The sequence below is a fragment of the Oryza brachyantha genome, chromosome 1, assembly GCF_000231095.2.
Source record: "Oryza brachyantha chromosome 1, ObraRS2, whole genome shotgun sequence".
Taxonomy (NCBI): Eukaryota; Viridiplantae; Streptophyta; class Magnoliopsida; order Poales; family Poaceae; genus Oryza; species Oryza brachyantha.
Window position 1 is genome coordinate 12,820,766 of NC_023163.2, and position 59,189 is coordinate 12,879,954.

Sequence of the window (59,189 nt, forward strand, 5' to 3'; positions counted from 1 at the left end):
CCGTTCGTCGGGTTTTCTCTCCCAAATCTCAGGTTCGCATCTATTTTATTCTTGCGAATCAATCTAAATTAATCTACCGTTTAATTGTTTAGGTTTCCTAGCCGAATAGCGAGGAACAGCAGCAATCCGTCGTTGATCTTTCCCCCAAATCTCAGGTTCGCATATGTTTTACTCATGCGAATCAATCTATCATTAATCTACCGTGTAATTGCTTAGGTTTTCCAATCTAATAGCTAGCATGAGATTGATCTACGGTTGGAATTCAATTTCGTACGTGTAGATTGATTTTACGTTAAAGTCGTTTAGTTTTCAGTGTAGCGAGTCGTTAAATCTCGATTTAACGGGTCGTCTAATTCCCGTCGTTGCTTCGCTAACAGTGCATGGTTTCGTGTTTCGGATCTAATTCGTCGTGCGAATCTATATTCACGCATGTTTTAGTTCTGTCATGCGAATACACGTCATGTTCGCAATTTTCCGAGCCGTGCCCTAACTCGCGCTTGAAGTCTCCGCCTCTCTCCCTTCGGCCCCTCCTCTCCTCCCGCACGTGGGCCGAGCCACGGCCCACAGCCACCACATGCGCGCCAAGTCCAGGCCACCTCCCTTCTCATCGGGACACCGACAGGTGGGCCCCACCTGTCGGGGTTGTCCCCGTCCTCCGCTCGCCGCTGCGCCGAGCTGCATCACGCCCTCGCTGGGGCTGCTGCCTCGTCGCGCACTGCACTGCACCGCACGCGCGCAGCTTCCTCGCCACGCCGCGCCACCGGCCTCTCCACGTCGCACCGTCGGCCGCACCCCTTGCCGCCTCACCTTGCCTCTGCTTGCGCCACTCTCCGCCCACGCTCATGTCGCGACGCCGCGCCTATGTCGCCGTTGCTCTGGTTGCACCGTCGTCATGCGCCACTGTTCCGGTTGTGCCGTCGTCGTGCGCCGCCGCTCCGGTCGCGTCCGCCGCTCGGCCGCCAAGCTCTGTCGCCGCTTGGCCGCTGCCGCGTCTCCCCGGCCACCGCCAGTCCCTCTTTGCCTTTGCTCGCCTCTGCACGCGCAAGTCGCCGCCGCCGATCCACCTCGTCGCCGGCCGTCACCACTTGTCCCCGGCCCTCACTGACTTGTCGTTGCCGTCCCCGTCGCCAGTAAGCCGTCGTCGTCCTCCCTCTCCCTCTCTTTTCCTCTCCGCCCGTGGACGTCGAGCCGGTGCCGCCACCGTGCCCTCGCGCGCTCCGGCCGTCGTCGTTGCCCTTCCGCCGGTCGGCACACCTCGCCGCCATTGCCCCCATCTCACCGAGCCGTCGTCTCGCTTCTGCCCGCGACGACACCGCTCTCTGCTGCTGCCACGTTGCGCCAGCGCCCGCGCCATCGGCCTTGCCGCCACATCGTCGAGCTGCGATGCTGTGCCGCCTTGTCGTCCAGTCGTCGCGTCAGTCGCGTACGCCACCCGCTTCTGCGACGCCGCCGCTCGTGCCTCGCCGTCGCCAGCCACGCACTCATCCGCCCGCGCCACGCTCGCCCGCCGCGCCCTCACGCTCTGTGCCGCAGCCGCGCTGCGCGTCAGCCTCGCCGTTGCCGTGGCCGGGCATGCACCGCCGCCACGCCACTGGCCGCGCTGCGCCGTGCCACCGCGCCGCCGCCGCCAGCTGCTCACCGGGCCGGTCGCACCCGTCGAGCCGCACCGCCTCGCCGAGCCGCCGTGCCTCGCCTCTGCCTCGTCGCTCGGTCGCGCCAGCATTCGCGTGCCGCACCGCCTCGCTTCGCTCGTGTCCGCAACGGCCGCGCCCGCGCTTTCCGCGCCACGTCGCCGCCGCCGCGGCATTTGCCGCCGCCTTCTTTGCACGCGTGCGCGACACGGTCTCTAACCGCCACCTCCGCCCTAGCCGCGCCACCGCTATAAAATTCGCCTCCCTGCCCGCCGTCGCCACTTTTCCCCTCTCCGCCCGAGCCACCGCCGTGCCTAGCCACCTCGCCGCCACGCCCGATCTCGCCACCTGTGCGCCGTCGTCCGCGCCGCCGGCCGTCACCACCTGTCCCGCCATGACGCCGACTCACCGCCGTCGTTCCCGCCGCCGGTAAGCCGTCGTCGTCCCCCTTCCCCTCTCTTTTTCCCTCCGTACGCTGTCGCTAAGGCCGCCACCGCCGCCACGCGTGTGCATGCTCCAGACGTCGCCGTCGCCTCTCCGCCCGTTGTTACCCTCACCTCGCTGTCGCCGACGCGACCTCGCCGACGCTGGAGCGTCGTCGCCCTCCCATCGCGCCGTCGTCGTCGTCTTCCCCGAGCCGCCACCGTTCTCCCTTCGGCACCACCGCTCTTAGTGTCGTCGCCAGCTCTCGCGCCGTCGCCCACTGGGTCATCGCCGTCCGCCGCAACTGACCGGTTCGCGTCGCTCGCCACCGAGACGGCGCCCGCCACCGTCCTCTGCGCCGGATGCCGCCGCCCTCCTCTGCCCGGCCGAAGCCGTCCTCCCCCTCCTCTCTGTTCTGTCTGGCCAGCTAGAGGGGCCCACATGCCAGCTGAACACCCTGCCCTCTCTCTCCCTTCCCAACGGGGTCCACCCGTCAACCACCCCCTCCTTTCTCTCTCTCCTCTCCTTCTCGGGCCCACTTGTCATACTCCCTTCCCCTCTATCGTGCCACTGACCAGTGGGTCCCGTCCATCAGCATTCCCTCTCTCTTCTTGCTGACGTCAGCTCCTCCAATTAATTGCACAATAAATCATTAAGGTTTCCTGTTTAGTTTAAAATCACAGTTAATGTTCTAAAATTCACAGTTAATTCATCTAGTCTCCGTTTAGGTCCATTCAAGTTTCATTAAATCCAGAAAAATACCAAGAATCCACTAAAAATAGTTTCTTTCTCTGTTTCAGTAGTTTTATAGCCTGTTTTGTTTATTTTGCCTTGTTTGTCGTAGGTTTTTCCCCGTCGCAGCGCCGTTCGTTCCCGAAGTTGTCGCAGAAGTTCCTCGTGGGTCTCAGCAAGGCAAGTGGCACCCTTCTTTGATCATATTGACCCGATGTTTATAAAATTCCTCGCTTTACATTCAAACATGCATTGTTTTATGCAAATCTATTTACTTTACTTATCTATTGGGCATTTACCTTTATATATCCGTTGATTCCCACTCATTATTATTGTCATCCCAGGGTTAATTTGACTAGAATTAGGGTTAGTCAATGCTTAGCCATGCTTAGTTCAACTAGCTCACCAATTATTATTTGATTATTGATTAAACTTTGATAGACCTTTAATGGTTATAATCATTATTAATATCCCGTTGAGGATTAATACAACTAAAATATTGCTTATGGTGGGCTATGGGTGCATGGTTTTGAGAGTCGTGCCCATGGCAATTAAGGACCGGTTCTCAGGAAACTCTGAAAGTCTTACACGTACTAACCACAAGCCAGAATGGGCAACGGTGAGACTCGTAATCTAGCTTGTCCCTATTCGACGTACCAAGGCAAGGGTGAGTGTGATGGAGTATGGGCGGGCAATCGTGATGTAACGAAAGCCTCTGCTGCTTTCGGATTCACCAAGGCACAAGAGGGGACTGCCCAACTTGATGTAAAGGAGGGGGTGAAATCTGAAGTGCGGTGCGATTGTCTAGGGAGGGTTAGGTGAAAGGTCTTATCATGGTTTCCATACTGAGGTATCGTGGTGATACGTTGGGGCATGGTAACATGGTTGGGAGCCATGTCTTGTGGGTAAAGTTATACACCTCTGCAGAGTAAAACTATTCGAATAGCCGTGCCCGCGGTTATTGGGCGAACTGACAGATTCACTGGGATTAGTTGAACCTTTTATAATTGGATTAATCTTGAAACCGGTTTGACCCTGTGCAACGTGGTGTAACGTTGGCAGTGGTTTGAGTCTGTCGCAACGTGGTTTAACGTTGGACAGAGGGTTGACCCTGTCGCTACATGGTGTAACGTTCGACAGCGGTCTGGGCCTGTTGCAACGTGGTGTAACGTTGAACAGTGAATGATTATTTTAAATGTTTACTTTACTTTTATTTCAGTCTATTTTATCTACTGTTTTGCTAAATTACTGCAGCTCTGTGCAATTTAACCTTAGCCTATCCCTTGATACCCTATTGCATTCATTATTCTCCCTCTCTTGGGTGTTACTTGTTGAGTACGGTGGTTTGTACTCAGCCTTGCTTAATTTTTCCCCCACCAGAGCAAGTGCCTGAGTTTCACTCAGAAGTCAGAAGGTTGTTCCCAAGGTTGAAGTGAGGTTCAGACCGCCGTCGAGAATGCCTGTGGTGTGGAGCCGTCTTCGCTAGCTGAAGCTGAAGATTAGATGGTTTAGTTTGTTTTGTTTTTCGCTGCATTTTGATAGATAATTGTTTTTATTTGTTTTTAAGTCGTGGAATGATGTATTGATTTGTCATAGTGTGTACTCGGGCTGATGCCTGGACCGAGATTTAATACATACTATTGTTCAGAAATTTGGTGTAAATTTCTGGGCGTGACATCTTATCACATGGTGTTGGTATATATTTACGTACTTTGCAGAATTAGAACTAGTTGATTAGTCGTGCCCACAGTTATAAGTAGCATGGTTGTGTTGATTGAGTATAATTTTGGTTATAGTGACTTGAGAAATGGGATTGGCTGATGAGTATTAACAGCAATTTGTACCAGTGATGAATGACGTGAAAATGGAATGGTGATGAAATATTCAAGTTGTATTCTGGATTTACAAAGTTAATTGATAATGCCATGCTATTATTACATGTTTCTATCCTTCTAAGTTAGTTTTAAATCATCTCTTTTGAAATTTGAAAACTTGTGAACTAAAGCTAGTTTTATACAAATTTAAACCCCATGACATGGCCTTCTTTAATATTTAGCCTTCAATTACATTAACCTAGGATTGGTCAGTTGCATTGCCAGTATATTAGTTGAATGTTGCTTTTCTTTTGTGTATGTTTCTTTGTATATGAATGCAAGTGATGATATGATTGATTGGGGATGAATAGGACTTGTACAAAAGGTCTGAACTCAAGTTTTACCCTAGTTGGGTGCTTGTGGAGTTGGCTAGATATATCTATTATTAAGGCAGCATTCGTTAGTCTGGCTCACTAAGGCAAATTCTATCATTTTCTGCAAACACATTATCTAAATTGCTAAATGATGTGTTTATTCTGAAAATTTTCTAGAGAAAAGTTGCTTTAAAAATTATATCAATCCATATTTTAAGTTTTTATAGCTAATAATTAATTAATGATATGTTAATTCATTGGTATGTTTTTTCTCACGGATACTAAAACTACTCAACAAGATGTCCTAAGTAAGAAACTATATGTGTACTTTATAGTATTTAGTGTAGTTCTCCGTCGATTTTGTGTATAACTCACTAAGATGAATGTTGTAGCTAGTTCTTTCTAGGTTAACCGTTCACTAGTATGAGTGGAGTATAATTGAGGAGATTTGAGTGAGCTATTGGTTCGAGTCACTAGGTACGTGGTAGTCATCACCTTCATGTGATTGACATGCGTATAACAGAGCTAACTGATAATTTTGCTCGTGATTGTCTACTTTATACTTCTCTCGACAACCTAGTCACTATACTAAACGAGTCAACTGCAAGCAATGTGATATAGGGTGATAGATGACAATTTTTGCATGTATGGATCTCATTTACCTGAACCTATACGATGTTCACAAGGAGCATTTGACCTTATAATTCCAAGTAACCCACAACATTCACTTTTTTTATTTGACACGTTAACTTTTAGATATATATTTGATCATTAGTCTTATTAAAAATTTACCTAATTATTAGTTATTTTACTGTGATTTGACTTATTACTAAAGGTTCATTAAGCATAATTTATTATTTGCATATTTGCGCAAAAATTTCGAATAAGACGAATTGATAAACATATATCCAAAATTTAATGACATTAAATAAAAGAGGGTGTATTCATATATATAGTTTATATATGTGTATAGATTCATGATCATCCATAAGAATCTTGACCAACCTAGAAAGTCTTATATTGTTAAATGGATAGAGTGGTTTGGCAGAGTGGCAAATAGTTAAATATTCCGCTCTAAGGTTTTTGTTCTTTTGGCATATTATTCCTAGTTTTTTTATTTGGTTTTTACCCGCACCTTTCTAAACTGGCAGACGATGTATTTTTTAAAACAATTATATCTTTTATTATCTCACCTTTGGAAAGTAGACTTTTAACTTTATAATAAATTTTATCGATCGTACTAATAATAACTATTAGAAAACTAGATAATATTTTATCTTTCATATTGATCGAGAAAAGAATATAGCCTAACATGACTCTTCGTCCTCTCTTATGTCATTTCCCTCTTTTGTTAGAGCACACGACAGCCTCGAACAATCCCAATGCCATAAAATACCAGTGCTGTCACCGGTCGTGGTCTCCAGCCACTCGCGGCTAGTGAACGCCGATTGAGAAATGATGTCTGTAGTGCCCATCTACTCACTTGATACCGAATTCACGTCCTTTACATAACAATAGTGTCATTATTGTAACTTGATGATAATAATGCTATTATCAGCACTAATATACTTCATCCGTCCTAAAATAAATCAATCTTTCACTTTTTACTTACAAATGTTTGACTCTTCATCTTATTTAAAAAAATACGATTAATATTTTTATTTTTATTTTTATTATATAATAAATCAATCATGAATAGTACTTGACCAATTTTTTAAAAAAATTGTCGAATAAGAGAATTGTTTTTTTTTCTAACCGAGGGAGTAAGTCCGGTATGAGAATAAGATCGATACGTTGGTGCATATAATGGCAGGAAATCCAAGCCATCCGCGCCGCAACGTCAAAGATTGAAGAGGAATCCCGGAGCCGCGACGAAAGCGACCCGACCCCCACAGACCACAACGTTGCCAACCCCCGTTTAGCCGCCCGTTAACCCGCTAACCGGCAGTAGCCAATCAACGCGCGGCATTTGATCGAGCCATCTCCGCCACTACCCGAGATGCGCCCCTTCCACACGTGGCTCTCCCTCGTCCCCACCCCCGCCGCCCGTCCAATCACCTTCCGCCACGCGTCCGTCCTCGGCTCATCTCGGTGGGTGGAGAGAGCGGGGGCAGACGGGGAGGCAGCAGACGACGACACACACAGCTTGCGAGTGGAGGAGGAGGAGAAGCGAGAAGGCACAGCACCACAGGCTCCGCCGCGTCGCCGAATTGGAGGATTTTTCTGCCCTTCCGTGGCTGGAGATGCGACCGTCCGGACCCGGGGGACAGCGCGAATCGGGTTCTCGTTCGTGTACGGCGCCGGCGGCGGCCGCCACCTGAGGAGGATGTTCGAGTGGAACGACGACCAGCAGCAGGTGAGCCGCCGGCGCCGAGGAAACCCCTTCCTTTTTCCCTTGCTTTTCTTAGCTAATTTCTTGCCGCGGGTGCTGTCGCGGCTGGATCTACTCCGGTTCCGGTGATTTGCCGTGCGACCGCGATTTTTTTGCTAATTTAGATTGGGTGGTCTTGGAAGAGGATTTTTTTTCTTTTCCGCCTTCTAATTCCTTGGGGATTTGTGCTGGGAAGTTTGTTATTGAACGCAGGAGGAGGTGGATAGGATTATTTCCTCGTAGGCTGACCTCCTCGGCGCAGCAGAGCATTTGGATGGCTAGCCCTGCTCGGTTGGGGAGTAGGTCTCATGTGATTAGTTTCTAAAGTTATCTAGTGCGTCAACGAGTGCCAGGATGTTGCAAAAATCTTTTGGGACTGTATGATAATTGCCGAATGCTGCAATCTGGCTTTCAAACATTGCTATGATGCTATGCTGAGTCCCAGTATTACGTACTCCCTCGTCTTAAAATAACTACTTACTTATTATGCCATGTGTTGAGAGATTAAGATTGACATGAGAAATGGTTATTATTGGTTGAAGTGAGAAAGTATACTAAGAAATTAAATGCAAGAAGGTTGTGATTTGTTGTCAGGATGGAAGTGGAGAAGTAGCTATAGTTTGAGATGGAGTATGAACCAAGGAGATGTATTTTTCAATACACGTGACGGTAGCTGCCACGCTGAATAACTTTAAGTTACTATGTTTCCGTTGTGAATTATTAGAAGCTGGATCATACTCAGTTTTGTGATTCAGTGCACTGTTTTGGATCATATAAAATGGATAGGTTGATTATGAAGAATGATCTTTCTGTTTATCAAAAAGACATGATTCAAACATCAGACCTGCAAATCAGGCCTAGATATATTAGTATGAAACACCAAAATTCCTAAATGATGAATTATTGTATCCCTCTCAACTATGAATATTAGAATTGTGAATGGATATTTGGCTCTAAATTTACAAAACTTCTGTTGTCTTTACAAATTTAGTGGAATTTACATTATAGTATATATTTATTCATGTTTTTCAAAATAAAAGGTTGCACAATTAATTTGATGAATGAGGCTCTGCTCAGAGTATTTTAGACTAACCTTTTGTATTGCAGGTGGGGGATGCAATATGGGCTGAGTTCAATGAGAGTGAAGACCATATTGTGCCTTACCCCAAGGATACGGAGGATAGTACGTTAGTTAGTGTTGGAGACCAGAAGAAGAATGACGAAGAAACTGCTAATATTCCAGGCCTTACTGAAAGAAGTTCAAGTGGTCAAACTGAGTTTCCGGTTTTGAATAAGCAGCCTGCGTGTCAGGCTAGTGGGCATTACTCAGCTACAGGACTTGACATTGAATCCTGGCCTGACTTGCCTTCTTTGAATGCCACACTTGATAGAAACTACAGTGATGATAATATAGCATCTACATATTTGGATTTCAGTTCTGCACCTAGTTTACAGAAGGTCACGGATAACACAGCAGGTTTGTTTCGTCCAATTAGAATAATGCATTGCCGCATGTGGATTTTATTCCTTATTGATTTTCATAACAGTTAATCTAGAATTATGTTGATGCATGGATAAAATGGTATCATTTATGTAAGAAATAAAAGAAGAGAAGTGATATAATTTGTAAGCAAATTATATATCTTTTGTTAACCCATATACAGTGCAGCTGGATGGTGAAACTGAAGTGTTCGTTAATGACCATGAAGAAAAGAGTAACAGCTTCCTTGATTGCGACTGGGGTAATATCGGAGATTTTGATGATTTTGACCGCTTATTTAGGTAATATCGGAAACTGGAAGGGGTTTTCTGTGAAATCTTATGAGACAATGAAGTCATGACATGTTACTATTGAATAAACTCTTCACATGTTATTGTTTACAGCAATGGTGAGTCCATATTTGATAATGAGATGGTTGCTGATGGCAGTAATTTTCTCTCCACATCTTCAGATCTGGTGGATACTACTGTACAATCAATCCCCTTTCCAGTATGTTGTTAATAATCTTCCACCGAATTTTTATCTATTTCCCTAGTTTTGAGCCATTTTTTAATCGCTTTGATGGTTTCACAGCATGTTCCATTGAATAAACAACTATCTTCTGATCATGGATCTTCTTCACTTCTAATTAATGAAACACCTGGTGTAACTGCTGAACAAGAAAGCAAGGTAAACAACTAAATGCATATTTTTATGGGACATATTTAGCAATTACTTCTTGGCTACTCTTGTTATCCATTTTTGGCAGGTAGTAGATGCTAATGCTAAATCTGGAGAGCTAGCTGAGCATAAAAATCTTCTGAGTAGTGAATATTCTGGAAAACCAAACCACTTCCCAAAGGAGGTAGTCAGCCATGTGATGCATCCTATCAACTTTTATGAATGAAATTCTTCTCCCACCTTTTGTGATACACTGAAAAATGTCCTGAGGCTGTTTTCATTGTTGTGATCCCTCATATAAGACTGTTTACATTTATGGTTTAAGTTTGAAGGACCTTTGTTCTTTTCTAAGTAGTTTCTGCTTTTACCAAATCCGTATTTAGTGAGTAATTTTAAATCCAGAAATCCCTCTAAACTGATTTAAATACAATTCAAGGTCCTTTCTGACAGTTTGAGATCTAAATTCGTAAGGTTAAGGTTCTAGTAATTGGTGTTCTCAGGTAAATTAGTCACTGTGAGGCATCAGGTACGTTCATTATATGCTCCACAATGGGCGTCTTATTGTTCTTTTCTGTTTAATCATTTCTGATCTAACAATCTTCTCTGGTGATTTATCTGCCTAAATGTTTGTTTGTTTCTATTGGCGATTGTCATGTTTATCAGCCTAAATGTCATTTTTACAGATTCGGATTTTAGATGCAGTTGAGCATTGATTTGCAATTCGTTATATCTGAGTATCTGACTCGAAGAAACCATCCTAACTTAATGTAAATATTCTGCTGAATGCAAATATGCATGTCCATACAGGGTGATGTGCAGAAGAAGCCAGTGAGGTCACGGAGAAGAACAGAGGAAAGAGGCAAAAGTAAAATATCCAATAGTGCAACTGGCTTCTCCCAGAACCAAGGACAGCATCAACCAGCCAGTTTGCATTCATTGGCCAAAGCCCCTCCGCAACCCCTTCAGAATCCTCAGTATTTGCTGTTACATGATAACAAAAACATGGGCCAACTTCAGCAGGCTAATCAGTTTATGTTCCCTGGCTATGGATATCCTTCGTATCAATTTCCTGGCATTCCTATGATGTCAAACATTCAGGCTGAAAGTCCTCAAACAAAGCCAGCTACTACAAATTTCCGAACTTCAATAGATTCCCCAAAGCAGTCAAGTTCCACAGAAAAGTCGCAAGATATGCCATCAAGACCGTTGACGATGACACCTCAAGAAAAGATTGAAAAGCTTAGGCGCCGACAGCAAATGCAAGCACTGATAGCTATTCAACAGCAGCAGCAGCAATTTGGTCAAGATGGTTCTGGCAGTGATACTATAGTACCCCAATCATACTCACCAAAGAGCAGGAATCCAGATTCCTTAGGGAGTTCTGTTATCATAGATGATAGTGCAAACAAAGTTTTACATTCAGAGCCTATTCCAACTGGCCATGAAGAGATTCAGAAGAGTTCTGGAATTCCTGATGACCCATTTATAGAGGAAAAAATATATTACCAGCTTCAAGATGCTCTTGGGAAGGTAGCTGATTTGTTTGTTCAAAATTTTACATTGATTTTCATATGCCATCTAAGACCTCTGCTGTAGGTCTTTTTTCAAGATAAAACATTGACCACATTTTCTTCTTTACACAGTTGGATACCAGAACTCGGCGCTGTATTCGAGACAGTTTACTTCGTTTAGCCCATAGTTCCTCAGAGAGACAAATTACGAGTGACAGAAGTAGCGCTAACAAGAGTAATAAAGATGAAGATGAAGTTTCAGAAGACACATCTAACATGACAAGAAGGTATGTTACTTCTTGCTAAAATGGTTTCATTAAGTATTAAAATCCTAGAATTTGCGCACTGCTATTAGTAATTCATTGTTTTGTTATACATGATGCAATATACAAGTAAAATACATGATGCAATATACAATTAATATTGCTATTTTAGATCAGATACAACAAAGTTTTCTGAACTGGTGGTTTTGAATGCTTGTATATCTAGGACTGAAATTCTGTTCCAATCATCAACAGTACATTTTGGGCAATGTAGGATAACGGTCCAAATACCTTCATGTTTGTGTACTTCTATTTAATTAAATCAGGATTTCGAAATTATCAAAAGTTCCAACTTGTTAGTTTTATTGGAGTTTTCTATATCATTTTGAGATTTTATTTTGTTAGCACATCGTTAGTTCACAAGTATACTTAATTGGAAATTTATTTATTATATGGGTCCAGTCTTTGGTTCTATTCGGTGTAAGGTCCCCTGACATCTTGTTTGTAGCTGGAATGTGCTGCCTTATACACATTAGCTCTGAAAATTTCTCCATAAAAATAAACACAACCCTAGCCAAGATGCTCTTAAATTCCTTCATCATCCTATCGACTATCAAGTAGTTGAAGATCTCAATTTATATCTTCCTCACACTGTATCCTATTAATATTTACTACCATCTTTTTGCTGCTTGTAAGCAGCTTGCTTCTGTTGTGTATAGCTACAATAAATATAAAGTTTTCACAATGACACATCCTTGATTGATACCATCCCAGATCTCCAGCAAAGGAAGGAGAAACAAACACAAATCCAATTGATCGCATCGTGGCCCATTTACTGTTTCATAGGCCTTGTTCAAAGGTTTCGTCACCTGCAAAAGAAGAGATCATATCCTCACCTCCATTGTCAACTGAACCTGGACCTGGTGGGTGTGTTTTTAATATAATATTTGTCGGTTAACTAGTCTGAATATGCCATCATTAGGTGTATCTACACAATTTACTAACACGATGTTTGGAAATTGCAACACTGAACAGAGTTGAAGATCCCTGCAGATACACCCGGGGGGCTGTCACAAAATCACCAGAATTTGCAAGAAATGACACTGCAGCCTTCCCTGTAATGTAAGATGTATTAATAGAAGATTTAATGTGAGATCATAATTCTTTATGTGTAATCTGATGGACCAATTTCTCTGTTGTTAGTTGGTCTTCCCCTGAGTATGTGGCTGGGTAGCTGCCTCTATAGATGGCCGTCGCAGACTGCTGGTCACCTCCACTGTCAGAGATCATTACTTCTTGTATAATGTATCAGTTTCACCATTGTAGTGCCTTGTGTCATATCCAGCAAAAAAGGAAACACTATAGACTGGATCCGTTCCGAGGTGACCAAAAACAAAACGAACATTTGGCTCAAGAAATACTTTTGGCAGTTAGAAATTCCGTTGGTCCTATTCAGTCACAAATGTTCTGTTCCTCTCCATAACGTTCCCTTGTTTTTGTGCTTGTAGCTAAGTTCGAAAGAACAAGTCTTGCATCCATTTCAAAAGACTTCCATCCATTCCAAAATACAAGCATCACTAATTTATCATACCACTTAGGCTGGTTCGTTTGCCTGGTAAGATATCTCATATTTCTCGTTTTTTGCGCGCACGTTTTCGAACAGTTAAATACTATGTTTTATGCAAAAATTTTCTATAGAAAAGTTGCTTTAAAATTCAGGATGAGGTTATATGGGGATAATATGAAAAATATAATGAAAAGTGATTGTGAGATAACTAATATTATGAACAGTGAAAAAATATTTACTCTATGTCTGAAGATATAAGCACTTTAAGTTATTTAGCAGATATAAAGATTAAAAAGAAAATATTCTAATATCCCTTAATAAATGAGTAAATGGGCATAAAAAGGAAGCACAAGTAATCCTATGAATAGTTCTACAAAAGCTTATAAGCTTATGTTTCATACAAAAGTTAAATCGTTTAAATGCATATATTTTGAAATGGAGGGAATGTATTGTGGCAACTTTTAAATTTTAGAAATACTTAATATTCTGAAACGAAGGGAGTATATTTTCGAATAATTGAAGTGCATGGACGGTCCACAAACTTTTAGGATGTGTCATCTATTATCTCCGTACTTTAAAGATTCACGTTCATATCCTAGAATTTGTTAATATATGACATTCCAGTCCTAAATCGCCGCAACCACTCTAGGATTATATGTGGCGCCGACTGTCATGTTACACATACGCTAATGTAACATCATCAATCACTGACAAATAGGAACTAAAGAAATATTTTAAGGGGTCCCACTTGTTAGTGACCGACGATGTCACGACAGTGCCACGCATGATCCCTAGAAGTTATGGTGATTTGATATTGAAATGACACATATTACGAGTTCTTCGGTGTTGGATATGCATTTAAGAATTTGGTACCTAGATGATATAGCCTATCAGTTTAAAGATAATCGGTGCACTCACCTCTTTTTGATCTTAGGCTGCCGTCTTTTAACTTTTTTGGTAAAAAATATTTTATAAGTAAAACATGCGTACTCTTAACGATCTAAAAACAAATACTGAAAAATAAATTATAAGCAAATACTGAAAAATAAATTATGATAAAAAATTTAAAAGTTAAAAAATTTAAATTTTAGCTTACAAGTTATAAGCATAAGTTAAAGGGCACGAGCCTGCGTTAACTCCGATCATTTTTCTATGGGGCGTTACTCCGATTGAGACAAGGATTAACAACCGGGGAAAAATTGTGACTGTTCTTAGAATAATGCCCATGCTAAACAACTAGGTAGCCAATTTAAAAACCATGAGCATGCTATATATGACCCTGTTGGGGATTATAGTTAGGCCTTGTTTAGTTCCCAAATTTTTTATCTAGAAACATCATATCGAATTTTTGGATATCTAAATAAAACATTAAATATAGATAAAAAAACTAATTGCACAGTTATGGAAGAAATCTTAAGACGAATATTTTGAGCCTAATTTGCCCATGATTAGTCATAAGTACTATAGTAATCAACACATATGCTAATGACGGATTAATTAGGCTCAAAAGATTCGTCTCGCGGTTTCTAGGCTTGCCGTGAAATTCGTTTTTTCATTTGTGTCCAAAAACCCCTTTCGACATCCGATCAAATATTTGACGTGACACTTCTCCCAAAAATTTTCTCAATCTAAACACCACCTTAAGTGATTTTTTTTTTCTTCCATAAAGATGTGGTTGTGCGAATTCAATAAAAATAATATGGGCTATTTTGTTCCTATGTTTGCACACCGCACCCGTAATTCGTGAAATTTACTCAACATAAACTTTATGCCCGCGTATGTTTTTGTTTCTGTTTATCAAATTTATTATGTACATTACAATGCCTGCATCCCGCATAACAAGAGCAAAAATAACGGATACTTCCTCTGTAAAAAAACCAATTCTTCGGTTTACGTGTCCAACGTTTAACCATCCGTCTTATTTAAAAAATTTTCAGAAAACTAGAAAAAAATTAGTCACACGTAAAGTGCTATTTATAATTTATCATCTAATAAAAAAAATATTAATAAAAAAATTTAAATAAAACGAAGAGTTAAAAATTATAGATAAAAAATAAAAAATTGATTTATTTTGGAACGGTGGGACTAAGTCTGTGTCCATGCACAAATGTCACTCATCCCATCAAACATTGCGGCAGGTAAGCAAAAGCAATAACCTCCCTCTCATGAATCTCTCTCTATACAGTATATTGATTTAACATGTAATGGTATAGTGCTATGTACCAAAAGAACTACTACCCCTCTACCATGGTTTCCTCTGTTCCGTCTCGCTGCCTCTGCTCCACCCAGTGGTCGTACGCGTCGCGCAGCCGGCGGCGGAACCTTGCCATGTCCAGCCGCACGTTCTGGCCGTCGAGGTACACCTTCTTGGTGACCTGCCACCCCTTGGCGTTCACGGTGTCCGGGTCGGTGAGCACCGGGTCATCCTTGGCGTACTCCCGGTACAGCGAGCTTTCCGCCGGCTTGATCTTGTACGGCATGTACCGCAGGCCGAGCCGCCGCGCGGGCTCGCCGTAGTACGTCTCGGCGGCCCAGTCGGTGCCGAGCGGAACGACCTGGATGAACACGGAGCCCGGCCGCATGAAGAGGAAGTGCGTCATCGCCGCGCCGTGCACGCCCACCATGACGTCCGACGCGTTCAGGGCGCGGTACATCTTGGCGAGCTCCGTGTCCTGCCGCGGCTGGAGCACAGCGACGCGGAACCCGGCGCCGACAGCGGCGCGCACTAGCTCGTCCTCGTTCTCTATCCCGCGCGACCCGTTCCGTGACACGATCACCATCCGCGGCTTGTTGTCCTTGAGCGCGCTCTTCTTCTTGATGCTGCCATGGGTCGCCATCCCCAAGGCCACCGCCGCGGCCTTCTCCTCCTCCTCGATGATCGTCTGGACGCGGCCACGGTACGCGTCGTCGAGCATCCGACGGAAATCCTGGATGGTCCTGTTGCTCGGCATTCTCGCGGCGTCGATGGCGAGCTCGTCGTGGATGCGCAGCCCGATGATGGCCTCCGGGAAGCAGTGGGTGCGGCGGTCGTTGGTGAAGTCGATTGGCGGGTAATCGGAGAGCTGCTCAACGATGTGGCCGTATTTGGTCATCCACCAGTCGTGGTACTCGAGCATGACGAACACCACCTTCTTGTTGTACTGGCGCGCGGTGATGTAGAGCGGGATGATGCCGTCGTTGAACTCGTGGTACACGTTGCCGGTGTACCCACCGGTGGAGAACACGACAGCGGGGACGTCGTGCCGGACGTCGCAGCTAGCTGGCGCCTTGGCTGACTCCGGCACGGCGCGGAGCCGGAGCTCATCGATGGTGCTCATGATGCTGGACTCCCACTTCCGGGTGTAAGGGCGGATGCGCTCATACTGGCCAGCAGCAGCGGCGGCGGTGGAGTTGTCCGGCGGCACGAGCAAGAAGATCGAATTGGAGGCGGCCTCCGTCCGGACGTCCCCGCGCATGACGCACACGTCGGTGCGCATCGCGGTGCGGTCGCAGCAGATGGTGCCGTTGGCTACGGCTGCGCACGGCGGTGCAGGCGCAGGCGCCGCCTCATCGTCCAGGCGCGTCCTCCCCATCTGCAGCAGGTCGTCGACGGCGGCGGAGAAGGGGCTCCCGGGAAGAAGCAGCAGCAGGCAGGAGACGAGCGCGAATCCCGCGAGCATCCGCAGCAGGGCGTCGTGCCCGTGCTTCCGGTGGTGGCACGCGTAGTCCACGAGGCGGCGCCGGAGCTCCTTCATCTTGCCGACGCCCTCCTCGGCCGTCACCTGCTGCCCCTCCTCCTCCCCATTCCGCTGCTGCTGGTGCAAGAGCAGGCTGGCCCGATGGTGTTGGACCATGTCAACCAATCAATCCCCACCTCCGACTCTCCGAACAGAGCAGAGCAAGAAAGGAACAGAGCAAAACGAAGAAGAGAAGCGTATCCGAGTTGCAAAGTGGCTATCGTCGTCCCCTCGGTGGCGTGATGCCGTGTTTCGTCGCGTCTTTTAAATGAGGGGGTGGCGGCGTGAGGAAGGAGGGAATTGGAACTGCCCCCGCTAATAAAAACCGCGTTTTGGTGAGGTGGCTTCATGGCTTGGGAGGGAAGGGAAGCCGCTGACCGCTGGACATGGACTGGCACTGGCAACGCAGCGGGCCGGCGCGGAGAAGGGCAGGGCGGATTGATCCAACCTGCCTTCCTGTCTGGGTCGCGTCGCGTGGGTTGGGTTGGCGGCCGCAGCGGACCGATGGTTGGCGCGCTGGCTTGCTCACTGCCGCCGTTGGTCGGAAGCATCCCACCGGATGGAAGCATCTGCGCGTTTTTTGTTTCCAATTGCTCCCCTTTTTTTGTGGGCAGCTTGGGGAAGCGTGCGCGGTATGTATTAGCTGTCTACAGTCCATGCTGCACTGTGGTCTGTGGGTGTCTGGTCCGTCTGGGACTGGTGTATGACGCCGTCACGCCCACATGGTGGTTCCGTTGCGGGTGATAGAGCAAGGAAACAAACTACGAGATAATGATTAGAGTAGTTCGGTTCGGGCACATTTACCCTTTATTTATTTCCTTGAGAAGCACATTTACTTTCCTTTCTGGAAGGGAAGTTCGGTAACGCTATTGCTCCTGCCTCTTAACTTTCAATAATGGAAAATGGGATATTCTTCTCAGGAATATGATTATTAAGAATGCCTAATTTGTTTGGGGAGAATGCCTAATTTGTTTGGGGAATTTAATTATTTACCATATTTATATTTGACAACTCTCTAAATGCCACTCTTAAATTTGGTCTTACAAATTTACCATCGAAGAGAGCATTTTCTTAACTATTTATCACTTTTAACCACGTGACGCACCACCGTGACACCATGGATAGCCAGCCATCAGGAAAGACCATGATGGCAAGGCTAGAGAGTGGAGGCAATCGAGGAAGCGAACGAGATCCTCTGACTTAAGACAGAAAACCTCTCTCACTGACATGTGGGCCCTCTCAACGTCCCTTTGACTTAAAAGTTAGAAAAACCTCTTCTATCGGTGAAGACCACGGGTGGCGCAACGGAGCATGGATGGAAGTTAGAGGCCGGCTATCACTTGCGTGGAGACGAGAAGTGACCAAGCAGGTGACCCTCAGCCGCCGAGGTCAGCATCCGTCCGAGGGCCAAGGAGCGAGGAGCCGCCAACCGGCCGGCGGCGCCGTGCCGCCCGAATCCCGACGACAGTGCCCAAAACCCCGGATCCCGACGGCGGCAGGCCCATCGTCTAAGCTAGCGAGCTCTCGAGGAAGCGAGGTCTGTGGCATGATGACAGATGTCACACCCGGAGTTTTGTCCCAAGCCTAAATCGTAAAAAGAAATTCGTAAGCAACAATTGGCTTAATTAACTCAGGAAAAATCCCTCTAAAAGGAATTAATTCAATAAAATCGAGGCTCGCAAATCGACTAACAGGATTTAAATTTAAATTGCAGAAGTATAAAATTTGGCCAAACAAATTAATTTAAAACTCGGCAAAAGTGGGGCTTTCCTTTTTTTTCCCTCATTTTTCCTTTCTTTTTCCCTTCCTTCTTAAATTGGGCCGAAGTCCAATTTGCCTCCCTCTCTCTTTTTCTTTTTCTTTTTTCTTTTTCTTTTCCTTCCCGGGCCGGCCCAGCCGAGCCAGCCCGCAGCCTCCTCCTCGGCCGGCCCAGCCGAGCCGGCCTCCCTCCGCCCGCCAGCGCGCGCCCCGCCTGGGCCGCCGCTCGGCCCATCTCCCGCGTCGCCCGCTCGCCCGCGCCGCGAGTCCGCGCCGCCTCCCTCCTCTCTCTCGCGCCACTGACAGGTGGGGCCCACCTGTCAGCGACCGAGCTTCGCCAGCCCGCGCCGCACCCGCGCCGGCCGAGTCCAAGTCCGCCGCCGCGCCGCAACCGCCGCCGCCGCAACGGTCGCCACCGAGACCGCGTCGTCGCCGACTCGGTCTCCAACCTCCGCCTGCCCTAGCCGGTGCCGCCACCCTATAAATCCCCACCGCCGCCGCGCCGTCGCCCACTTTCCGCCGTCGCTCGTGTCGCCGCCGCGCAATTTCGCCGTCGGACGCCTTCGCCGCTGTCCAGCCGCGTCATCGCCTCCGCGCCGCTGTCGCCGACCGGTCGCCATCCTCGTCGTCGCCGGTGAGCGTCCCCCGCGCCGCGCATTCCTCCGTCGCGTCATCGCCGTCGCGCCCGGTCGCCTCACCGCCGCCCGCCGATCTCCCGCTCCCGCCCGCGTCGTCACCTCCGCCTCGGTCTCGCCGACCCGCCCGCGCCCTCGTCGCCGCCGGTGAGCACCCGCACCCTCCTCCCCTCTTTCTCCCCCTTTCCGGCCGACCGCCGCCGAGTCGCGCGCCGTCGCCAGACGAGACCGAAGCTCGCCGCTCCCGCCGGCCGCCGTGGTTGTCGTCGCCTCCGCGTCGCCGACGTTTGGCCGCCGTCGCTTGCGCCCGTGCGTGCTGCGCTCGCCGCTCGCTAGTCGCCGCTCGCCAGTCGCCGTCGCCGCTGTTCTTCCGTCATCGTCGTGCGTCGCCGCCTCGGCCGTCGTCGTCGTCGCGCCGTCGCCGCTCGCCGGTCGTCGCCGTCGCGCCGTCGCCGTCGCGCCGCCGTCACCGTGCGCCGCCGCCGCCGAGTCGCCCGCCGCTCCCGCCGGTCTCCGCCGTCCGCCCGAGCCCGCGCGCTCTGTTACCTCCTCTCTGTTCCCCTCACGCTGACGAGTGGGTCCCACCCGTCAGTCGTCCCCGCACCCGTCTCCTCTCTCTCTCCTCCCCGGGCCCGCGTGTCAGTCTCTTCCTCTCCCCTTCTCTCACCGACAAGTGGTCCCCACCTGTCAGCCGTCAGTTTCCTCTCTCCTCGCTGACGTCAGCAGCCCCATTAATTGCGCAATAATTGATTTAGGACTTTTCTGTTTAGCTAAAAAACCCAGAAAACTTCTAAGATTCATAAGTAATTCATCTAGTCTTCGTTTAGGTCCATTCAAATTTCATTAAATTCATAAAATTATCAAGAATCCATTAAAAATAGTTTCTTTTGCTGTTTCAGTAGAGTTTGTGCCTGTTTTATTTATTTTTGTGCTTTGTCGCTTAGATTCGGACCGCGCCGAAGAGCCGGTTTACTTCGAGATCGTCGCCGAAGTCCCCCAAGGGCCAGAGCAAGGCAAGTGACACTCATCCTTGAACATATTGAACCCATTATTGCAAATTCCCCGCTTTATTATTTCAAATATGCATTGTTAAAGTACTTACTTTATGCTATTTTCGGGTAAACCTTATTATTATGCCGTTGTTTATCCAACTTTATTCATTGCTGGACCAGGGGTAACTTGATTAGAGTCAGGCCTAGGTTAATGCTTAGCCATGCTTAGAACAAATAGCTCATGGGATCACATCTAATTATGCTTAGTTCTGAATAGCTGAGATAATGATTCACTACCCGGTTCGGGTTAATGTCAACTAAAATATTGATAATGGTGGGCTGTGGGTGCATGGTTTTGAGAGTCGCACCCATGGTGATTAAGGACCGGTTCACGGGAAACCATGGAAGTAAATAAGTGCTAACCACATGCCGAAATGGGTAAGGTGGGATTTGGAGCATGACTTCGAACTATTTGACGTACCCAGGCAAGGGTAGGCGTGATGGAGTATGGACGGGCAATCGTGGTGTAACGAAAGCTTCTCCTGCTTCCGGATCTACCAAGGTACAAGAGGGGACTGCCCGACTTGGTGTAAAGGAGGGGGTGAAACCTGAAGTGCGGTACGATCAAATAGGGAGGGTTGTGTAACGGGTCCTATCACAGTCTCCTTTCCGGTATACCATGGTGGTATGTCGGCGCACGTTCAAGTGTAGTGGAGTCGTGTCTTGTGGGTACAGTAGTACACCTCTGATCAGAGTATAAACTATTCGAATAGCCGTGCCCACGGTTACGGGCGAACTCCCAGCTTCACTGTGATTAGTGAACCTTAATAACTTGAGTAAATTGGTTATCTCTCGGGACTACTGCAACGTGGTGTAACGTTGAGTAGTGGTTGGGCCTGTTGCAACGTGGTGTAACGTTGGACAGTGTTGTGGTATTTTACAACTGCTTATTTATTTATGCTTTACTGTACTTAATTACCTTTATTCTTTAAGCTCTGTTATTTGTTTAAACTGCTGCTTTATCGCAACTAACCCTAGCATGTCCTTGTTAATCCCATTGCATCATTTATTCTCCCCCTTGTCCGTGTTACTTGTTGAGTACGGTGGTTTGTACTCAGCCTTGCTTAACTTTCCCACCCCAGAGCTAGAAGTCGAGTCCGATGGAGGTGCCTCTCAGGAGTGAGCTGTTCCGCCGTCGAAGCGTTGCCTGTGGACTGGAGCCGTACCCGCTGGAGCTAGTCTACCCCTTTGTTTTTCTTTCCGCTGCATTTCCGCTAGAATAAGTGTAATTTTCAGTTGTTTCTAAGAACGATGGTTATGTAATCAACATTGTCTTTTTTGTACCCTGGCTGGTCCTGGACAGGGATTTAATACACAATTAAGTTCAGAAATTCGTGTGAGGAATTTCTGGGCGTGACAACAGAGGCAGGCGGAGGTGTGGCACTGCGGCCGTGCGGCGGCGGGCCGGTGTGCCGAACACTTTGCCGTCAGATTGGAGAAACATTGAGAGATTGATCCATCGACAGCTTCTTCTCCGTCGCCGATGAGCGCGCATAACTCTGGCCATATCATCGTCGGGAGCGTTACATGGTGGCAATCCACAGTGGCACGCGACGTAGGCAAAAATGACAAATAGTTAAGAAAATGACTCTCCGATGACAAATTTGTAAGACCAAAACTAAAGAGGGGCATTTGAAGAGTTTCCAAATATAAAACTGGCAAATAGTTAAATTCCTTAATTTGATTAGGTATGTCTCAATGCACAGTTTCATCCCACATTTTATAAGAGTACCACATTGAAGTCCCAGAGAGACAACCTAGAGAGGGTGAATAGGTGTCCTGAAAAATTCTTCCAAATCGCAGTGGTTAGTACAGGGGCCGGACCGTCCGAGCCTATGGTCGGACCGTCCGGTCGGCATACTTGGGTTGCGCCGAGAGCTCTGACCGGACCATCCTGGTTAGAACACTGGACCATCCGATCAGTGAATAATGCAGACTTGACAGTCTTCTTTTTCGGTGATGTTCCTATGAACGTGATGTGATCTTGTGTGGAATATAAAGGTAGAAAGATCGCAGGAACAAAGAGAACACGGAAATCACAAGAACAATGGCACGAGAGATTTATCCCGAAGTTCGGATCTTTCGATCCTACTCTCCGTTGAGGCGCTCCTGCGAGCGGGATCTCTCTCGATCCTTTCCTCTCTTGGCTTCCTCCCACAAGGCCAACACGGGTGTCCGGATTCACACCTAAGGACTAGTAACCCCTTCGATCGGTCACCAAGGTCAAGATCAAGGCGGCTTGCCTAGCCCTAGGTTGCAATCCGCTCTACCCTGCAGCCTTCTATGAGCACAAGAATCCACTATCAATCTTACCTATTTCCTTGCGGAGCTTGGACAACAACCTTCACAAACTTGCTCCCGGGCGATCCACACGAATCGGAGGCTCGCGGGCGACGCCTATCCGTCTAGGAGGAGATCAATCTCCAAGAGTAATAGACCACCTTGACTCCGCATGCATCCATCAACGCCCAAGAACGAACACTCTATCACTCACTAACCTAAACACTCTCCCTAAGACATGATCCAGCGATTAATCTCTCTAGAAAGTGTTTTGGGTTAGTTGGGAGGCTTGAGAGGTGCTAAACTTGCCCTAGCAACCAGTGGATTCGAACAGAAAGCCTCTCCAACGGCTAGAACTCAAGGAGGCCTTATATAGGCTGGCAGACGTCACTTAGCCGTTGGAAAAGAAAACCTAACCAGACTGTCCGGCTAGGGGGCCGGACCGTCCGGCCGACACTTAACTCACTCACTCCGAGCAGGAGCCGGACCAAGGTCCGAACCGTCCTGCCACCGGACTGTCCGGCCAGGAGCCCGTACCGTCCGGTCCCTGCTGCTTGTGAAAAACAGCAGCAAGCCTCCGCTCGACTTAGACTCAACCCTAACTACTCTTGGATGCATGCTGAACTTCTAGTGACCCCTCTTAATAGTACGGAATTCCTGTGACTCAAAACAAAAAATAAAATCTTCTTTGAGTCCCTTCGTCTTCGTAGTACCGTCGCTCCGGGTGGCATATGCATCAGATCAGTCACGTATTTCTTCAATCGAATTGATCCCTTAAACTTCTCTGCAATCACAACTCATTAGCGCACACATGTTTGGCTAGCATTTTCATTAATCATCCAAAACTCCGATTAGGAGCTAGATGCACTTTCACACATCAGCCTTTTTGGTTAAGTTTGATGGATAAAGCAACCTCTCTCAGTGCATAAATTCATTCATCTTAGTTTCATAGGCTAGCCACAACATTAAATCTTTACATAAGGTTGTGATCAAGTGTGCCATATAAATTAATTAGTCTTTTATATGTTGTCATGCCTAGAAATTTATACCAATTTTCAAACAATAGCATGTATTAAATCTTGGTCCAGGAATCAACCCAAGTACACACTATGACAAATTGAATACATAGTTTCACGACTTAAAAACATATAAAAGCAATTGTCTATCAAAATACAATGGAAAAAAACAAACTCAAATTATCTAATCTTGAGCTGATGAAGATGACTCCACACCACAGACATTCTCGACGGCGGACAAACCTTCACCCTTACGACTAGCTTCTTCTGACTCAAGCTTTGGCTTTTGCTCTAGTGGGGAAAAAAGTTAAGCGGGGCTGAATATAAACCACAGTACTTAACAAGTAGCACCCAAGGGAGGAAAACAAATAAATGCAATTGGTTGGTAACAAGGAGAGGCTATGGTTAGTTTGCATAAAGCGTCAATATTTAGCAAAACAGTAAATAAAATAGAATGAAATAACATCAAGTAAATATTTATAATAAGCATACATTGTCTAATGTTACACCACGTTGTAACAAGCCTTAACCATTGTCCAACGTTATACCGCATTGCAACAGGATCAACCCTTTGTCCAACGTTACACTACGTTGCGACAAACCCAAAACACTGTCCAACGTTACACCATGTTGCGACAGGATCAAACAAGTTCTAAATTCATCAAGATTTTTAAGGTGCGATTAATCCAACGAGTCTGGCAGTTCGCCCCATAACCGCAGGCATGACATGGTCTCTGATCAGAGGTGTATAACTTTACTCTGATTAGAGGTGTATAACTTTACCCACAAGATATGGTCTCACACACGTTACCGTGCACCAACGTATCACCATGATACCGTGGAATGGAAGCCATGATAAGACTTTTCACCTAACCATCCTAATCAATCGCACCGCACTGCAGGTTTCGTCCTCTCCTTTACACCAAGTTAGGCAACCCCTCTTGTGCCTAGGTGAATCCGGAAGCAACATAGACCATCGCGAGGTCCATCCATACCCCATCACCCCACCCTTGCCTGGGTACGTCGAATAGGGAAAAGCTAAGCTACAAGTCCCACTTAAGCCCACTCTGACTTGTGGTTAGTACGTGTAAAACTTTCAGAATTTCTCGAGAACCGGTCCTAAATTTTCATGGGAACAACTCTCAAAATCATGCACCCACGACCCATCATAAGCAATATTTTAGTTGACATTAACCCTCATTGAGTAATTAATCATAAACACCACTATTAAAGTCTATCATTAATTAAATATTAACCCACGAAGATGGCTAAGCATTGCCTAAACCTAAATCTAAAGAAATTAACTCTGGTATAACAATAATAATGAAAGGTAAACAACTGTTGAATAATAGGTAATTGCCTCATAAGTAAATAAAGTATATTAATTAAAGAACAATGCATGTTTGAATATAAAACAAGAAATTTACAAATATTGGATCAATATGTTCAAGGAAGGGGTGCCACTTGTCTTGCTCTGAACCACGAGAAACATCTGCGACAACTTTAAGAACGATTAGCGCGACGATGAGCTCCGACCTATGCGACAAACAAGGAGAACAAGCGAAAACAGACAATAAAACTACTGAAACAGAGAAAGAAATTTGAATGGACTAAAAGAGAGACTAGATGATTTCTTTTATGAATTCTTGAAGTTATGTGGGTTTTCAAAACTAAACAAAGACGACGTGGTGCGGCGGTGCAAAAGGGAGAAGAGGAAGGGGAGGACGACGGTGGCTTAGGGGGAATTTATGTAGGGCATGGGGGCAGCGGCGCGCGGAATGTGGCCGGTGGTTGTGGGAGCGGCGGCGGTAGGATCGATGGTGGCGGTTACGGTGGCTGGGAGCGGATGCGGGGGAGGTGGCGGCCCGACGGTTGTGGCGTGGCCGTTGTACTAGCGGGTGCGCGGATTCGGCGCACGGCGGGAGGTGCAGGCACAATTGGAGTAGAGGAAGGGGGAGGAAGGGACGCGGCTCACTGGCGACGGCGGCGGCGAGCGGCTTTGCGGCGAACAGAGGGAGGGCAAGGGAGAGGGAAGGCGAAACTTACCGGCGGCGTTGCCGAGGAGGATGAGCGGCGGCGAGGAAGGAGGAGGAGGCTGCGGTCACTGACAGCGGACGAGCAGAGGAGGGAGACACCTCCGATAGGTGGGCCCTACCTGTTGCCTGCCGAGAGAGGGAGAGGGAGGCGGGAGTCAGGTCGGGTGCAAGGTGGGCCGCGGTCTTGGGCTAGCCCAGTGCAGGGGTGGAGGGAGAAGGAAAGGAGGGGTAAGGGAGCGGGCCGGTTGAGGGAGGTGGGCTGGCTTGCTCGGCTGGGAGAGAGATGGAAAAAAGAAAAAGGGAAAGGAAGAGGGAAAATGAGAAAAAAAAAGGAAAAAGAGAAAAGCAAAAGGGAGAAGCAAATGAAAAGAAAATGTCTTGAATTTTGCTGATTTTTAATAACTTTGTTTAAGCAAATTTTATTCATTGAAATTGAAATATAAATCATGTTAATTATTTTAAGCGCTTCGGGATATTTTAGAATATCCTGATATTCCGAGAAGCTTTCATTTAATTAAATTAATTTATACAGTGTTTTATCCTGAATTAATTAAACAAATTAATTTTCGCTGATTTATTTTAATAATTTTTAACTAGGGCAATACTCCGGGTGTGACATATATAACATGATACTATCTTAGAACATAGTATATGTTCGATTTCTCTACACGGGATCACAAAAATTGCGTTCAGATGAAATTTTTGCTCTCAGTGCCGTCTCATTCGAGTTTCATCGGGTTGGAAATTACATCCACCACGTTTCATCCTAATGAAATCCCCATAAAACAAATATGCTCTCTCTCCTATTAATTTCGTTGCCATATTATCGTGAAAGAAACCTGAGCCTGGCCTTACATACGTGGTATTGGCTGTAGTTTCGTTAGGTACGTGTGCAAATAAATCTAGACATATGCAAACTATATATATATATGCATCTAAAAGAGTTATACAATATATAACGAATATAATACATGGTAAAGTTAGATAAAAGTTTTGACTTATGGGGTTATCGTTTGGCTTAATAATATAAAAAACCAAACGATATATTTATAAATAAAAAATAATTTCTATATACAAATTATATATATATATATATATTCTTAGCGATTTAAAGACCGATGCTGCAAAATAAACTATAATAAAAAATCTAAAATTTACTCTAAAATTATAATTAAAAAGTTTAAATTTTGGTTTTTAAGTATAAGTGGAAATGAAAAGATGGTGCCGTCAGACATAAACTGCGAGGGAACAGTTGCAGCACCTGAGCACCCCGAATAGTTGAACAACGCAAATTGGATACGATAGTAATTCAATGAGTATGCTATAGCCTTACCAGAAGAAAAAAAGTGCATGCTATAAACATGTATTCCCTCACGACTCGTCCATGCCACCTGCTCTTATTAGGAAATCACATAATCAATTCAACTGTAAGATGCCATTTGAGGTAGGTGAGATCGAAAGATTGAACCACTAAATGATTTTTATACTTATTTAAGGGTATAGGTGAACATTTTAACTATAAAGTTAAAATTTTGCTATGAATATCGCCATATCGGATGGAAACTTGTATTTATAATTTTTTCTCAAAACACACTATTTAAAAGCTTAGGAAACATGTATGTGAAAATTCAAAATCCATTATAGCAAATGGCAATGGAGCCTAAGTATTTAGTCGCTCTGTTTTATATTATAATATTTTTTGCTATACTTATTTACTTATTGATTAATACATATTATTTATGTATATATCCTTATTCATTTGCAAAATACTATAAAATGCTAGAAATTTTACATCATGAAATGAAATGGATGTAGTAGAAGCAGCGACATGTTTTTTTTTCTTTTAGGGTTATGGTGGCTTGGGTACTTGCAAAATGCACAAGGCGAGTCTTGGTTGTGTTCCTTCAGTGATGAAAGAATGAAAATTTATTTGATTATTTTATAGCTATTCAACAGTATACACGGTGAATTAACTATAAAAAAGTTAAAAGTCTAGTCTAGAAATATGAGACAATAAACGTCTAAATAATTTTTTTTAAAAGATATGCTGCTTATCACTTTAAAAAATATGCGTAAAAACCGTGAAGAATACGATGATAATATATGTAAACGAACGTATTTTTAACCGGTGGGTAGAACCCATGGGCGGGGAACCAAGCTGGTTAAGTCCTACAGCAAATTGATAAAAAAAAAAAAAGAGTTCCACGGTAAAATAAACTCGAGAAAACCTCAAAATCTATTTCAAATTAAAATTTTAAATTTTACATTATAAAGTTACGTATAAGAAAAAGATGTGAACTTACGCATAAGAAAAAGATTTGGAGAGAGGGTGTATACAGTATAAGTACACTGCGTACTTTTAACCAGTGGGTAGGACACATGGGCGGGAAACCCAACAGGTTATGGGTGGGTTTAGATTCCAAAAATTTTTAGAATAAATATTACGTCAGATGTTCGATTAGATGTCAGAAGTGGTTTTTAACACAAATAAAAATACAGATTATAGATTTCGTCAATAAACTGCGAGACAAATCTTTTGAGCCTAATTAATTTGTCATTAGCACATGTTGGTTACTGTAGCACTTATGGCTAATCATAGCCTAATTAGACTCAAAAGATTCGTCTTACTATTTCTTTCATAACTGTGTAATTAGGTTTTTGTTCCATCTATGCTTAATGTTTAATTTATATGTCCAAAGATTTGATGTGATGTTTTTTAGAAAACTTTTTGCGAACTAAACAGGGCCTAAGTTCTAGAGAAAATTGATCCAAAAAAAGAAGTTCTACGGCAAGATTGTTCTGAGAAGTGTACATTTTCAACGTGCTCGCGGAAAATGAACTGTTGAACAGATGGAAGAACAGTGATCAATTTGTCCAATACCCCCTCCGTTCGTAAATGTTTAACGTCGTTGATTTTTTTATACATGTTTGATTATTTGTTTTGTTCAAAAAATTTACATAATTATTAATTATTTTTATATATTTCATTTATTGTTAAATATAATTTTATGCATATATATAGCTTAACATATTTTTAAAAAATAAATAATCAAACATGTATAAAAAATCAACGACGTTAAATATTTTAGGACGGGTTAGTATGTCATTTTATTTTCCAACCACGCTCACGCACAGAGCACGCATTTGTTCCAACTGATGTAGCACTACCGCCCAAAACTTCATGTCACTATTCAAATTAACCCCCAAATTAAGTTGTTCTTTTTGCGTGTATAGAATGACAACCGCCTAGAATATATAGACCCCACGGCGTTGGTCGTGACCAGAATCGTAGGTAGAGACGTGTCATACAACGAGCCAAACACATGGGATTTGAGGAGAAGGATTTGGTGGGTCAGCCGTCAGCGTGTATATGTCGCCACTTGGAAGCCCGATTCAAGAAGGCTTCAGGCTGGTTTACCCTAGGACGTACGCTGCCGTTCGTTCAATCCTGCATCCCCACCAACAACCTGCTAGCGTAGCTGCACACAGTCCACGCCCACCGATCGCGTGATTAATATCTTCCACCTCTTGTTACCCCTCTCTGCTTTTATAATATACTTATCATTTTCAACAAGGACAGATCTTCAATAAATATGTTTGACAACTATTTTCAGTTATAGTATATGAAAATATCAACTAATATATTATTTTGTGGAAGTACATTTCAATATCAATCTATGCATAAAGTGCTTATGTTATTAAAGTAATCACTCAGTCCTAAGATAGGTTTATTTTTCACATATCTTGTTTGCACGCAAAATAATACAAAAGCAAAAAAGCTAAATAATCTCTACTCATAATTAGAATACGCTGGTATTTCTAATATCCCAATGTAACTTTATTTCATAATAAAACCATAAGTCAATTTATCAACTAAATTCGTTGCATATATAGTATTGGGTCGATTTCTTCTTACTCTATCGATTTATATTTCAACTAAAAAAGTGCATGTGTGTTGTTGCACTGGGTCAAATTAATTTTATTGTCCAAATTAAAATAAATTTGAAAATAAATTGTGTTGAGTTAGGAATAGTAAATTATGTCAATATACAATTGATTTTAGAAGCACACACTGAAACCTTGTTACATCATTTCCAACCAAGTAGCTCTAAGTGCTACAATCTTTAATTTTTTTTTCTATTTCATGCAACCAAATTAAAATGAATAAAAATAATGTGTGTAGAGAAAAACACAAAGAAATTTGAGACTTCGTAGAAGAATACAAAACATAAATTTTAGATGCGTAGAAAAACAAAAAAATGAGTTGTAGAAAATGCAAAAGTTTGTACACAAATTATTATGTATGAGAAAAACACAAAAAAAATAAATTTAAGATTGTGTAGACAAACACACAAGAAAATGAGAAAGTGTAAAAAAATACAAAAATGAGAATGAATATGTGAGAAAAATACAAAAAAGTTGTACACAAAAATAATAATGCGTAAAGAAATAATGTAGATCTCAAACCGGCAACTTCACGTATAGTGCACGATGCTCTAACTAGCTAAGCTAATATGGCCTTGGCGCTATGCTACGGGCGGGATAATATGGCGTTATTTGTTTGCGGTAGCATATTTTTATTATAATAATAAGGAAAGAATTTTTTTCATTTTAATTAGTTTTTTAAAAATCTTGGAATGTGCATCAGTCTACAACTACACAAAAGCTGCGTACGCAAAAGCTGCGTCAGCGATATTGAACCACGGACCGCAACCTCACAGAGGTGCACCCTTATCCATTAGACTAGGAAGAGATTTTGTAGTTTTGTTAAATGCAAGTTGAATGGAAGGATTTGGCTATGGCGGAGTACAAAGTGACGGACGACTAAAACCTTATAAATTTTATAATAATGAAGATTTCTTACGTCCTACAGGTCTCCTGTGTTTTTTCCTTATATGGCATATAAATTATAGATCAACTTTTACCGATCTAGTTTTGGAGCGAAGCGACATATAGTTTTCATCTCCAAGTCATTTCTGTAGAACATGGTAATCGTACAGAAAATACATATAGTTTTCATGTCTCTTCTACAGTATATTACTATAGTAATTGTATTTTGCCCGCTGCATTAGAACTAGAGAGCAAGAAAATTCATACCTTTGGTGTTCGGGCAATAATCGGGTATGAGGTCCTATAATCCCATCAAGCTATAAGCCTATGGGGCATAAGGAACGGAAAGAATAAGGTTGAGCTAAAACAATTTATGATTTTTTGATAGCTATTTAATGGTATAAAAGATGAAACTAACTATTACAAAGTGAAAAATCTATTTTAAAATGCTAAGATGATAAACTTTGATAGATATTTTTTTTGCAAAAACAGAATAATCATTGGAAACTGCACAACCTAATAAAATTCGATGAAAAAATGTAGGGAATTTATATGCGAAATTGATTGTAGGAATGCAGTGGTGAATAAAGAACCGGGGTGATTGTTTGATTTTTTTATGAAAACTCAAACGATATATTTACAAAGGTAAAATAATTTATAAATAAAATATTTTATATATGTATTCTTTCGCGATCAAAAACTAAAATTGAAAAATAAATTTTAATAAAAGCACTGAAATCTACTCTAAATTTAAGATTAAATATTTAAATTTTAGCTTACAAGGACCATTACAATCGAAAACATATTATAAGAACAATTACAATCGAAAGCATAGATGTGAACAAACGCTGAAACGCTAGTAACTGGTAGCGGTATTTGGATTGCTCACCTAATAAGGCCTTGTTTGGTTTCCAAATTTTTTTTCAAAAATATCACATCGAATCTTTGGACACCTAAATATAGTGTACATAAAAAACTAATTGCACAGTTATGAAAGAAATCTTGAGACGAAACTTTTGAGTCTAATTAGTCTATGATTGGCTATAAGTGCTACAGTAACCAACATGTGCTAATGATAGATTAATTAAGTTTAAAAGATTCGTCTCGTGGTTTGTTTTTCACTTGTGTCCGAAAACCCTTTCCGATATCGGGTCAAACATCTAACGTGACACTCCTAAAAAAATTTTTTAATCTAAGCGGTGCCTAATTACTACTAATGGTACAAACAATTGATTGCTTCAACTAGGAGGCGGGAGCTAGATTTGATGGATGGCGACACTGCAGCGCGCGAGAGCGATCGATCTACCTGGTCTGGGCACGTACGCGTACAAGGAAACTTCGCAGTTTGTACGTGTTTACTTGCGGTTGCGGAGAGATGCACACGCGCGCGCGGACCCGGTCACTCTACGACCGTCGTTCTCTGGGCTGTTGCCTGTGACGACGTTTTCACGCGAAAAGGCTACTGCACGCGCCGTCCGGTCGGGCATTTCTTTTGCCACATGTGCTTTCTTGTCGGGCCATTCTTTTGTTTTGGCTCGGCCGGCTTCCTTTTCTTTTCTTTTTTTTACGGGGTGTTAATTAAATAAACCTTTTTAGCAAAGTAATTTTAGTAGTAAAACCACCAGATAAATTTTTTTTCAAAATTAAACTTTTTGGCCACGCCATTGTTGGTGGCGTGGCAAGATAACGCTACACGCCGTCTAATTACATATGGCATGGCGTGCTAAGTCGTTTTGCGTGGCTAAAATGTTTATAGGGTGAAAATATTTTTCTCGAAAGTTTAATAATAAAATTATTTCTTAAAAAAGTTTAAAAAATAAAAAAATTTCGGGGGGTGGGGGTTGCCCGTGTTTCTATTTTCTTAACTAATATAATGTCCGTGCTTTGGCTTTGGTATGGAATATGAGATGTAAATTAAGAGCAATTACATGTAAAAACATCATTGAAAGTACATGGTATATATACTTATGTTCAAAGACTACTCTACCAAATAATAATCATGCACGAACTACTTGTGTCATGTGTGTAGAATTTAATAAACAGCAGAGTCCCATAAAAACGTATATTAAACTTCACACGCTTTCACCATGCATGATCGAATATGGGTATTTGACTGACAAGTTGTCTATGTGAGAGTTTATAATTCACAAAATCATTTTACCTTTCAACTAACAAATCGAGCATAGTTTCTCCTTAAAAAATGAATGTACACAAGACGACAAAGAAAATTTATCAAAAACCATATAAGTAGAGTCAAGCAAATCCAACAAACTCTTTGGCAAATGAAAGAATATTTTTCTTGCTAGTAGAATTTCCGTGCTTTGGTACGGGTAATAATATAATATATATTATAATATTTTCTAAAACAAAAAAAGATATTGCTATGGGGCTCTAAAGAAAATATAAGTATATATAGATTTAATTTATTTCATAAATAAATGATGACATTGAATATATAAACTAATAGAACCATGTCACATGGATACAATCTAGACATGCATAGAAAAATATTGCATGCAATAATAGATAGACAATATAAAGTATGACCGAAATGTACGATGGTTCTAAACAAGATCATTCGAAGTAGCGGTCGTGTGGGTGTTGCGTAGCAGTGTATGTTGAGACGCCGTACCGCGGCCAAAGTAGAAAGACACACTAGGATGGACGAAAAACAAGTAGTTGCATCTAGCGCTTTCCAAAAAGTCTATTTGCCCTCAGTAGGTGTTGACGTCAAAGGCGATAATTTTAGAGACCTACTCTCTTGATCTATTGGTGCATGCTAGTGAACGGGATGGAGTAGATGACGTTCGATGATGCAGCACCGTTGACGCAACATTTGAACCAGTGTGATGCGAAAATCGTATTAGAACACGAAGGCCAAGGAAATCTACTTAATTTCATGTAGCTAGATCCTAAAGAATTGGGTTCGAGATGTGCCAGTCCATTTGACCCTCAAATTTGACGAGGGATCCTGAAAGAACTAAATCAAACAATCGATAGGCCAATGGGCTGGTAGGGCCAGCCAATTAACCTACAAGCATTGTACTATAAGTAAGACAATCGGCTATATTATTGATATTCACTTGCTCCACCGTTTGGACAATCTACATCAACGCTTTGTTGTAGGTTGTTAAGACATCGTACCCATTGACATATTTGTCCGAGCTATGGCTTTACGACGCCTCATGTCCTCCTCTCCCCGTAGGATTCATTCTTCTTCTTCGCATATTTCTTCTCAACCAAATGTTTAGCTTCCTCTTATGTTTGTTTTCTTTCAGCCTCCTCTTATGGGGTAAGGACTCAGGAAGTGTCGACAAAGATTCATCTTGGTGCGAGAGAACTCCTAGTGCTGCTACAGCTATTCGATGCCTCAATCTGGACGGTTTTTCGGGCTTCATCTTCATACCAGAGTAGTTCTGAGCCCGACTTGGTTAGGATCTTCTCAAAGGATTGAGATGTATATTACATGTGAGCTTTGTTCGGCCTAGATGAGATGGATTTGGGGTTTGGATCTTCAAGGATTGAGATCTAGACTACATGTTAGCTTTGTTCAACTTAGATGATATGGATTGGAAGAACTTCTCGTACTAGCTTGAATCCAAGTCAGAGAATGATAGTACTTCTAACTCATCGGCCTGAAGTCGAATTCCACTGAACTTGAAGGTTTGCCTTGGAGGCAAACTTTTTTTTATCTTCGAGATAGCATCCATCAATCTTCAATAAAGAACCCTATTACGCCCCTACATCTTGTGCCAACTGTCGATGTTTCGTATTGACGATAATAAAGAGGGTGGCAAGTGAGATTGAAAGATAGATGATATACAGGAAACAAGGGATTATTTAGTTTCGAACATTCGAATATGAAGTAACACCCTACTCCTATCGGCTAAATTGTAGCTTAACGGACTAGAATAGGATGGCCAAAAGTATGAGAATCTATTCTAGGGGAACACTTCTGCCTCCCCTTATATACGAGGGATATGGTTACATAAGCTAGATACAAGATAACATACAATCCCAGCATCTATTATATCATATTTAACCGAGCCTGATTAGTATTACCAGGTCATCGTTTGTACCAGGTTTTTCCCTACTCTAGTCTTACTATACACGGTTTATCATCTTACCCCTTAACCTATGCAAATACATGCTTATTTTCAGATCTAAATCTTTTGGACAAACCATCTCGTATGATGTGGCTAAATAACATTGATATGCCATGAGGTGTTAGCGTGACAGGAATTTTTCACTACATCATTATCGCTAGCATGGTCAAATAACATGTCGCACTATTTAGACAGCATGACAGTGTTATTTAGAAATATCGGTAGAGTGAGGTGACCAAAAGGTTTAAATCTAAAAATAAGTTGTGCTAGGGTTTAGTTTTTAAATTAACAATTAAAAGGTTCAAAAACTAACAAAAATTCTACTGGCTGACGGGGCTTGCTGGTCTGCTCCCTGCATGAGCTGCCCAACCATGTTTGCCGTCGACAAGGGGCTCCACCTCGCACCGATATGTACGTGGCCACCACCGGGTCCCCTCCCGATGATCTAGAAGCCATGGTCGTTGGCGCCCCCGGACTGCTCCATGTGCGTGTGCCTCCCTCCCTTTGTGGACATCGTTCTAGCTACGTACCAAAAGGTGTTGGAGAAACAAAACCACCGTAAGCCAAGATTACAATTATTATAAGAAGTAATCAATTGCCTTACACAGGATAACAATCTGACAACTTAATACTATACCTACGATCAGTTTGTCTCTGGTTAGAGTATCTCTACGAGACTAGCCAAAATCACACCTATCAAATTTTAGTTACTATCATAAAAAACCACACTCTATACCCATTTAGTTACGTATCATAAAAATAAAACTCCAAGAAACTAGTCACTTCTTAGCAAGCCTAGCCAAAAGGCCCATCAGCCAAGTTTGACTAGCCTCATTAGCTAGCCATTCCATATCCTCTACCCCTTTCCTATATAGTCACTATTGATTTAGCCACTCATTATAATATTTAATGTATAATAATTTGGCTAGTCTGTTAAAGATGATTTTAGCATTTGAAAGTTCCCCAAAAATTTTTTGAAAAACATCACGTCGAATCTTTGAACATCTAAATAGAGTATTAAATATAAATATAATAAAAAAACTAATTGCACAGTTATGAGAAAAATCGTGAGACGAATCTTGAGCCTAATGAGTGCATGATTAGCCATAAGTGCTACAGTAACCTACACATGCTAATGACAGATTAATTAGGCTCAAAAGATTAGTCTCACGGTTTCTAGGCAAGCTATGAAATTCGTTTTTTTATCGTGTCTAAAAACTCTTTACGACATCCGGTCAAATGTCTGAAGTGACATCCCTTCCCAAAAAAAATTTTAGGAACTAAACACACCCTAAAGCTATTGAATCTAAAGGTTAACGTGAAATTACGTACATATATTGGCTGTCTCAAAAATAGCATTACAAATTTAGCTTGTGCAATCAACAACTTGAATTGTTGCAGGATACTTATTCTGCTCTAGAGGGTATAAAAAGAGCGTTATGATATTGACATTGGTGGCGTGACTCTCGAGATCCTTACAAATGCTAAGATCAATATTAGCAGTCATCCGATGTATTTGTCAAGAAAAAGGTCTAGGTGAACAAACTTCCCCAAACGGAATCAAGCTTCACAAATCACGGAGATCCACCATATCAAATTTCACGTTTGGGTTCATGTACACATGGGAGCAATGCTCATAGATGGATGTACCATCGAGAGGCTCATGAGGATGAAATCCACTCTCTTGGCAATAATGTATCACGCCCATACCACCTAGATCCGTGAGATGAAATATACCATGTTTTCTGTTGAATGAAAGGAAAAAAACAAACAGCCACGTGATAATCAAATGGGAATAAACATGAATATAATGCCAATTTGTAGATGAGCCTTTCAAGACACCCAGTCTTTATTACATCAAATTAATCAAATTCAAGTAAACATATGACTACATGAATAACGGCAACAGAGGATATTTGGAGCGTGTGAGAAGGTTAAAATCATATCTCTGAGAAAGAATATGTAATGTATTCGACATTGGCATAGACCTTTGATAATTTTATATGAAAATGATAGTGAGATATTTAAATTATTATATGTTTCTACTATCTAGCGCCCTGGGTGCTACTTGCCATTCATAATTGTGGGATGCATTTTGATACTTTGTAATATGCATTTACTACTTCATGGATATGTTGTTAGTTGTTTCAGTCAGCGAGACTTTTTTCCCCAATACCTTAATTTTAAAGCGTTGAACTACAAACGATACCCACATAAGAGACTACTGACATGACTGACATCAACAGTTTTTAAGATGATCTACTGCAAGAAACAGAAGTCCTTAACAGTTGTCAGCGCTCATCTATGTCAATTAGCATAACTGACAACTAAATTGCCAACAGAATTTTGAAGCATGTTCACTAGAACTACCTTGTTGTATCAGTAGGTGCCATAACTATTGCAATTGCTTCAGGAAGCATGACCTGTTGATAGCAATATGCCAATAGCAAAATGTTAAAAAAACAAAAAAATTATTCATCCAATGATTTTAAATATAAAATCATTAATTACACAAAACTCGTTTGACAAACAACTCAATAAAGAACAGTAATTGACACAACTGAGCTGTATTACTAAGGCCGAGTTCATTATGGAGAGAACAAGGTAACTTATCCTGCGCGAAAAACGTAGCAATTGATTAGTACGTGATTAATTAATTATTAAAAAAATATGAAATAGACTAATATGATTTTTTAAAACAACTTTCCTATAGAAAATTTTTGCAAAAAATATACTGTTTAGCAGTTCGGGAAGCGTACGCGCGGAAAGCGAGAGGAATAAGATACCTTATCTGGCTGCCGAACGCAGCCTAAGATGCATTTCAAATATGAAGTGTCTAAGGTTCAATTGAACAATAAACTGTCGCGGATTAATAAAATTGCCTCCAAATCACATGAAGAAAATAATTTCTGAACAAATGGCATACTGAGAGGCTGAGAGCTGGTCACATACCAGACAAGTATGGCACTAGTAGGTTTACGAAATTACCTGGTATGAATAGTGATTGTGAAGATCGATGGAAGATAGGAAGCAGGTCTGTGTTGGATGTGTCTGGAAAGAACATAAAATCGACGAGAAAAACATTCAAAAAACTACATCGCTGAGGCATTTGAACAATTGTTTTATATGAAGTGAAAACATGCTACTCCCTACTTACAGTAAAACTGAGTATTATCACACCCCAGAATAAATTTTAACTATTGGACTGAAATATATCTGAAGGATTGCAAATTCTTTAAACACAGAGTAACAATGATTTCATAGACGTCATTGTCATGCATTAAACTTCCAAGGGAAACATTGGATAGTTCTCGAACAATGCAACAGGAACCGCAGACGGAGACACGAACGCCCAACAAATATTCCATTTATGAAATATCATTTCCAAAGTAAGTCATGCAACATCTTTGCTTTCAGCAAGACACAATGTTTTCAGAGTGCATAGCAGTGTAGCCACAGCTAGGCCCCGTTCGGATGGAGGGATAAGTTAACTTATGGGTTAGCACAGAAAACGGAGTAATAGTTAGTGCATGATTAATTAATTATTAATTATTAATATAAAATATAAAATAAATTAATATGATTTTTTAAAACAATTTTCCTATACAATTTTTTTTAAAAAATACACCGTTTAGCAGTTTGGGAAACGTGCGCGCGAAAAACGAGAGAATGTTAGTTAACTTGTAGGCAACGCCAAACGCGGCCTTAGTCATGCTAGATCAGTGGTATTTTTAATAGAATTAATGTTAAGATTCCTTCTTGTCTGAATCTTAGATAGACATTAAAAAAACTGCACAGAGGAATGCAACACTCAACAAGAATAAATTAGTTTGATCAATCAACAATAGACATCTGTTCAATTGGACTTACATGAATCCAACCAACAGTGAAAAGTGAGCCTTTGTCCTGAACTTCAAATATTTCTTCTTCATTTGTAGCTTGACACTGGAAAAAAAAAGAGGAAGAACATATTTATTTCTTAAAATGCTACCTTTTGAGTACTGCACTGCAGCATGCAAAATTGCAGTATAAAGTAAGATGCACAATAAAATCCATAGGCTACTAATTGACGCTTACTGAGACTACTAAACAAGTCAACTTATAAGACTGATGAGAAATTTTTAGTGCTCTCTACTTTCAGGAAAACAATTATATAGGAGTGAATCATCAAGATAAAGCCTTTAACAACACCGGCATCGAGTTGTCAAATTAAAAATAGTTATGTGATTGGTGGTATTTTCTTGTGTCATGATTTGTACTAGGTAGGTTATCATATCATCATTGCACAGCCATATGATAGCATGACTAGCCAATTGTCATGTGGGGAAATATCCCGCATGGGCGCAAAGTCCAGCCGCAGGCAACAAGGAAGGAGTAGTTGTTAAGAATATTTATTTTATCTTTTATCTAGATAGAGCTATCTATTCAGGAGATTAGTCTGTTAGGGTTTGTTTGTTTGGAAGAAGAGTTGCAGTACGATTGGTTGATTTAATAGGCTGTATTACGAACAGGAGGGATTAAGGAAATAATTAATCAAATCTCTTGTCTTCCACATCTGTCTTCCTTCTGTTTCCTCCTGACTCTTGCATGCCCTCTTTCTCTATTGCACGTTCTTCTCTTTCACCTGATCTAGCTATCACCACACCGCGGCAGCGACAACAACGGAAGCTATGACCTCCGCTCTTTCACCCGTACAACCTACGGCCATTGCCAGGCCGTGACAACCTGCGCCTGTGCCGATGACGGGGCAGCACTCCGGTGGAGATGTAACAGGGTCACAACTGACAGCCATCATGGAACAACTGAAGCGGATAGAAACTACAATGGCAGATCACAGCAATGCCATCAGCCGCCTGGATAACAAGATTGCCGACATCAATGCAAAGGGGATCATGGGCTCCAAGCCATCAGAGCCCCACCATGACCAACATGGCGCGGGTCCAGTGGCGTTCTTCAGCCGACCAATCGCCTCGCGCCATGCTCTCCTTGCTGCGTACGGGAGGGAGCTCATCGGTCTCGCCTAATTTGTCCGACACTGGAGGGCGAACGTCTGTGGTTGGCCGTTTGTGGTTCACACTAACCACTATAGCTTGAAGTTCTTGCTAGATCACCATGTTGACTATTCCGCATCGTCGCCGCCGCTCTCGCCGTGGCATGCATTGAACTACATGTCATGGCACTGTCGGCCCCTTTGTTCCGGCTATTTGATCAGCTCCGTGAGGAACACGTATCGCATCCGGCTATTCAAGCACTTCAGGAGCAGCTGCAAGCAGGCGCACTGGATGGGCCGTAGGGCAACATTGATGGGTTATTAACGTTCGGGGGAAAGACCTACTTGCCACCAGATTCAGCACATCTTCAAGCCGTACTCACGGCTAGGGTCGGGTAGCATCCTTCCCGTATCCTAAGCCATATTTTCTTTTCGGGATCGGGTCGAATACGGATATTGTCGAATATAAATATGAAGACAGATAATACCGGGCACAAATACGGAACGGATACGTGCTAAGACGGATACGAATGATCTCGGTTACGAATACTTATTCGGATATCAAATCAAAACAACACTATATATATCACATATATAATAGCTATTCAACTATTCCATAAATCTTAAATACAACTATATCATGGAAGTAACAACTAGCATTAGCAAAGCTTGTAAGGAAATATAATTGATTCATTAAATTATATCATTAGTATGTTAGTATATATGAATAAGAAGTATAAATAAAGTTAATGTATATGTATATGGAACACTTAGATAATGTTTTCTTATTACTGGGCTTTAATTGTATGTGAATGCAACATGGGCTTTTGATGGGCTATAACTATCCGGATCATATCTGGATATTTAACCGGGTAGTACCCCTTTTTTTGCCGAGTAACCCGTATCCGTCGGATACCACATTCCCGAATCCGTATTTGTATCCGAGAAAAAATACCCGAACCCGACCTGAAATCCATATTATCTTCCGGATACCCGATTTGATGACCCGAATTTGTCCCGAATTAATTCGGACGGGCGGGCGGACGGGTAATATCCGTCCGGTCTTCACCCCTACTCACGGCAGCTCATAATACCGGTCATTAAGGGATTCAGAAGAAACTCCATCGCGTCAAGGCGGATTTTCATACACCACGTTTGCGGGCAGTGGTTTAGGAATTTGTGCAAGCTTGCACCATACGTCAGAAGAATAAAGCCGGACATTTGCACCTGGTCGGATTGCTTCAACCTTTGTCGATGCCGACCAAGGTTTGGGCTGACATTTCACTAGATTTCGTGGAGGGGTTCCCTAAAGTTCATGGCAAGTCGGTGATTTTATCAATTGAGGATCGCTTCTCTAAGTATGCTCACTTCATCGCACTCGGGCATCCCTATGCCGCTTCCTCAGTTGCTGATGCATTCTTTGAGGACATCGTCCGCCTGCATGGCATTCCGACCTCGATTGCTAGTGATCGTGACCCCGTGTTTACGGGTCATTTTTGGCAAGAGCTGTTTCGCTTGGCAAATGTGCAGCTGCACATGAGCTCAGCTTTTCATCCTCAATCCGATGGGCAGACTGAAGCGGTGAACAAGACAATTGCTATGTATCTGACGTGTTTGATAGGCGACCGTCCTCGTAAATGGTTGCAATGGCTTCCTTGGGCAGAGTATTGTTATAATACTTCCTTCCAATATTCACTCCGGGAGACACCATTCAGGGTGGTCTATGGCAGGGAACCGCCAGCACTGCGGTCTTATGAACCAGGGACAACCTGAGTGGCGGCCGTGGATCATGTTTTACGTGAACGAGATGAATTTTTGGCTGATATCAGGGATCGCTTGGAGCAGGCTCAACAAGTTTACAAGAAGTATTATGATGCCAAACATCGTGACCTTGTGTTTAATGCCGGCGATTGGGTCTGGTTGCGTTTGCTCAGCTCCATCTTTGGGTGTGCCAGCTCGTTCAAAGCTCAATCCTAAGTTCTACGGGTCATATCAAGTTTCATCTCGCATTGGTGATGTTGCTTACAAATTGAGGATATTTAATTTATCTTTTATCTAGATTGAGTTACCTATTAAGGAGATTAATTTGTTAGGGGTTGTTAGGAAGCAGAGTTGCAGTAGGATTGGTTTATTTAATAGGTTGTATTACGAGCAGGAGGGATTAAGGAAATAATTAATCAAATCTCTCATCTTCCACGTCTGTCTTCCTTCTGTTTCCTCCTCCCTCATGCGCCTCTTTCTATATTGCACGTTCTTCTCTTTGGTCTGATCTAGCTATCACCATACCACGGCAGCGACAACAACGAAGGCTACGGCCTCCGCTCTTTCACCCGTCCAACCTACGGCCATGGCCAGGCCGTGACACCAATAGTGGCATATACAGGCATGTGTTGGAAAAGAGTGGCAAAATTTCGATGGTTTTTCTAGATCTGAAAACATTTGGATGGCTTGGCAAACAAGGCTTAGAAGTTAAATGAGTATGGTATTGTACTATTGTGTACCATTTACAATCATGAGTATAAATTCAACCTTTTGTAATGTTTGTTAATCAATCATTTCAGTAAATTCGTTTGTTAGTGATAAACGGGTATACTGTAGAGAATAGACCAGGAGGACTATAAAAGAACTCTACATGATCAAGCACATAATAGTTAGAATAGGGGCTCAGCTCAGAGTCAATATCTAATGGGACTATGGGAGAAGAAAGTATGGAACAAGATACCAGAATATAGATAACTTACTGAATCAGATGTTGATTTCTGCTTAGGAATTGTCAGTGTTGTCACAGAGAAGGCTCTCTTTTTCTGCATAAAGATATTGTATGTTAGTAATGTAGACAGACATAATGTTGATCTATTTTACTCCATATGGGATGCACAATAGCACATACCAGCGTACCAGCAAGAATCCCACATGTTTCCAAATTATTTGCGGTGTTTACCTCTGCAACCCTCAGAAAACACTCCATTAGTGTCACTGGCTGAGAAGTAGATAAAATATAAAAAGGCACCATTCATAAGTCAGTCAAAGTAAAAAAGAAGTACATATTGAGTACAGATGAAATGGGGCCAGAAGAATAAATATATTCATGCTTTTAATATAATGTAGTGGATCTGTAACAGTACCAAAAACATGTAAAGAAACTATAGTAGGAATTTACCACATGCAAATTCTGATAACGTCCAGTGCTAGAAGTAGCAATTCCTGGTCCCAAATCAGCAACTGTTGATGTAGAGATTGTTCTATGCTGTGCATGTACTTGTGCCATGAATGGTGGGGGAGAAACTTGTCTGATATTCAACTGAGAAAATTCTTCTTCAAAACCAGGAGACACAGAAGTTGGCTCCTCTACTGGTAAAAACCATCGACCATCGTCTAAGGACAAAACAGATTGCATATCCTTATTTTCATTTATTGGAAAATCTTGTGATTTACTAGGACCATACAATACGTCTGGGTTCAAGATTGATGGTAGTAAACTGTAGAACGAACAAATGGAAAGACAAACCAGTGATATTGATGTGATTATGTGAATGGGAACATTTCTTACAGAGAATAGCTGCAATTATAGGAGCTCTCACCTAGAGATGTCACTTTGAGTTAGTTCAGCATTACTTGGATATTGGATCTGAAAGAAACCATAGTGGAATTCATAGATGGTATGTCATCAGTTGTTAATTGAAAACACACAACAAATTAGAACAAAATAATCATACCCTGGTACCAGCAACATGCGCTGTCCATTTGCCATGAAGCCCATTAGGCCCTAGAACCAAATGTCTGGATAGTGTTTCTTCTTTAGGATAAGGCAGATTCCCATATCTGCATAGTTTACACACAAGTAAATAATATTGCCCATGTATGTTAAGAGAAAAATATTGAAATGTACACTCTGTATGCCAACATCAACAGTTGCACAGAATACTCAATATATTTAATGTTGGATGGAACAAAGATATAGGGAGAGTTATAGGAATGTCAATCTGACCAACTTGGAGCAAACCAAGTCCAATTATTAAACTTTTGATATAAAATGGTTTCAGAATAAGACCATGCACACTAATCAGTATGCAGTAAAAAAATTGATTTTATATTCTACGATGAAGTAGATGGCCGATTTCCACAAATCAACGTATAATATTAACAGGTGATTTATAAATACAACTGGCACTGACTGTATGAAAGTGTGTTTATTATTTTGCAACTATAGTTAGATCTATTAAAAAAGAGTTTTTTTATCATCTTTGGAAAAGTACCTCAAGATACCACCCTTTTTAGTGTAAAAAGTATGGTACCTTAAGGTATATTGTACCTTGAGATACTAAAAATTTGTACTAAAATTCTTGTATCTTAAGATACTTTTTAAGGATAGTAAAAAAGCCTATTAAAAAATCCATGCCACTCAACATACTCCTACCAGGGCTTGAAGCCTTGAAACTGGGCTTAGATATGCAGTCTATATGCATAAAGTGTTGGGCATTCCTCAAATTTACAGAAATTTTTAGGATAAGGTATAAAAGTACAACTGATCCGCTCCTTAGTCCTTACATGGTTTTGATAAAGTATATAACCTGAAACTCCATACTTCATAGTTCATACATATAAACCACTATTTAGATTAAATGAAGATAATTAGGTTACACTATATCATGCAGATGGCTATGAATGACCAAATAATACACTCACGATCTGACAAGCTGACTATTAGGTTTGCCACTAGATCCTGGTTCCACTTGATGCTTCCCTGCAAAGAATGGTTTCTTCAATAATCCTGTAGGGCTTCCAACCAATGGCTGCATAAGTAAAGAACTAATGATATAACCAGAATAACGACACAAGCATTTGCAAGAATTCAGTGCAACATCATCTGTAACTGCTGTCAAACATGAACTTTGGGTCAGATGATCCATCCTACTAGTTACAACATAGGTTCCATTTTGGCCATTAGGTTCTTCTGCAACTCCTCTATTAAGCTCAGCAATTTGCTGTTGCACAACTGGCTTAAGAGCCTCAAGCTCATTAACAAAATAACAACATTCATGAGTTTCTACACTAAGCATCAACAGATTTTACTACATGCATTGCAAATTCAAAATGGCATACTAAGATCCTCAGATGCCACATGGCATTTTACCCTGAAAAACTGGTGCAATTCTAGCAATACTTTGTTCAAGTATGCACCCAATCAAACTGAAAACAGTAAGCAGGGTACTTCAAAAGCTTAGGAGAAGCAATACATCAGAATTATGCCGGCCTTTCCTCAAGAATTCCTTTTCTCGTAACTTGAATGAATGATAATCACGATGTTTTGGGATAGTCTCACACAACAAACTGAAAATTACCAAAATTACCAGTGATCACCAGATTTAGTTATTAGTCTCCAAACGATATTCACACTAGAAAACAGGATAAACCAACATTGTGCAGCACACCTCGAGTATCTCAGGAGGATGATATAAAGGTCAAGAAGATTCTTCTCCTCCCGATATATGTTGGCCTGTGAACATACAAATCAACCCAAATCAAGTGTAAATCGCGTGGCAAATATAGGCCTCAATTCACGAAACCGTGTCCTTGAACTCTAACACAGTCCCCTTCTGTACACAAATCTAACAAGTAAGAACTAGACGGTGAGATCTAAAAGACACAGAGTAATTCTACATGGAATTTTGGCTTAGGGTTTTGACCTGGCGGACGAGGTTGTCGGCGATGCGATAATAGTAGGCTATGCTGATGCGGTGGTCGACGGCGACCGGGATTGCAGTCGCCTCGATGTTGATGTCTCTCGTAGCTTGGCGAGGTAATGGCATCGACATCTTCATGATGCCTTATTATCCGGCGAGCTTTTAGAGAGATACCTAGGCCCACTCCGGTCAAGACACAGAGGCGGAGATCGGGTCGATGCCGAAGTCCACTCTGGTAGAGCGGAGGTTGCGACGGGAGGCCACAAAGGCGAAGCGAGAACGGTGGGCAGGTAGGCTTAGGCTGGCGGGCAGAACAGAACGCCGTGGGGCGGAGGCGATAAATCTGGATGGAGCGGCAGTGATGGAGGTCAGCAGCACAGCGAATAGGAGGGGAAGTTCCGGCCAGAGACCAGGAGAGGTGCGACCTGTAACCAGGGGTGGACAAACCCCTCCTCCCTCCCCCCTCTCCTTCCCTCCCTTACCTACTCCTACGCCACCGCCTTGGCCGCCGCGCCACTGGTCGGCTTCGCCGCTGCTGCGGGCGTGGGCGCCCCGGCCGACGCCGCCATGGTCGCCGCAGGCGCAGGCATCGCCCCGCCCGCCATGGCCCTCCCTTTTCCGCCTCCGGCCGTGTCACACCCGGAGTTTCGTCCTAAGCCTAAATTGTAAAAAGAAATCCGTAAATAACAATTGGCTTAATTAACTCAGGAAAAATCCCTCTAAAAGGAATTAATTCACTTAAATCGAGGCTCGCAAATCGACTAACAGGATTTAAATTCAAATTGCAGAAGTATAAAATTTGGCCAAACAAATTAATTTAAAACTCGGCAAAAGTGGGGTTTTCCTTTTTCCCTCTTTTTTCCTCTCTTTTTCCCTTCCTTCTCAAATTGGGCCGAAGTCCAATTTTCCTCCCTCTCTCTTTTTCTTTTTCTTTTTCTTTTTCTTTTTCTTTTTCTTTTCCTTCCCGGGCCGGCCCAGCCGAGCCGGCCCATCCTCCTCCTCGGCCGGCCCAGCCGACCGGCCTCCCTCCGCCCGCCAGCGCACGCCTCGCCTGGGCCGCGGCTTCGGCCCAGCTCGCCGCGCGCCCGCGCCGCGAGTCCGCGCCGCCTCCCTCCTCTCCCGCGCGCCACTGACAGGTGGGGCCCACCTGTCAGTGACCGTTTCGGCCGCCCGCGCCCGCGCCGCGCCGGCCGAGTCCGAGTTCGCCGCCGCGCTGCCGCCATTCGCCGCCGCCGCGCAATCTCGTCACCAGTCACCGGTCGTCGCCGCCTAGCCACGTCATCACCTCCGCGCCGCTGTCGCCGACCGGTCGCCACTCTCGTCGTCGCCGGTGGACGTCTCGCGCCCGCCGCAGCTCCTCCAACCTCTCCGCCGCCGCGTCTCGCCCGGTCACCTCGCTGCCGCCGATCGATCTCCGCCGCCACCGCCGATCTCCCGCACCCGCCTGCGTCGCCACCTTCGCCTCGGTCTCGCCGACCCGTCCGCGCCCTCGTCGCCGCCGGTGAGCCTCCGCACGCACCTCCCCTCTTTCTCCCCCTTTCCGGCCGACCGCCGCCGAGTCGCGTGCCGTCGCCGGACGAGGCCGAAGCCCGCCGCTCCCGTCGGCCACCGTGGTCGTCGTCGCCTCCGCGTCGCCGACGTCTGGCCGCCGTCTCTTGCGCCCGCGCGTGCCGCACTGCCGCCGCTCGCCAGTTGCCGTCGCCGCTGTTCTGCCGGGTTGCGCCCGTGCGTCGCCGCCCCGGCCGTCGTCGCCGTGCGCCGCCGCCGCCGCGTCGCCCGCCGCTCCCGCCGGTCGCCGCCGTCCGCCCGACCGCGCGTTCGGTCCCCTTCTCTCTGTCCTCTCTCGCTGACGAGTGGGACCCACTCGTCAGTCGCTCCCCGCGCCCGCCTTCTCTCTCCCCTCCCGGGCCCAGCTGTCAGCGCCTCTCTCCCTCTCTCTCTCACCGACAGGTGGTCCCCACCTGTCAGCCGTCAGCTTCCTCTCTCCTCGCTGACGTCAGCAGCCCCATTAATTGCGCAATAATTGATTTAGTACTTTTCTGTTTAGTTAAAAAAACCCAGAAAACTTCTAAAATTCATAAGTAATTCATCTAGTCTCCGTTTAGGTCCATTCAAATTTCATTAAATTCATAAAATTATCAAGAATCCATTAAAAATAGTTTCTTTTGCTGTTTCAGTAGAGTTTATGCCTGTTTTATTTATTTTTGTGCTTTGTCGCTTAGATTCGGACCCCGCCGAAGAGCCGGTTTACTTCGAGATCGTCGCCGAAGTTCCCCAAGGGCCAGAGCAAGGCAAGTGACACTCATCCTTGAACATATTGAACCCATTATTGCAAATTCCCCGTTTTTTTGATTTCAAATATGCATTGTTTTAATTAAAATACTTACTTTATGCTATTTTCGGGTAAACCTTATTAGCATGCCGTTGTTTATCCAACTTTGTTTGTTGCTGGACCAGGGGTAACTTGATTAGGGTCAGGCCTAGGTTAATGCTTAGCCATGCTTAGAACAAATAGCTCATGGGATCACATATAATTATGCTTAGTTCTGAATAGCCGAGATAATGATTCACTACCCGGTTCGGGTTAATGTCAACTAAAATATTGATAATGGTGGGCTATGGGTGCATGGTTTTGAGAGTCGCACCCATGGCGATTAAGGACCGGTTCACGGGAAACCCTGGAAGTCGTTAAGTGCTAACCACATGCCGAAATGGGTAAGGTGGGATTTGGAGCATGACTTCAAACTATTTGACGTACTCAGGAAAGGGTAGGCGTGATGGAGTATGGACGGGCAATCGTGGTGTAACGAAAGCTTCTCCTGCTTCCGGATCTACCAAGGCACAAGAGGGGACTGCCCGACTTGGTGTAAAGGAGGGGGTGAAACCTGAAGTGTGGTACGATTAAATAGGGAGAGTTGTGTAACGGGTCCTATCACGGTCTCCTTTCCGGTATGCCGTGGTGGTATGTCGGTGCACGTTCAAGTGTAGTGGAGTCGTGTCTTGTGGGTACAGTAGTACACCTCTGATCAGAGTATAAACTATTCGAATAGTCGTGCCCACGGTTACGGGCGAACTCCCAGCTTCACTGTGATTAGTGAACCCTAATAACTTGAGTAAAATCTGTTATCACTCGGGACTACTGCAACGTGGTGTAACGTTGAGTAGTGGTTGGGCCTGTTGCAACGTGGTGTTACGTTGGACAGTGTTGTGGTATTTTACAACTGTTTATTTATTTATGCTTCGCTGTATTTAATTACCTTTATTCTTTCAATCTCTGTTATTTATTTAAATTGCTGCTTTGTCGCAACTAACCCGAGCCTGTCCTTGTTAATCCCTATGCATCATTTGTTTCCCCCTTGTCCGTGTTACTTGTTGAGTACGGTGGTTTGTACTCAGCCTTGCTTAACTTTCCCAACCCAGAGCTAGAAGCAGAGTCCGATGGAGGTGCCTCTCAGGAGTGAGCTGTTCCGCCGTCGAAGTGTTGCCTGTGGACTGGAGCCGTACCCGCTGGAGCTAGTCTACCCCTTTGTTTTTTTTCCACTGCATTTCCGCTAGAATAAGTGTAATTTTTAGTTGTTTCTAAGAACGATGGTTATGTAATCAACATTGTCTTTTTGTGTACCCTGGCTGGTCCTGGACAGGGATTTAATACACAATTAAGTTCAGAAATTCGTGTGAGGAATTTCTGGGCGTGACAGGCCGCCCCCGTCGCTGCGCCCTTTCCCTATGCCGGCCTGGGCATGTCGCCGGGGTTCCTCCCTCCTACCGCTCTGCAGCCACCGGACGGTCTGGGCTTAGGGGCCGGACGGTCCGGCCCGGCCTCTCTGTCTGGCCGAGCTACCCGACCGGACGGTCCGTCGGACGGGGCCGGACGGTCCTCCCCTGATAGGACTGCCACAGCGGATGCCACACTAGCCGATGCTCTCCTTGCAGCGAAGACCGAGGCGCTAGCGGCTCAGGAGCAGGTCCATGCCGCTGCTCTCGCCTGGGAGGTGAGCGGACTACGACAGAGGCGTTGTTCACCGGGTCGCTGAGGCGGAGCAGTATCTGCTCCTCTCCGCCAATCCGCCCCCTGCTATCCCCTTCGTCGACACCACTACCTTCCCTTCCCATCCAAAGACTCCATCCAGTGGTCCCAGTCCCCGACTCACCGCGAGCGACCTGATGGTCGCCCAGCTCCACCTCCAGGCTGTCGGGGTCCAAAACATCCAGGCCCTGGTTCCCATCGTCCTCGACACTTCGTCCACCTCCTTTGGCCGCTGGCGGGACTAGGTCCTCCTCGGTCTTCGCCGCTACGCCCTCAATGACCACGTCCTCGCCGATACTCCTGTTCAGGCTCGGGACGGACTCTGGCTGCACCTCGACAACATCATCGTCTCCTGGATCTTTGCGACCATCTCCCTCGATCTCCAGGACGTCGTGTAGACTCCAGGCGGCACCGCGCGCCAAGCCTGGCTAGCCCTCGAGGGCCAGTTCCTAGGCAACGCCGAGGCCCGTGCTCTTCAGCTTGACGCGCAGTTCCGCACCTTCGTGCAGGGGGACCTCTCTGTTGACGAGTACTGCCGAAAGATGAAGGGTATGACGGATGCTCTTCATGACCTCGGCTGCCCGGTGAGTGACAGGATCTTGGTGCTCCATGTCCTGCGGGGTCTCAGCAGCCACTACGACCTTCTCCGGACCTGGCTTCCTCGGCAGTGGCCTTTCCCTACTTTCCTGCAGGTTCGCGACGACCTCTGCCTTGACGAGATCACTCGGGGCCTCTCGCCTGGCTCCTCCTCCTCGTCCACCTCCACCGCCCTTGTGACGGCTTCACCGGCCTCCTTGGCCCCGCCTGCCACTTCTCTCCTTGGCGCTCCTCCCCCGGGCCAAGCGGGGGTGGGGGGTCATTCCGGGCGTCATCGCCGGAATGGAAAGAGTGGTGGTGGCTTTGGTGGAGGCGGTGGGGTGGTGGTTCGGGTGGGGGCGGTTGTGCTCCTCCCGCGGTGACACCCGTGGCGACACCAGCTCCTAGTGCTCCCTGGCCATCCTTCAGCAACCCATGGACAGGGCACATCTCGATGTGGCCATTCTAGACTCCGGGAGGCGGAGCTCGCCCTCCACACCAGCCCATGGCCATGTTCGCTGGCCCTGCTTCCCCGGTGTCTTGGACTCCTCCTACTTTGACTTGACCGGCCTGGCCGAGTGGGTGGGACCAGGCGGCACTGGCCCAGTCCTTCAGCACCATGCAGCTCATGCCGCCAGTCAGCACGGAGTGGATCGCCGACTCGAGCGCCTTGTACCACACCGCACCTGATGTTGGTATACTTTCTTCCGTCCACCCTCCCCATCCTTCCTGCCCTTCTGTCATCATGGTTGGCAATGGTTCTTACCTTCCTGTCACCTCTGTGGGCTCGGTTCCTAGATCCTTTCACCTTTCCAATGTTCTTGTTGCTCCCTAGATGGTTCACATCCTTCTTTCCATTCGCAAGTTTATCGCTGACAATTCCTGTTCTGTTCAATTTGACTCTTCTGGTCTTACTGTGAAAGATTTGGCTTCCAGGCATGTCACGCCCAGAAATTCCTCACACGAATTTCTGAACTTAATTGTGTATTAAATCCCTGTCCAGGACCAGCCAGAGTACACAAAAAGACAATGTTGATTACATAACCATCGTTCTTAGAAACAACTGAAAATTACACTTATTCTAGCGGAAATGCAGCGGAAATAAAAACAAAGGGGTAGACTAGCTCCAGCGGGTACGGCTCCAGTCCACAGGCAACACTTCGACGGCGGAACAGCTCACTCCTGAGAGGCACCTCCATCGGACTCTGCTTCTAGCTCTGGGTTGGGAAAGTTAAGCAAGGCTGAGTACAAACCACCGTACTCAACAAGTAACACGGACAAGGGGAAAATAAATGATGCAATGGGATTAACAAGGACAGGCTAGGGTTAGTTGCGACAAACCAGCAGTTTACATAAATAACAGAGATTAAAAGAATAAAGGTAATTTAAATACAGTAAAGCATAAATAGGTAAACAGTTATAAAATACCACAACACTGTCCAACGTTACACCACGTTGCAACAGGCCCAACCACTACTCAACGTTACACCACGTTGCAGTAGTCCCAAGTGATAACAGATTTTACTCAAGTTATTAGGGTTCACTAATCACAGTGAAGCTGGGAGTTCGCCCGTAACCGTGGGCACGGCTATTCGAATAGTTTATACTCTGATCAGAGGTGTACTACTGTACCCACAAGACACGACTCCACTACACTTGAACGTGCGCCGACATACCACCACGGCATACCGGAAAGGAGACCGTGATAGGACCCGTTACACAACCCTCCCTATTTAATCGTACCACACTTCAGGTTTCACCCCCTCCTTTACACCAAGTCGGGCAGTCCCCTCTTGTGCCTCGGTAGATCCGGAAGCAGGAGAAGCTTTCGTTACACCACGATTGCCCGTCCATACTCCATCACGCCTACCCTTGCCTGGGTACGTCAAATAGTTCGAAGTCATGCTCCAAATCCCACCTTACCCATTTCGGCATGTGGTTAGCACTTAATTACTTCCAGGGTTTCCCGTGAACCGGTCCATAATTACCATGGGTGCGACTCTCAAAACCATGCACCCACAGCCCACCATTATCAATGTTTTAGTTGACATTAACCCGAACCGGGTAGTGAATCAATATCTCAACTAAACAGAACTAAGCATAATTATATGAGATCCCATGAGCTATTTGTTCTAAGCATGGCTAAGCATTAACCTAGGCCTGACTCTAATCAAGTTACCCCTGGTCCAGCAATGAATAAAGTTGGATAAACAACGGCATAATAATAAGGTTTACCCGAAAATAGCATAAAGTAAGTACTTTAATTAAAACAATGCATATTTGAAGTCATAAAGCGGGGAATTTGCAATAATGGATTCAATATGTTCAAGGATGAGTGTCACTTGCCTTGCTCTGGCCCTAGGGGAACTTCGGCGACGAACTCGAAGTAAACCGGCTCTTCGGCGGGGTCCGAATCAAAGCGACAAAGCACAAAAGTAAATAAAACAGGCACAAACTCTACTGAAACAGCAAAAGAAACTATTTTTAATAGATTCTTGATAATTTTATGAATTTAATGAAATTTGAATGGACCTAAACGGAGACTAGATGAATTACTTATGAATTTTAGAAGTTTTCTGGGTTTTTTAACTAAACAGAAAAGTCCTAAATCAATTATTGCGCAATTAATGGGGCTGCTGACGTCAGCGAGGAGAGAGGTACTGACGGCTTACAGGTGGGGACCACCTGTCGGTGAGAGAGAGGGAGAGAGGCGCTGACAGCTGGGCCCGGGAGGAGAGAGAGAAGGCGGGCGCGGGGAGCGACTGACGAGTGGGACCCACTCGTCAGCGAGAGGGAACAGAGAGATGGGGACCGAACGCGCGGTCGGGCGGACGGCGGCGACCGGCGGGAGCGGCGGGCGACGCGGCGGCGGCGGTGCACGGTGACGGCGACGGCGCGACGGCGACGGCCGGCGAGCGGCGACGGCGACGACGGCCAGGGCGGCGACGCACGGGCGGCGGTGGAAGAACAGCGGCGACGGCGACTGGCTAGCGGCGACGACGCGGCACGCGCGGGCGCAAGCGACGGCGGCCAGACGTCGGCGACGCGGAGGCGACGACGACCACGGCGGCCGGCGGGAGCGGCGGGCTTCGGCCTCGTCCGGCGACGGCACGCGACTCGGCGGCGGTCGGCAGGAAAGGGGGAGAAAGAGGGGAGGAGGGTGCGGGGTCTCACCGGCGGCGGCGAGAGCGCGGACGGGTCGGCGAAACCGAGGCGAAGGTGGCGACGCGGGCGGGTGCGGGAGATCGGCGATGGCGGTGGAGATCGATCGGCGGCGGCGACGGGCGAGACGAGGCGGCGGCCAGGCGACGAGGGAACGCGCGGCGCCGAGGAGGCTCCCTGGCGACGGCGAGGGTGGCAACAAGTCGGCGACAGTGGGACGGATGTGGTGACGCAACAGAGCGGCGACGACCGGCAACGGGCGACGAGATTGCGCGGCGGCGGCGAGAGGCAGCAGCGCGGCGGCGACACGAGCGACGGCGGAAAGTGGGCGACGGCGCGGCGGCGGAGGGGATTTATAGGGTGGCGGCGACCGGCTAGGGCGGGCGGAGGTTGGAGACCGAGTCGGCGACGACGCGGTCTCGGCGGCGGCCGTTGCGGCGGCGGCGGTTGCGGCGCAGCGGCGCGGAGTCCGGCTCGGACGCGGCGCGGCGCGGCGAGCGGCGAAGCAGTCACTGACAGGTGGGCCCCACCTGTCAGTGGCGCGAGAGGGGAGGGAGCGGCGATGGACTTCGCGGCGCGGGCGACGGGCGAGCGGGCGAGCTGGGCTGGAGCCGCGGCCCAGGCGGGAGCGCGCGCGAGGGGAGGAAAGCGGCCGGCGCGGCTGGGCCGGCCGAGCGGGAAGACGGGCCGGCTCGGCTGGGCCGGCCCGGGAAGGAAAAGAAAAAGAAAAAGAAAAAGGAAAAAGAGAGAGGGAGGAAAATTGGACTTCGGCCCAATTTGAGAAGGAAGGGAAAAAGAAAGGAAAAAGGAGGGAAAAATGAAAACCCCACTTTTGCCGAGTTTTAAATTAATTTGTTTGGCCAAATTTTATACTTCTGCAATTTGAATTTAAATCCTGTTAGTCGATTTGCGAGCCTCGATTTAATTGAATTAATTCCTTTTAGAGGGATTTTTCCTGAGTTAATTAAGCCAATTGTTATTTACGGATTTCTTTTACGATTTAGGCTTAGGACGAAACTCCGGGTGTGACAAGGCATCCACTCCTCCGATGTGATAGCCAGGCACCCCTTTACACCCTCTGTCTTCCTACTTCCGCTGCTCCTTTATCGACTCTACCTTCGTCTGCTACCTTGGCCTCTACCACTTCTTCCACTACTTGGCACCGCCGGCTTGGTCATCCCGGCCGCGACGTTTTGGCTCATCTAAGTCGTAGTGCAGATCTTACTTGTACTAGGGGAACTGATGGGCATTATTGTCATGCGTGCCAATTAGGCCGTCATGTTAGACTTCCTTTTACTTCCTCTTCTTCGCATGCGAGTCATGCCTTTGATCTCATTCACTGTGATATGTGGACTTCTCCTGTCATCAGTCTTTCTGGCTTTAAATATTATCCGGTGATTGTTGATAATTTCTCCCAATACTCTTGGACGTTTCCGCTGGCTTTAAATTACCAAGCTCTCTTCGGCACCCCTCCTCAGTATGATCACCTCCGTGTCTTCGGGTGCGCCTGCTACCCTAACACCTCTGCCACCATTCCTCACAAGTTGGCCCCCGTTCGACTCGGTGCGTGTTTCTTGGCTACTCCCCTGATCACAAGGGGTACCGCTGCTTCGACCTCACCTCTCGCCGAGTCCTTATCTTTCGGCATGTCGTGTTTGACGAGTCAGATTTCCCCTACTCCACCTCCACCACTCCCTCTCCTAATCCTGCCCTAGAGTCCGTGTTTCCGCCTGACCTGGTAGTCCAGCCACCTGTCTCTATGTACCCCCTACCTGTAGGTCTCTTGGTTCCACTGACTTCGCCTTCTGTCGTCTCAGCTGCGCCACGCGCGGCCCTGGCATCTTCTCCCGTGCCACGCACAGCCCCGGAGCCCTCTCCCGCGCCACGCATGGCCCTGACGTCCTCTCCTGACCGGCCGGTGCTTGTTTACCAGCACCGGTCAACCCCGACCCCGGTGTCGGCCTCTCCACCTCCGCGACCGAACAGTCCGGACCCAGGGGTCGAACTGTCCAGCTCCGACCCTTTGTCTGGCCGCGAGTTTTGGCCGCACGGTCTGGACCCGGGGTCCAGACAGTCCGGCGCTAGCCCTCTGTCTGACCGTGAGGTTCGGTTGGACGGTCCGGACCCAGGGACCGGACGGTCCGGCCCAACGACTCGGGGTCGTCTTGATCCCGTGGTTTACCAAACGCCTGTCCTCCATCGGGATCCTGGCCACACCCATCCCATGGTGACACGGCGGGCTACGGGTGTTCTCCGCCCGAAGGTCCTCTCCGCTGATGTTGTCGAGCCGGGGATATCCCCGGTTCCCTCCTTTGTTCGTGATGCCTTCGCTGATCCCCACTAGCGTCAGGCGATGGAAGAGGAGTTCGTGGCCCTTCTTGCCAACCAGACGTGGGACCTTGTACCACGTCCATCTGGTTGCAACGTGGTCACCGACAAGTGGATCTGGACGCAAAAGCGTCGTGCTGATGGCTCCTTGGACCGCTACAAGGCTCATTGGGTTCTCCGGAGCTTTACTCAACGGCCTGGGGTGGACTATGATGAGACTTTTAGCTCGGTGGTGAAGCCTGCCACAGTGCGTGCGGTTCCCTCGCTTGCTCTCTCTCACTCATGGCTCGTGCATCGGCTGGATGTCAAGAATGCGTTCCTCCATGGCACCTTATCTAAGACAGTCTACTGTAGCCAGCCAGAAGGGTTTGTGGATTCCACCCATCCTGACATGGTATGCCGCCTCAACAAGTCCCTCTATGGACTGAAGCAGGCTCTGCGGGTTTGGTACTCTCGGTTTGCCACGTTCTTGGTCTCCCTGGGGTTCACCAAGTGCAAGTCAGATACCTCCCTATTTGTCTATCGTCGTGGCACTAACACTATTTATCTGCTGGTGTATATCGATGAGATCATCCTTGTAGCGTCCGGTCAGCCCTTGCTTTAGCGCATCATCAAGTCCCTGCAGCAGCAGTTTGCCATGAAGGATCTAGGTGTGCTCCACCACTTCCTGGGTGTCACTATCGAGCCTCGTCCTTCTGACCTCTTTCTTCACCAGCGCCAGTATGCTCTTGACATTCTAGAGCCGGCCGGGATGACTGATTGCAAGCTGTGTTTCACTCCGGTCGACACTCAGGCGAAGCTTTCTACTGACTTGGGAGATCCTGTTGTTGACCTGACTGCCTACCAGAGCCTTGCTGGGGCCTTGCAGTACCTCACCTTCACCAGGCCAGACATCACATATGCCATCCAGCAGGTCTGCCTCCATATGCATGATCCCCGTGAGTCCCACCTCGCTGCTCTGAAGCGGCTTCTCCGCTATGTTCGTGGCACAGCTGACTATGACCTGGTCCTTCACCGGTCCCGTTCCACTGAGCTCGACGTCTACACTGACGCCGACTGGGTTGGCTGTCCGGACACTCGTCACTCCACCTCTGGCTACGCCGTCTTCCTCGGCGGCAACCTAGTGTCCTGGTCGTCCAAGCGCCAGCTGGTTGTTTCCCACTCTAGTGCTGAGGCTGAGTACCGTGCCATTGCCAACGGCGTGGCTGAGGTGTCGTGGCCCCGCCAGCTCTTGGCAGAGCTCCACAGTCCACTCGCCATGAGCACTCTGGTCTACTGCGACAATGTCAGTGCCGTCTACCTCTCCACCAACCCAGTTCAGTATCAGCGGATGAAACATGTGGAGATCGACCTGCACTTGATGCTTCCCTCCAAAGAATGGTTTCTTCAATAATCCTGTAGGGCTTCCAACCAATGGCTGCATAAGTAAAGAACTAATGATATAAGCAGAATAACCACACAAGCGTTTGCAAGAATTCAGTGCAACATCATCTATACCTGTGTCAAACATGAACTTTGGGTCAGATGATCCATCCTACTAGTTGCAACATAGGTTCCATTTTGGCCATTAGGTTCTTCTGCAACTCCTCTATTAAGCTCAGCAATTTGCTGTTGCACACCTGGCTTAAGAGCCTCAAGCTCATTAACAACATTCATGAGTTTCTACAATAAGCATCAATAGATTTTACTACATGCATTACAAATTCAAAATGGCATACTGCGATCCTCAGATGCCACATGGCATTTTATCCGGAAAAAACAGGTGCAAATCTAGCAATACTTTGTTCAAGTATGCACCCAATCAAAGAATGCTGAAAACAGTAAGCAGGGTACTTCAAAAGCTTAGGACAAGTAATACATCAGAATTGTGCGGGCTTTTCTTCAAGAATTCCTTTTCTCTTAACTTGAATGCATGATAATCACGATGTTTTGGGATAGTCTCACACAACAAACTGAAAATTACCAGTGATCACCAGATTTAGTTATTAGTCTCCAAATGATATTCACACTAGAAAACAGGATAAACCAACATTGCGCAACACACCTCGAGTATCTCAAGAGGATGATATAAAGGTCAAGGAGATTCTTCTCCTCCCGATATATGTTGGCCTGTGAACATACAAATCAACCCAAATCAAGTGTAAATCGTGTGGCAAATATAGGCCTCAATTCATGAAACCGTGTCCTTGAACTCTAACACATTCCCCTGCTGTACACAAATCTAACGAGTAAGAACTAGACGGTGAGATCTAAAAGGCACGGAGTAATTCTACATGGAATTTTGGTTTACGGTTTTGACTTGGCGGAGGAGGTTGTCAGCGATGCAAAAATAGTAGGCTATGCTGATGCGTTGGTCGACGGTGACCGGGATTGCAGCCGCCTCGATGTTGATGTCTCTCGTAGCTTGGCGAGGTGATGGCATCGACATCTTCGCCTTATTATCCGGCGAGCTTTTAGAGAGATACCTAGGCCCACTCCGGTCAAGACACAGAGGCGGAGATCGGCTCAAGGGCGAAGACCACTCTGGTAGAGTGGAGGTTGCGATGGAAGGCCACAGAGGCGAAGCAAGAACGGCGGGCAGGCGGGCTTAGGCTGGCGGGCAGAACAGAACGTCGTGGCTAGGGTGGATAACCAGCCAGCTCGGCTTGGCTCGGTCTAGCTCGTTAAGATAACGAGCTGGCTCGACTCGGCTCGTTATCTTAATGAGCGAAAAACCCAGCTCGGCTCGGCTCGTTACAAAGCTCGAGCTGGCTCGTTAGGCTCGTGAGCTATGCCTGAATAGTGAATCTAAACAATTTTTCAATAGATTATACAAGCAAATTTTCAGTTCAAACATGAAAATCATATGAAAGTGTATCTAAATATTAAACTTTGAACCAACATATCACATGGTGAACCTATGGAGTATTGAACACATGCATATCGGGGTGGAATCAATGAATGCCGGCGAATCATATGTCTTTGGTCTAGCTCGTTAGGCTCGTGAGCAGCTCACGAGCTACCTCGAGCTAGCTCGTTATCTCTAACGAGCTAAAATGCTAGCTTGGCTCGTTAGAAAAGTGAAACGAGCCGAGTCGAGCCGAGCCGAGCCGAGTTTGTCACGAGTCAAGCGAGCTAACGAGCCACCAGCTTTCTGTACACCCCTAGTCGTGGCGCGGAGGCAATAAATCCGGATGGAGCAGCAGTGAGGGAGGTCGACAGCACAGCGAATAGGAGGGGAAGTTCCGGCCAAAGACCAGGAGAGGTGCGACCTGTAACCAGGGGTGGACAGATAACCCTTGGTTTGTTAACTTCTTCGAATCGCGATAAGCTCGAGTCAACTCGGCTCGTTTTATTTTTCTAATGAGCCGAGCTGACATTTTAGCTCATCAAAGATAGCGAGCCAGGGCTTGCCATAGCCCATAGCACAATAAAAAATAACCCTAGTCAAAGGGCAAGGTAGGCAACCGCCAGTAGTCCCAAGCTACTCCACCGCCGTCGCATGTAACCGAGTGAACCGATGGCTGATGGCTTGCGCCTCCCCGAGCTTCTTTGCCGAGCTCCGCCGCCTTGCGCCGCTCCACCGACGGGCGTCGTTCTGACACTGGCCTCCTCCCTGAGCTCCTCCACCGACAGTCGTCTCTCTGCCGCCTGCCACCGCCTCGTGCTCCTCCTCCCCGAGCTCCTCTGTTGTGGCCGCCGCCTCATGCTACTACACCGACGACCGCCGCCTCGAGCACCTCCGCCGTGGTCGCCGCTCCACCACCCGCCGCCACGCCGAGCTCCTCCGGCACACCGCCTCACCATCCCAAGCTCAAGAGACTATCGAGCTAGCTCAAGCTTTCCAACGAGTCGAGTCAAGCTGGGTTTTTAAGCTCATTAAGATAACGAGCCAAGCCGAGCCAGCTCGTTATCTTAATGAGCTAGACCGAGTCGAGCCGAGCTGGCTCGATATCCACCCCTACCTGTGACTGCGAAAGGAGGATTATAGGAATTTAACTGCTCCCTCCGTTCCAAAACACGCAAAACTAATAATGAAGTAGTAGGGATCTCAACATAACAATACATAAGAGTACTACTAATGTGATGAAAATGTCACATATTACAATACTAGAATACGGACGATTGCTAGAAGAGTTTTTTTTTGCCTTCCGTGGATACACCCAT

The 59,189-nt window shown here is 45.5% G+C and overlaps 3 protein-coding genes across 3 annotated transcripts; 1 reads left to right on the forward strand and 2 right to left on the reverse strand.

Moving 5' to 3' along the window:
- The first annotated feature begins 6,973 nt into the window (after positions 1-6,973).
- On the forward strand, positions 6,974-12,743 carry LOC102704839 (protein LNK2-like). The gene is given in 15 exon segments (XM_040520877.1): positions 6,974-7,044; positions 7,046-7,112; positions 7,114-7,164; positions 7,167-7,206; positions 7,209-7,330; positions 8,453-8,822; positions 9,010-9,127; positions 9,230-9,335; positions 9,420-9,515; positions 9,595-9,690; positions 10,314-11,036; positions 11,150-11,304; positions 12,055-12,203; positions 12,316-12,402; positions 12,484-12,743. Coding segments are annotated over 14 exon segments (2,250 nt in total). The 3' UTR covers position 12,402; positions 12,484-12,743.
- A 2,169-nt stretch (positions 12,744-14,912) lies between these two features.
- Positions 14,913-16,818, reverse strand: LOC102705107 (xylan glycosyltransferase MUCI21-like). The gene is given in 2 exon segments (XM_040520881.1): positions 14,913-15,120; positions 15,122-16,818. Coding segments are annotated over 2 exon segments (1,590 nt in total). The 5' UTR covers positions 16,681-16,818; the 3' UTR covers positions 14,913-15,089.
- A 19,025-nt stretch (positions 16,819-35,843) lies between these two features.
- On the reverse strand, positions 35,844-57,471 carry LOC102705380 (AMSH-like ubiquitin thioesterase 3). The gene is made up of 14 exons (XM_006644136.2): positions 57,343-57,471; positions 57,088-57,152; positions 56,902-56,995; positions 56,541-56,705; positions 43,953-44,059; positions 42,983-43,088; positions 42,848-42,894; positions 42,427-42,745; positions 42,157-42,246; positions 42,008-42,070; positions 38,147-38,221; positions 37,265-37,327; positions 36,647-36,699; positions 35,844-36,021 (listed from the first exon to the last, which is right to left on the reverse strand). Exons 1-14 carry the CDS (start codon positions 57,469-57,471, stop codon positions 35,844-35,846), a joined length of 1,554 nt encoding a protein of 517 aa, XP_006644199.1.
- Between the last annotated feature and the right edge of the window lie 1,718 nt (positions 57,472-59,189).

Excerpts from the sequence above, each read along its gene's own strand:
- LOC102705380 (XM_006644136.2), bottom strand. The coding sequence starts at position 57,471 with ATGTCGATGCCATCACCTCGCCAAGCTACGAGAGACATCAACATCGAG. Across the intron at positions 42,895-42,982 it reads CGCATGTTGCTGGTACCAGG|ATCCAATATCCAAGTAATGC; the intron begins GTATGATTATTT and ends GGTTTCTTTCAG. Across the intron at positions 42,746-42,847 it reads ACTCAAAGTGACATCTCTAG|TTTACTACCATCAATCTTGA; the intron begins GTGAGAGCTCCT and ends TTCGTTCTACAG.